At 42.0% G+C, this 60948-nt stretch overlaps 1 protein-coding gene across 1 annotated transcript; it reads right to left on the bottom strand.

Annotated features, from left to right (window-relative positions):
• Positions 1-35347: 35347 nt before the first annotated feature.
• On the bottom strand, positions 35348-60744 carry LOC112265615 (CMP-N-acetylneuraminate-beta-galactosamide-alpha-2,3-sialyltransferase 4). The gene is made up of 11 exons (XM_024443117.2): positions 60457-60744; positions 49689-49757; positions 48527-48599; positions 48081-48170; positions 44420-44517; positions 40730-40793; positions 40171-40266; positions 38882-39071; positions 38393-38530; positions 36061-36213; positions 35348-35896 (listed from the first exon to the last, which is right to left on the bottom strand). Exons 2-11 carry the CDS (start codon positions 49714-49716, stop codon positions 35807-35809), a joined length of 1020 nt encoding a protein of 339 aa, XP_024298885.1. The 5' UTR covers positions 49717-49757; positions 60457-60744; the 3' UTR covers positions 35348-35806.
• Between the last annotated feature and the right edge of the window lie 204 nt (positions 60745-60948).

The raw sequence follows: 60948 nt of genomic DNA on the forward strand, positions 1-60948 counted from the left end.
ATGCAAAAGACACGAGATAGTAGTGTTTTAGATTTGTCACATCTGTGTGTAGTTGCCGTTTGTTTGTGTGTAGAGTTTTGATGTAAAAACACAATTTTGAGAAGAGTTAAAATAGGTTTGAATGAAGTGTTTGGTTTTGCAAGAGATGTGCGACGTTTTGCATGTTGTGTGTGTGTTTTGAGGTTTTGTGTGTAAAGTCTGGAGAAAAGGAGCCATAGTTTCAGAAATCATGTGTAAGCCCCGCCCCAAAAAATAAGAAAATAAATAAAAGTAACCAGAACAGAACATCCTGTTTAAGCAAGATATTTTAACTTAGGGAAAAGCAAGTGGGAGGAATTCACTTGGCATTTGTTCCAAAACAATGGAGTGGGCCCACTCTATCTCTGACCCTACTGAACAACACCCACGCACTACTGAACACACACACACTCCACTTTTAGAGATAGCGTGTACCTGTAAATGTATTCATTTTGAATTAGTAGACATACTGTCTTGTGTTATTTTTTCTCTGAACTATACTGAACAAAAAATATAAACGCGACATGCAACAATTTCAATGATTTTACTGAGTTACAGTTCATATAAAGAAATCTGTCAATTGAAATAATGTCATAAGGGCCTAATCAATGGATTTCACATGACTGGGCAGGTGCACAGCCATGGGTGGGCCTGGCCGGGCATAGGCCCACCCACTGCGGAGCCAGGCCAAGCCAATCAGAATAAGTTTTTCCCCACAAAAGGGCTGTTTTTACAGACAGAAATACTCCTTAGGTTAGTAATTTCTCCGGGTGTGGAGGTCCTAGGCTGGCACAAGTGGTCTGTGGTTGTGAGGCCGGTTGGACGTACTGCCAAATTCTCTAAAACGACATTGGAGGTGGCTTATGGTAGAGAAATTAACATGAAATTCTCTGGAAACAGCTCTGATGAACATTCCTGTAGTCAGCATGCCATTTGCCTCAAAACTTGAGACATCTGTGGCATTGTGTTGTGTGACAAAATTGGGTATTTTAGAGTGGCCTTTTATTGTCCCCAGCACAAGGTGCACTTGTGTAATGATCGTGCTGTTTAATCAGCTACTTGGTATGCCACACCTGTCAGGTGCATTGATTATCTTGGCAAAGGAGAAATGCTTACGAGCAGGTTGTCACGCCCTGGTCTTAGTATTTTGTGTTTTCTTTATTTTTATCTTTATTGCAAAGTCTATGGTTGCCTGAGGCGGTTCTCAATCAGAGGCAGGTGATTCTCGTTGTCTCTGATTGGGAACCATATTTAGGCAGCCATATTCTTTGAGTGTTTCGTGGGTGATTGTTCCTGTCTCAGTGTTTTGTATTCACCAGATAGGCTGTATAGGTTTTCACGCTCCGGTTCTTGTTTTCTTTTTGTATATTATGTATATTATCAACCACGCTGCATTTTGGTCCGACTCTCTTTCACCCGAAGAAAACCGTAACACAGGTATGTAAACAAATTTGTGCAAAAGATTTGGGAGAAATAAAGCCTGTTCGTAGGGAACATTTCTGGAATATTTTATTTCAGCTCATGAAACATGGGACCAACACTTTACATGTTGCGATTATATTGTTGTTCAGTATAAATATCTACAGTCATCCACAACCTCCTACAATGAGGCTTGTTTTATTTAGACCAAAAACAGAAACAAGAGCATCACAAAGCTTGAAGCGCTTTAGGTCACTGCGTCCACCCATAGCAATCAGATCATTCCCTTCCTCCAACTGCCCTCACAGACCTGGCTGTGTAGATGTCACGTGAATGTGTTTGATTTGATGTTTTGAGCCCCTGGTTTCAATGTTTTCCTCCAAGTGTTGAGGTGCATCTGCTGGAGAGATGATCACATACACCGGTGTTATGTGATCATCTCTCCATCAGACAGGCCTTTGACTTCACCTCGGGGCCAGAGAGGTGAGAGATTCTCTTTTATGCGATTTGATGGGATGACATCCCCCCTTCGCCTAGCAGCGGGAACCATCTCCTACAGAGTTTTTGAGAGGGTCACCTGCTGTGCTACATGACTGCACATCCCCAGGAACAAGATTCTATTTGGAACAACAAGCTCTACAGTCAACCCACAGGTAGGGATATCGGCCACTGAGGTCAAAGGCAATGTGAGATGTTTTTCATGCGAGAAGGACTTGTTCTGTTTTGGTGGGAATAGAATCCTAATGACAGGGTTGACATCTTTTTGGGGTGGGTGGTGTTTCATTTTCTGACTCAGACTTGAGAATTAGATACATTTTGGGGCGATGGAGGATATTTATCATAAACAGCAAACTTTTCTTTGGCTCTGGGGCTTTTATAGTGCTTTACTGAGCATGAGCTCAAACTCAAAGACAGATTATGAGTTTATTTAGATGAATCTTGAGTCTGGAACAATATTGATGTGGTTGGGACTTACATTAGCTAGGCATTACTAACTACACTAGAAGATATGTGAGGTGCTTATGGGTAGTGAAATGCGTCCCATTCTGCCTTGAACACAAATAGTTACATTTTGAATCATATTGTATAGTTTGTCTGCAGAGTTTGAGTGAGCCTTTCGCTGACAATTTGTGTTTGTTAGACAGGAAACAATAAAGAGCCGTCTGATGGTACCTTCTGTCTTGGCGCTCTTCAGTCTCATAACATGCAGTTAAGGAAAAGGGCATCCAGATGGTTATGGGAGAAATGATTACATCTCCCTAATGATTTGGACATCTTTAGTGAAGGAACATTCAAATGAGGATAAAACAAAAAAAATGAAAAGTTGACTTTTTAAACATCCTAATGTGCTTGAAGTCAATGGACTAGTTCAGCTACACTATTGAATTGCATTACAACTATGGAAGATAAAACAGGAGCTGCTGCTTTCTTTCCTGTTTTGATTTGTGTATATTTGTAGTTGTGTAGAATTATATTGCATATAATAATAAACTACATTCATCAATCTGACTATATTATTATGTGAATAAATGCAACAGGCCCTGTGCGTCTCTGGAGGATCGAGTCAAGGTAGCGAGCCATACATCACCTCTCAGTATTACTATAATGAACATGTGTCTAACTTGCACCATTATGCAATTATTAAGAGGGTAGATACAAATACTGTACCTAATCCTGATGACCAATGTTCTAGCATTCATTTAGGCCTCTGGTGATTCGAGAGGGTTCTGTTCAAAGAGAACCTACATCAATGGTAAATCAATAGGCCCAAACAATGGCTACAAGTAGAGGCCTCAGTTAGTTGTGTCTTGAAGTTCTATCGTCAAAAGATACTTTGCTGTAACAAAGTTTGGAGCTTCTTCAGGGCTTGATTCTGCGCAGAGACAGTTTTCTATACCAGTATTAAAACTAGGATGCAGCCTCCTTGTTCAGCCGAATCTGATATACAGACTTCAAAAGGCCGACAAATGGTTCTGGGCTATTTAAGATGTGATTCATAAACATCAGAACCCTCCACCTACCGTATACAGTACGACTGAGTCAGTAGAACTACCTGTAGTATGGCCTCTACAGTAGAATAATGTCCACTGTGTCCAAAATTGTTGTGAATAACTATCTGGAAAGAACACTTGAATAACTGGCTGACAAAATACCAACTAGGCACAGATGTTAATTCAACATCTCCCATGTTGGTTCAACGTAATTTCATTGAAAAGACATGGAAACAACATTGATTCAACCAGTGTTTGCCCAGCTGGTATGCCCTGAGGTACCATTTTCTTGGCCAGTTTTAATGATAAAATAATATGGACTGCCTACTTAGCAATTTGCTACTTATTGGTATTGAATAACTGTAGGGACCAAATTACATTTGAGCCACATTTTCTTCCTTCTATTTGTTTACTAGAGTTCTTCACCTTGACTGTGTGTTCCCCACATCCACCTACACACTAAAACACATGCGGTATTCTGTCCTCACTCTCACTACAATCGTGACACATAACTGGATGACTAAACAGTTTTTCCTCCTACTGACTCACACTCCTCACTACTGCAGGAGTTTAACATTACACATTTTTCTGCTCACCTGTACAAAACACCTATCATCCCTCATAAATAGAATATTTAATTTAAACTGCAACATTAAGTTTGATAGATTCCGCGCAAGTCAAAAAACACCCCATTAGTTATTTTATTAAGCGGAATATCTTGTCTACTTACAACGCTGTATTGGGGCACATATCCATACTCCTGCGTTATTTTTCTTAGCATTTAGGCTTACAGATATTCTGAACAAGTTTGCGGACTGACAATTCTAGGACTAAAATTGTCCCTTTATGTTCAATGGAGTTTCATACCATACATACTGTAGTTGCAGGGTATATTGACTTCTGGAACATTTGGTGGGTTAAGTCAGGCCAAGGGGGAAAAACTCTAGTGAACATTCAGTGATTACTCGTGATCCAATTGAAATCCTCGGTGAGTAAACCCTGGCTGACCCCTCTGGCTGTGAACCTTTAGCTGTAAGTTGCATTTGGATTATGAGGGAAGCGCCGGATGACAAGGAACAAATTTATAACAACCAGAACCATCCTTAGCCTCTGCAATTTATAGATTTACTGTACGTATGTACTGTACTGACTGCGTATGTGTACTGCCTTTGCATAAATACTCTTGTATAGAAGCATGCTGCAAGATCCCGCTGGATGAGTCACCCTTCAATCATCAGCAATAGTGTAGTGTTTTGTACTTACACATACAAAGCTAAGATGAAAGACAAATTGCTCACACAATTGTCACTGCTCTATACAACTAAACAAAAGAGTTTGCAAGCCTCAGTCTCAACCACACTTTATTGTTCTATAACGTGAGTTTCTTCTTCATTGCTGTTTCTCTCAAACAGAGAAAGTACATGCTTGTGACCTTTCTGCAGATTCCCCTGACATCCTCCAGCCTGCAGCCATAGTTCTGTCAGCTCTCTCCTCAGCCTCACTGCAGCATACTGAACGCTTCTCACAGAGTCATTATGTTAAGTGACAGAAACGCCTTGGATACCACCCCCCAAAAAAAAATATATATATATAAAAAAAAATGTCGGATTTAATGTCGATAGTTTTAGTGGTAATAACTGCCACGGAGAAGAGGGGCGCTGCATTTTCAGCACTATTGTTTCTTAGTCTCATACTAAGAAACAATAGCAGCTCTTAACAGACCTTTTTTGAAGTTTCAAAATGTTCTACTGAGACGGCTTCTGTTCAAACAACGACGTCAGCAAGCTGGTAAGTCAGCTAGCCATTTTGTAGCCAATTTGAAAGCTCTAGCACAGTCGTAATTTTGGAGCAATACAAGACAACTGATAAGAGATCAGGCAATTTGAAAAACTTCCAACCTCTGGGTACAAGAGACTGTCACTTGAAGATTAATAATTGAACCCTTGCTAATTCACACACTTGCTCTAAAAATAGTAATATTTTGTGGATCTACCCGTCACACTTCAAGGTCTCCAGATTGCCCAGCTACGGGCCAGACATGCAGAGACAGTTTTCTATACCAATATTAAAACTAGGATGCAGCCTCCTTGTTCAGCCGAATCTGATATACAGACTTCAAAAGGCCGACAAATGGTTCTGGGCTATTTAAGATGTGATTCATAAACATCAGAACCCCCCCACCGTATACAGTACGACTGAGTCAGTAGAACTACCTGTAGTATGACCTCTACAGTAGAATAATGTCCACTGTGTCCAAAATGGTTGTGAATAACTATCTGTAAAGAAGACTTGAATAACTGGCTGACAAAATACCAACTAGGCAAAGATGTCAATTCAACTTGTCAGTGGGAGGTGTGAGGTGATGGCGGTTCAGGCTGGTGAACACCTGCCATAGGTGCTCATCATGAGTGGCAATGTGTGACCCATGCACCACAATGTCATCTAGGTAGACCACAACACCAGGGCAGCTGGCGAGGACAGTGGTCATGATTTTCTGAAAGCAACTTGGTGCTGAGCTCAGGCCAAAAGCCATGCGCTTGTAGCGATACAGTCTGGTGTGAGTGATGAAGCCTGTTAAGTTCCTGCTCTCCAGATGAAGAGAAACCTGCATATAGCCCTGTCGATGGTTGAGCTTGGAGGAGACGTGGGAGCCATGGAAGTGTTTTGTGAGCTTCTCCGTTGTGGGTAGTGGATATCTGTCAGGCACTATTGCTTTGTTGGCTGCTCGCATGTCAACACAGGTTCTGATGCCCCCTGTTTTCTTCTGAACAATCACCAGGTTCAAAACCCAGGGAGAGGTGACGATGGGTTCGATTAGATCCTCAGCCATGATTGGCGATCCTCCTTGTTATCTTTGGAGGGCCAGGGGAATCCGACACAGCAGCGGTTGAATTACAGGAGGAACGCTGTGGGCCAAGAGTGGTTTCTGTGTGAATGCAGTCAGACATCCCAAACCACTAAACAGCTCTGGATACCATTGATGCCACGGAGAAGACACATGAAGTATCTTGACCCCACTGTTGTCCTGTAGAGAGAATCCGAGACTGACAAAAAGGTCCAGGCCTATGTTTGCACCCTGGCATGTGATGTGAAACTGGAAGGAGTCTAAGGCCTTGGAACCATAACATACTGGGAGGTGGAGCAGGCCGACGACATCTATCTTGCTCTGACCGTAGCCACAGAGTGTGGTGGACAGAGGCAGCAGCGGTACATGCTGGAAGAACTGGTTGTATGTTGCATTTAGCAAAGACACCTTGGCACCGGAGTCAAGGAGAGTGGGAACACAGCTCTCTTCCAGGGCACATTGTAAAGTTCTCTGAGTGGGGCCCCACTGTATGGATCACTGCCTGTGTGTTGTGGCTGTCGTAGGCACGTTGTTGCGCTGATGCTTTAGCGGGAGTGGAGCAGACAAGGGACCCATGTTCCTGTTGAAACCACTTCACCTCTTACCTAGCAACCAAAGTGTCACACACATCCACACTTCTATCACCCACAGGCAAACGGATTTAATCAGTGCCTAAAAAATGGACTGCACATGGCCAGAGGTTTCTCTCTGGGGACTGCACTCTCCCAGACCCTTCTCCACTACCTTGCAGATTGTCATTCCACTACGGGAGTCTCCCCCGCCTCACTCATGTTGGGGCGTGAGCTTGTGCTACCCCTCACCAGACCTCGCCCACCAGTTGGGTCTTCAGTGCGGAAGGATCAGCATGACATGAAGCACAGGTTCGACAAGAAGCCCAGTGATCAGCCGCCAATCATCGAGGTATCTGAGTCCGAGCATGTCAACCACATCGTGCCAACAAACTGAGCACATTCTGGTCCTCTCCAAGTCAGGTCAGTAGTCAACTGGACCCAGTGACATTTCAACTGGCAGATGGATCTCGTTGGCATGCCAGCTGTCTACTCAGGGTTCCTGCTCCCATGAACACAGTAAACGTGGCCACTGCTCCAGTGGTCAGGTAGGACATTCCCGTTGCCATGCAACCTGCTCAGCCTCCTGAACAGCCAGCTGTCTTCTCCTGAGCCCAGACATGTCAGGATTTATGCACCCCTTGGGCATTTTCAGGATTTTGATACTACAGTTGGAGTCAGAAGTTAACATACACTTAGGTTGGAGTCATTAAAACGTGTTTTTCAACCACTCCACAAATGTCTCGTTAACAAACTATAGATTTGGCAAGTTGGTTAGGACATCTAATTTGTGCATTTTTCTAACAATTGTTTACAGACAGATTATTTCACTTACAATTCACTGTATCACAATTCCAGTGGGTCAGAAGTTTACATAGACTAAGTTTACTGTGCTTTTAAACAACTTGCAAAATACCAGAAAATGATGTCATGGCTTTAGAAGCTTCTGATAGGCTAATTGACATCATTTGAATCAATTGGAGGTGTGGATGTATTTCAAGGCCTACCTTCAAACTCAGTGCATCTTTGCTTGACATCATGGGAAAATCAAAAGAAATCAGCCAAGACCTCAGAAAAAAAAGTAGACCTCCACAAGTCTGGTTCATCCTTGGAGATATTTCCAAATGTTATGTTTGTTATTTAGCTCCTGTGAGTTTGTTGTGTGGGTCTTTGACTCATCATATTGTTATCCTGAAGGGCCACCGTACTTTGGCAAAACGTTGATATGTGAGCTCAGGGAAGTGGGCATGTAAGCGAGATGGCTAATAAACTTTTGTCGTTGTTAAAGTCTTATTCTTCCAACACAACACCCACATAACCTTTAGCTTCCCCTTGTGTCGTGATCCTATTGTTTAGCCTACATGCTCTAGGATCAGACAACACTGGATGCCTGATTAACATGGACTTGGGTTTGAAAGGTAAGCTCTGTTAACACGTAGTGCACACATAGTGCTGTAGCCTCATCTAATTGAAACCCAGGCCTCTCAAGACATATAGCAAGGCACTTGTATAATTGTGCTCCATGAGGAAGACAGAGGCAGACCCTCTTGGGATGTTTTGGTACTGTGCTGTCCTGACCTAACCTAGTATGTATGGAGAGTGTGTATTCAGTTATGCAACCATATGCAGAGGGGCTTAGCATTGTTACGGTCCATTCATGTTTGACAGGATCGTTTTCAATGGCTTTCTTTTAAATCTCCCACATTGACTACAGTACATGCCATAGATAATTGGAACTGTAGCTATTTGGATTATTTTACGCAGATGACTGCTTGAATCTGCTCAACGCAGTATTTTTTTTGCCATTTATATCTGTTAACTGAAATGCAGTATGTGTTTTATAAAATGAATGGTCCCATAGAGCCTTTACTTGAACAAATGTAATTTCAGAAACAATAAGACACCGGGGTAGACATAACATTATGTGTGCATGTTATGCTGTTGTTTTCCTGATATAGTCCAACTTTTGTTGATGACTAATATTAGCTCTCTTTCCCAAGCATGCAGGGCACCTTACCCCAGGCCAAGGCACAGCGAGCCATCTGCAGCATGACAATCCTAATGTCAGGGTATGAGATCATGTGGAAGCCTGGTGACTAGGACACATTTTGCCACATACATCAACTGTCATACATCAACTGTCATACATCAACTGGGTTTGACAGGCACCACCTATGTTTTTGGATGAGTAGTGCTTAAATACACTTATTTACTCTGCAAATTACCAATTGTATTTTTATTTAATTTGGTTTCTTCATAAACTGGTGAAGAAGGAGTGGAGGAGATAACACGCCAATATATGTGTATAAAACCACTGCTGACACAGCCATTGTAGAAGATGTACCCTGGCATCTGGCCAGGAGCCTTGACACCAGCAACTCTCACAGTGGCAAAGCATTTGTCCCATTCCAAGAGCCCTCAATACAGTCCACCTCAGTCTGCTCCCAGACATTCCATTCCCTCTCACATCCTTCACATTATGTGACTGCTGACTTGTTTCACAGACAATTGGTCCCTTGGCTCAGATTCATCGTAGTACCCCCTTGCAAACAGAAGTGCTGTCAACTCATCCCCGATCCCCACTCTGTCCCGTCCGTTCTCATCATGGCCCAGGAGTCAGGACCACTTCAGTGTCCGATCAGATCCACTCCTCCTGACACCTCTCTTCCACAGGCCAATCAAGGGAGCTAAATCCCTATGACAATATCAATAGCTGAGCCTATTGGCTCTCCTTGTTTTACACTTGAAAATGTGGCGATGTCTCAAAACTATAGCTTCAATTTCTCCAACAAAGGGAAGGGAAACCATAAGTGTTTGAACGAACCTACCATCTCTGGACAATAAACAACATATGTGGAATGATAAATAAACTTTATTAGATTGAACTCTTGTGATTGCTTGGCACAACCATCTCATTTGCTCCTGTGGTTGTTATCATTGATTGGGTGTGATCAGGGTCTAATAAACCAACTAATATGTTCCTGTGGTGGAGTTTTGATTGGTTAATGTAATATTCCTTATGTTTAATATGAATAATAAAGCAATGTCCAGACACAGACCCAGTTGGTAATTTATTTAGAAGTGTTGATTGGCTCACACTCACGGGGGGTTGACTGACTACCATAAACTGTAGTACTATGGATCCACCAAGAGGTGTCGTATTAGGTTAGTGTTGTCGGAAACAATTAGCAGTGTTACTGCAATGTTGTACATAAACAATTACAGTTAATGTTCTAATTGAGCCTAATCTTGGGCTATATTCATCCATGCTGCAGCAGCGAGGCTCCTCTGTGGCCTCCTCCCTCCACAGGGAGTCAGTCTAACAGCTCTGTCTCCACTTTCCTTCCATCCCTAATCTTCAATGTTTCATCTTTTAATGGCTGCTCATTTCCTCCTTTCCACCCTTTTCTGCCTCCCTCTCTGCATCACTTTCCCATCATCCCTTATATTGGTGCAGAGCTCCAGAGAACAGCTGTCGGTCACCTGTGGAGACAGTATAATAAGCTCAGACAACAAGACTGGGACTAAAATTGTGCAGCCGTTAAATGTCCCTCCCAGTCGCAGTAAGCCTCCTTTGAAATCTGCATACTAGGAGAAGCTGAAATATTAAAGTGGGGCGTAGGGGCGGGTGAATGAGATGCAACGGGCACAGTTGGAATCAGTGTGGAATGAAAATTAATTCCCAGTTTTTGCTTTACCATCTTTCACTGCCAAGAAGAGCTTGGTCAGGTCCAAGGAGCAGAGAATTGGCTGGCCAATATTCTGCTGATCTATGGCTTCGTACAGCTTTTTTCACAGGACAGAGACTGTTGCATTGCTGCCAGAGATGTAAAATAAACCTGGTAGGACACCACTTGTATACAGATTGTCAGTCTGAGAGGGAAGTGCCAAGTGAAAGTGATGGGGTCATGATAGGGGCTGCCCCAAATGATTGACATATAATAATTGATTATGCTTATGTTGTATTAATAGAAGGGGAAGGGCTATAAGACCCTCCCCCACTACATTTATAGGGTCCTGGACCACATATTAGCAATATATGCATTATAAGGTTTAATATTGTTCCACAGTTCTTTTCTAGTCTCTGCCTCTTATAAGAAATAGTCTGAGATGTGTGAGTTATTGCAGTCAAAACAGGGTGTCTGTGAGAAAGCGCCTCAAGGCGAAAAGAGATACATAGACACAGAACCCTGCAGGGGAGTAAAGAGATCAGACAAGTCAGACATACCACTGTACACCACACAGGAATTGAAAATTACTGCTGAGCCCTTAGAAAACACTGGACTACTATTTTCTCCTGCAAGTTTGCATAACTGTATATGCATGGGCTTGGTCTCATGAGTAGAAGGTGTTGACGTAGGCAGTTAGATCACTAGGGGTTGACTGCAAGCATATTAAAGCAACTTTGACCTTTTTTATTTTGCAGGACTTACTCGGAAACATGGGTGCTATGTTCCCGTTGTCAACTTCTGTCTGCAATTGCATTAAAGATTTGATTGATTGATTTACTTAAAGATATTGTCTGATTGCTGATTTCACCAATAAGCCAATGATTGACAAGGAACAAGGAACCTACCCGGAGCTGAGTCACCACAGAAAAGAGGGTTGTTTGATGGTTCGTGCCAACATGTCCACTACCACAGGGATGTGTCCTGGTCTTAACTCCTGTCCTGATGCCTTGCTATATCATGTAATGGTTTCTAAAGACCAGCATGCTAATGGGGAAGATGATACAGAAATCAAATGTCACTACAGAATATAAATTCATTGGTGGAACATTTTAAAGGCAGAGAAAATAAAAAATGTGTTTGTGAGCTAGATATTTACTAGAGTTGTCTAAATGTCAAACTAGGGTTGCATGCTTTTCTTTCCAGTAACTGGCATTCTGGCCCCACAGGCCTTAATGCGATCCAGAGGCTATTCAATCTTGTGTGTGTGCCCGCACGCATGCTGTGTGAGACCACGCTAACTGGGACAGGAGCCAAGGGAGAATTGCTCTCCAGCTGCTCCTCCCAGCCTGCCTCTGTACCCCAGGGTTATCCCTCTCCTCTGGGACGTCACCCCACAGAACACATCCAGCTCTCTCAGTTTCACAACATGGCTGAAGGGGAGAGTGGTTGGGGTTAGAAGAGGCTAAATGAGCACCTGACAGACCAGCCTGGTGCCTGTCACAGTCTTATTGAGAATCTATCGCTCTGGCTCCTTTTTTTCAGAATACAGTATACAATACTTGAAACACTAGTGTCAATATGCTTAAACCTACAAGTGGCACTTCAGTTAGTTGTTTGTAGACACATGCAACTCTGCAAGTCCAGCTAACCAGATGCTAGAATACAAGGGAATTTCTTTTGTCTGACGCCCATTTGTGTGAGATAACTCTAAAGTGCAATGTTTGCCAGGATTGTCCTAAAATGCTCAGTCAAGCACAACCTTTCAGAAATGATCAGAGTCCAAGGAAAAGCTTTTATTCATGTCATAATTAGATCAAGGAATGGCCCCTGGAGTTCTGGGAACATTGCTTGACAGTTCCTTTGGAACAAACATTCTTAGAACACTGAAAGGAAAATGGACAAGATGAGGTTACTTATACTTACAGCTATTTGCTCCATGTGAAGCATAAGCCTGAAACAAGCTCACATCATGACTGCAAGATGAGGTGAGCTGAGTATTGCCTCTAACCATGTAGTGGGAACCAAAATGGTGTTTACTAGATGACACCAGGAAACAGGATTTATTGTTTGCCGGCCTTTGACACCGGTTTGAACTCTGGTGGCCTGGAGTGTTTATTTTTGTGGCCACTGAGATGTAAAGATATGCTGGCTCAAGGTATTCTTCAATTTGGTGCTCGGAGATAAAGCTCAGATATATAGATCCTGCTTGCCCGACTCTGCAGCACACAGTCCACTATAAAAGCATCAAGCAGACAGTCTGCACTGGGAGCCCTTTGCAGCTACAGAGCAGCTTTGTCATGAGGCCAGATAATCATGGCCCACCTCGTTTGCTGATTGAAGCACTTTTTCCCCATTGAACATAGAGAAATCTATTTTGGTCTATTTTTTTTAAATCTATTTTTTCTGTCAGATATGGTCCAATTTTGAAAGAATAAGCCACACAGAAGAAAATGTATTACTTTTTCAAGCCCAGAGTGCATTTAGGCTGACCACTGTTCCTCAATCATGCTTGGTGAAATGTTTTTCTCAAAGCCTCTTATTGTAATCATATTTACTGCCAAGCGCCTCATTAGGGAGGAGTTAAGTGGGAGGGAGAGAGCCAGTCAGTGGGGCCATACATAGTTGAACTCCACTGATTCAAATGACATCATATATCACTTAAGGGCTCATTGAAAAGAAGGCTTGGATCACATACAATTCAGTTCCACACTGCAGAGTTGAAGGCATTCTGTACATGTTTTCAATCAGCTCCCTGTTTTCAGTGGCATCGATAGACATACATAAATTTTAATGTTGTAAAATAAATCTCAAACATGAAATTAAGTACATGAAGTGCATGCAACAGTTGTGACAAATAATCATAGTACTATTTGGAGCAATACAGTAAACAAGTACTGACAAACCTACAGTAGAAGTCCTCAACATTATTTCAGAATGCCATGGGATCTATTTTACTCTCCAAGAGCTGGAATGAATATTCTCAGGGCAGGGAAAACACTGCTTTGATGGTTATGAAACAGTCCATTTATTTTTACATTGTTTTCTAGGATTCTTATTCAACTCTTTCTGTATCGGGTAGACGGAGAGACACGAAGTTGACCTCTTCATAGCGTGGGTGGGTGTTACCACATCAAGAGCTGGTCGACAAGAGCATGGAGTTTTACTTTGCTCAAATCATCTGAATTGTATTATGATTTGGTGGGGATTTTGGAAAAAAAAGTGACATTGCAATATTATGCAAGCATATTCCTAACCCCGTATTTTCATTGGTAGCCAAATTATTTTAAACAAATAGATGTTTGAGAGCAACTAGCTTTGCAATGCAACATTTTCATTGTGGTTCTGTTCTTGTCTTTAAGCAAATGTCAAAGGCTGTATCAAGAGATTCCCTCCTGGGTCTGGAACTGTTCATGTTCTCTGACGTGCTCGGAGTTCACAGCTAACACAGCGTATTGAGTTAAATGCTACCATTTAACACGCTTATTTCCAGGAATATTTTTACACTCCATGCGATGCCATAAATGGACAGCATACATAAGGGAGTGTGTGTGTTTTCTGCTGGTCTCACCAGCTGATATTTTCATTGATAAGGTGCACGTTTCATGATGCTGCACAAAATGTCATTTGGAGATCAGAATTGACAGATCTTTCAATGCTAACAAATGAAATGTAGGTTATTTCACATTACACAAAAGCCTATGCTAAATCTAAACAGTGATGCAAAAGATATTCACCTGACCTGAATAAGTCAATAAATAAAAAGTAAAGGGTGTACACAGAAAATGTGTCTGGGATGTTGTGGGTCAGGCAAGGTGTGCAGAGCAGGCCTGCAGGTAGCCAGAGGGAGGGGGCTTGGTGAGGCCCCATGGGACACGTCACTTAACCCATTTGTTTCCCAGACATGCCACTATGCAAATATTATACCATTAGTAACCCAAACATGTAATCCATATTGCTTAATATACATGTTAATGTTCTGACGTCTGCTCTGGGTATATAGATATTTGGGCTGGGGTGTGTGGGTAATTGGGTTTAGGTGTGTGCTGGGGTATAATATAATAAAATGAACAAACAAGTACACCTACTCCCCAGCCCCAATATTTTATTTTACCTTAATTTAAAGTCAGTTAAGAACAAATTCTTATTTTCAATGACGACCTAGGAACAGTGTGTTAACTGCCTTGTTCAGGGGCGTAACGACAGATTTTTACCTTGTCGGCTCGGGGATTCGATCTTGCAACCTTTCCATTACTAGTCCAACGCGCTAACCACCTGCCGCCCCACTAGGCTATTTATATACCTCAGCCCACTTACCCACACACCCCAGCCCAAATATCTATACACACACACACACACACACACCTCAGCCCACACCTAAAAACTCAATTACCCACACGGCCCAGCTCTGTTAACCCCATGCCAACACCCCCTAATATTGGTACAATCAAGTACCGATACACCCATATCCTAGATCTATATCACCTATTTGTTACTTATAGGACCCCAGTTCCTTTGCCAATACACCTCATCCCTGTACTTGCATATCTCAACCCACATACACTTTCCTTAGCCCTGTATTCCAAGTCACCAACAGTAACCTATATTTAGCTATTCGCTGCAAATTCCAACACTGTTATTTGCATATCTTAGTCATGTGACCTCTAACCTGTTTACACCAATAATTTCATAAGTAAATCTGTAGTACAGTGGTATAACAAATGTGCCCAGGAGCGATGAACTTTTTTCATACCACAAACTTTGAATGGGCAATAGACGTCCATCCAGACCTATTACCTGTACTAACCTTGTGTATCCCTACACCACATTACTAATGTAAACCAGGCAAATCCATGAGTATACTCATATAACTGCAGGTCTACCCCAGTGCCCAAGCCTCAACATTCATACAAACCAGGTCTATACTTGTACTTCAGTCCCAATTGTCATAGAAACCAGGTCTACACCTGTAATTCACATCCAATGTACATACCTACAAAGTCTGCACCTGTGCTTGAACCCAATTAGTCAACTAAGCAATGTCTAAATGTTGCCTAAGCCTGAAACCTCAAACTAATACCCCAGCACCTCAGCCCAAATACCCATACAAACCATGGTTACACCTGTGGCTATAGTATGTCCCAATACCCTGATAAACCAGGTCTACCCTTGTGACTATCCAGCAAAACACCACATAAACCAGGTCTAGCATTGTGCAAGAGACACTAAACAAACCTATTAAAGTTGTATATTTGTTAAGTTATTACACTAATTCAGATTATGGGTTCATACATGAACAACTCTACCTGAAATAACAAGATCGGATGTTTTAAAAAGTCAGTCACTTATTTAAACATAGGAAAAGGCTAATTCTAATGGTAGATTAATCTGTAAGATCATCTTGATCAACTACAGTGCATTCGGGAAGTATTCAGACCCCTTGACTTTTTCCCACTTTGTTAGGTTACAGCCTTATTCTAAAATTGATTAAATATATATTTTCCCCCTGTATCTACACACAATACCTCATAATGACAAAGCAATAAGAGGTTGACATTTTTGAAAATGTATTAATTTAAAACTGAAATATCACATTATATAAGTATTCAGACCCTTTACTCAGTACTTTGTTAAAGCACCTTTGGCAGCAATTACAGCCTCGAGTCTTCTTGGGTATGATGCTACAAGCTTGGCACACCTGTATTTGGAGAGTTTCTTCCATTCTTCTCTGCAGATCCTGTCAAGCTCTGTCAGGTTGGATGGGAAGCGTTGCTGCACAGCTATTTCCAGGTCTCTCCAGAGATGTTCAATCGGGTCCAAGTCTGGGCTCTGGCTGGGCCACTAAAGGACAGTCAGAAACTTGTCCCGAATCCACTCCTGCATTGACTTGGCTGTGTGCTTAGGGTCGCTATCCTGTTGGAAGGTGAACCTTCACTCCAGTCTGAGGTCCTGAGCACTCTGGAGCAGGTTTTCATCAAGGATCTCTATATGCTCCGTTCATCTTTCCCTCGATCCTGACTAGTCTCCCAGCCCCTGCCACTGAAAAACATCCCCACAGCTTGATGCTGCCACCATGATTCATGGCCTGATGCCAGGTTTTCTCCTGACGTGGTGCTTGGCATTCAGGCCAAAGAGTTCAGTCTTGGTTTCATCAGACCAAAGAATCTTGTTTCTCTTGGTCGGAGTCCTTTAGGTGCCCTTTGGTAAACTCCAAGCGGGCTGTCATGTGCCTTTTACTGAGGATTGGCTTCCATCTGGTCTGGAGGTCGACCGGTTATGATTTTAATGCCAATACCGATTATTGGAGGACCAAAAAAAAGCTGATATTGATTAAAATCGGACGATTTTTATATATATTTGTAATAGTGACAATTACAACAATACTGAATGAACAATGAACACGTATTTTAACTTAATACATACAGTGGGGAGAACAAGTATTTGATAACCTTAAAAAACGGCAGTGTTTCCTACTTACAAAGCATGTAGAGGTCTGTAATTTTTATCATAGGTACACTTCAACTGTGAGAGACGGAATCTAAAACAATCCTGAAAATCACATTGTATGATTTTTAAGTAACTAATTTGCATTTTATTGCATGACGTAAGTATTTGATCACCTACCAACCAGTAAGAATTCCAGCTCTCACAGACCTGTTAGTTTTTCTTTAAGAAGCCCTCCTCTTCTCCTCTCATTACCTGTATTAACTGCACCTGTTTGAACTCATTAACTGTATAAAAGACCTGTCCACACACTCAGACTCCAACCTCTCCACAATGGCCAATACCAGAGAGCTGTGTAAGGACATCAGGGATAAAATTGTAGCCCATCCCAGCCTTGTGCAGGTCTACAGGACAATAGGCAAGCAGCTTGGTGAGAAGGCAACAACTGTTGGCGCAATTATTAGAAAATTTAAGAAGTTCAAGATGACGGTCAATCACCTTTGGTCTGGGGCTCCATGCGAGATCTCACCTCGTGGGGCATCAACGATCATTAGGAAGGTAAGGAATCAGCCCAGAACTACACGGCAGGACCTGGTCAATGACCTGAAGAGAGCTGGGACCACAGTCTCAAAGAAAACCATTAGTAACACACTGCACCATCATGGATTAAAATCCTGCAGCGCACGCAAGGTCCCCCTGCTCAAGCCAGCGCATGTCCAGGCCCGTCTGAAGTTTGCCAATGACCATCTGGATGATCCAGAGGAAGAATGGGAGAAGTTCATGTGGTCTGATGAGACAAAAATAGAGCTTTTTGGTCTAAACTCCACTCGCTGTGTTTGGAGGAAGAAGGATGAGTACAACCCCAAGAACACCATCCCAACCGTGAAGCATGGAAACATCATTCTTTGGGGATGCTTTTCTGCAAAGGGGACAGGACGACTGCACCGTATTGAGGGGAGGATGGATGGGGCCATGTATCACGAGATCTTGGCCAACAACCTCCTTCCCTCAGTAAGAGCATTGAAGATGGGTCGTGGCTGGGTCTTCCAGCATGACAACGACCCGAAACACACAGCCAGGGCAACTAAGGAGTGGCTCCGTAAGGAGCATCTCAAGGTCCTGGAGTGGCCTAAGCCAGTCTCCAGACCTGAACCCAATAGAAAATCTTGAGGGAGCTGAATGTCCGTATTGCCCAGCGACAGCCCCAAAACCTGAAGGATCTGGAGAAGGTCTGTATGGAGGAGTGGGCCAAAATCCCTGCTGCAGTGCGTGCAAACCTGGTCAAGAACTACAGGAAACGTATGATCTCTGTAATTGCAAACAAAGGTTCCTGTACCAAATATTAAGTTCTGCTTTTCTGATGTATCAAATACTTATTCATTTGCATTTTATTGCATGACATGACTTAAATCATACAATGTGATTTTCTGGATTTTTCACAGTTGAAGTGTACCTATGATAAAAATGACAGACCTCTACATGCTTTGTAAGTAGGAAAACCTGCAAAATCGGCAGTGTATCAAATACTTGTTCTCCCCACTGTATATAAAATCTATTTAGTCTCAAAAAAATTTAAAACATGATAAATTGTTTAAATAGTGCAAAAACAGTGCTGGAGAAGAAAGTAATAGTGCAATATGTGCCTTGTAAAAAAAGCTAACGTTTAAGTTCCTTGCTCAGAACATATGAAAGCTGGTGGTTCAATATTCCCAGTTAAGGTTGTAGTTATAGGAATTATGACAGACCATTTCTCTCTATACCATTTGTATTTCATATACACCTTTGACTATTGGATGTTCGAATAGGCACTTTAGTATTGCCAGCCAGTATTGCCAGTTCCTCGGCATACACATCACAGACAAACTGAATTGGTCCACTCACACAGACAGCATCGTGAGGAAGGCGCAGCAGCGCCTCTTCAACCTCAGGAGGCTGAAGAAATTCGGCTTGTCACCAAAAGCACTCACAAACTTCTACAGATGCACAATCGAGAGCATCCTGGCGGGCTGTATCACCGCCTGGTATGGCAACTGCACCGCCCTCAACCGTAAGGCTCTCCAGAGGGTAGTGAGGTCTGCACAACGCATCACCGGGGGCAAACTACCTGCCCTCCAGGACACCTACACCACCCGATGCTACAGGAAGGCCATAAAGATCATCAAGGACATCAACCACCCGAGCCACTGCCTGTTCACCCCGCTGTCATCCAGAAGGCGAGGTCAGTACAGGTGCATCAAAGCTGGGACCGAGAGACTGAAAAACAGCTTCTATCTCAAGGCCATCAGACTGTTAAACAGCCACCACTAACATTGAGTGGCTACTGCCAACACACTGTCAATGACACTGACTCTACTCCAGCCACTTTAATCATGGGAATTGATGGGAAATTATGTAAATATATCACTAGCCACTTTAAACAATGCTACCTTATATAATGTTACTTACCCTACATTGTTCATCTCATATGCATACGTTGATACTGTACTCTATATCATCGACTGCATCCTTATGTAATACATGTATCACTAGCCACTTTAACTATGCCACTTGGTTTACATACTTATCTCATATGTATATACTGTACTCGATATCATCTACTGTATCTTGCCTATGCTGCTCTGTACCATCACTCATTCATATATCCTTATGTACATATTCTTTATCCCCTTACACTGTGTATAAGACAGTAGTTTTTTTTTTTTGGAATTGTTAGTTAGATTACTTGCTCGTTATTACTGCATTGTCGGAACTAGAAGCACAAGCATTTCGCTACACTCGCATTAACATCTGCTAACCATGTGTATGTGACAAATAAAATTTGATTTGATTTGATTTGATTTGAGCCTAATCTCAGGAGTTGATAGGCTTGAAGTCATAAACAGCGCTGTGTTTCAAGCATTGCTAAGAGCTGCTAACAAACACAGTAAAGTTTGAATGAATGCTTACGAGTCTGCTGTTGCCGCCCACTGCTCAGTCAGACTGCTCTATCAAATAGACTTAATTATATTACACAGAAATATGAGCCTTTGGTCTTTAATATAGTCAAATCTGGAAACTATAATTTCGAAAACAAAATGTTTATTCTTTCAGGGAAATACAGACCCGTTCTGTATTTTATCGAACAGGTGGCAACCTTAAGTCTAAATATTGCTGTTACATTGCACAACCTTCAATATTATGTCATAATTATGAAAAATTCTGGCAAATCAGTTTGCAACGAGCCAGGTGGCCCAAACTGTTGCATATACCCTGACTCTGCGCGCAATGAACACAAGAGAAGTGACACAATTTCCCTAGTTAATATTTCCTGCTAACATGAACTTATTTTAACTAAATATGCAGGTTTAAAAATATACACTTGTGTATTGATTTTAAGAAAGGCATTAATGTTTATGGTTAGGTACATTGGTGCAACGATTGTGCTTTTTTCGCAAATGTGCTTTTGTTCAATCATCCCGTTTGGCAAAGTTGGCTGTGATTCGATTTATTAACAGGCACTGCATTGATTATATGCAACGCAGGACACGCTAGTTAACTAGTGATTATGTGTAGATTGTTTTTTTATAGGATAAGTTTAATGCTAGCTAGCAACTTACCTTGGCTCCTTGCTGCACTCGTGGAATGCAATGTAAATCGGCCATAATCCGCATCCAAAAATGCCGATTACCAATTGTTATGAAAACTTGAAAATCGGACCTAATTAAATCGGTCATGCCTAAACGTGTTAACGGTACAGGTTCCCCAAGGGGTACCACCCCCCCGCTCAACTGAAACAGTGGCGCACAGAATGCAAAAATATTCTTAGAAATATTTAACCTCCACACATTAACAAGTCCAATAGCTCAAATGAAAGATAAACACCTTGTTCATCTACCCAGCGTGTCAGATTTCTAAAATGTTTTACGGCGAAAACATGGCACATATTTATATCAAACCACCAAAAGACACAGACGATATGTAGCCATTTTGTCGAACAAAAGATGCAATCACAAACGCAGGATTAAAAGAAAAATAATTCACTAACCTTTTGAAAATCTTCATCAGATGACAGTAATAGGACATGTTACAGTACATTTGTTTTTTTCAATAATGTGCAATTTATATCCATAAATCTCTGTTTACATTGACGCCATGTTCAGAAAATGCTAAAAAATGTCCGGAGAAATTATAGATAGCTCCGCCAGATAATGCCAGATAACAGCAATACACATCATAAACTTTGACTAAATATACATGTTCTACATATAGTTAGAAAGATACACTGCTTCTTAATGCAATCGCATTGTCACATTTCTTTTTAACGTTACAGAAATCGTTCACTATTCAATAATCTGAGACGGCGCTCAGACATAAGCAATATTTCTCCGCTATGTTGGAGTCAACAGAAACAAAATTACAACATAAATATTCCCTTACCTTTGATGGTCTTCGATCAGAATGTAGTGGAAGGAGTCATACTTACCCAAAACATAGTTTGGTTTCAAGTCGTGTCTCTTTGTATTAGCATATGCTTCAAGTTCCAGCTGAAATGCATCCAAAATTACTTCTGGTCCCGAACAGTTGCGCATCAAAACTTCAAAACTACATATTATATGTCGACTAAACTGGTCAAACTAAGTGCAGAATCAAGCTTTAGGATGTTCTAAACGTACAAAACCATTCTCAAATCTATCGGACAAACGTGCTTCTTCTGAGGCATTCTGGAACAAAGGAAGGTCTGTCCTAAATGCGTGCTCTAGTCTCCAGGTATTTTCTTGCGACATCCACTCTTTCGCCTCCCAAAGGGTCAAAACTCGCAGGATTTGCACAATTAAATGCTGTACTGAATAAGGACATCTAGTGGAAGACATAGAAAGTGTCTCGAGATCCATAGCTGGTTGGGAAGGGTGGGGGCGATGACGTCAAAGTTGCCCCAAATTTCAGGCTCCCAAAAATAGTTTGGGAGGTTGCCTGCCCTGTGAGTTCTGCTATACTTACAGACATAATTCAAACGGTTTTAGAAGCTTTAGAGTGTTTTCTATTCAATAATAATTATATGCATATATTAGCAATTGGACAGATTTGTTTTCAGTTTACTATGGGCACGCAATTTATCCAGAGGGGGCAGTATTTTCCCGAGCCTTAACTGGTTCAGTCGAGCTCTAGTCTGGTCACCATAAAGGTCTGATTGGTGGAGTGCTGCAGAGAAGTTTGTCCTTCTGGAAGTTAATCCAATCTCCACCACAGAGGAACTCTAGAGCTCTGTCAGAGTGACCGTTGGGTTCTTGGTCACCTCCCTTACCAAGGCCTTTCTCCCCGGATTGCTCAGTTTTGCCGGGCGGACAGCTCTAGGAAGAGTCTTGGTGGTTCCAAACGTCTTCCATTTAAGAATGACGGATGCCACTATGTTCTTGGGGACCTTCAATGCTGCAGACATTTTTTGGTACCCTTCCCCAGATCTGTGCCTCGACACAATCCTGTCTGAGTTAAACGGACAATTTCTTTGACCTCACGGCTTGGTTTTTCCACTGACATGCAGTCAACTGTGGGACCTTATATTAGACAAGTGTGTGCCTTTCCAAGTCAAGTCCAATCAATTGAATTTACAACAGGTGTACTCCAATCAAGTTGTAGTAACATCTCAAGGATAAATCAATGGAAACAGAATGCACCTAAGCTCAATTTTGAGTCTCAGAGCAAAGGGTCTAAATACTTACAGTACCAGTCAAAAGTTGACACACCTACTCATTCAAGGGGTTTATTATTTTTACTATTTTCTACATTGTAGTATAATAGTAAAGACATCAAAACTATGAAAGAACACATGGAATCATGTAGTAACCAAAAATGTGTTAAACAAATCAAAATGTTATATTTTACATTCTTCAATGTAAATTTTGATACACAAGACTACATATTTACAAATAAAATATTTTTAAAAAAACAACAATGTATTTGTTCTTTAAGTGTCGAAAACAGACTTCTGGTGGCAAATTTGAACTATACCTTTGAATTGTATGATTGTGACCATTGAGAAATCATGACACTTCTCAGAAAAATACTAGACACCTTAATGACTTATTTGTTGATAAGTACAACTTTAAATGCTCTAGAGCCTTTAAAAGTACAATTAATAATTTTTTACTACTGTGATTGATGGGATTAAGTGAGTTTAGCCTTGTTCACACTGGCTGTTTGAAGTGACTAAAATAAAATACATTTTTAAAAATAAGTTATTTTTCCTGCAGTCTGAACAGCCAAAAAGCACATCAAAGTGGATATTTCATGGTTTGAAATACTTTACAGATCTGATTCCTGGAAATGTGACTTGTCTGAAAAGTCATATCTGATTTATTTTCCCTCTAGTGGGTTTGAGACTCATTTGTCAGATTGTGTTGCTTGCTAGCTACTCTGTTGACAGTTTGTAAACGCTTAACAAGCTACCACGTTTTTGTCAAACAGATTAGTGAACATGCTAGAAAGCGAAACAGCTACCTAGCTAGCTAGTTGACTGCTGTGGCTAGCCAAAAATGACTTGTTTTGAAAGTTGGATCATCTTATCCTGAGGCTTTAAGTGTTCTTAAACTGATTTTGAACACTCAAAGCTACTGGGAAACTTCCATGGCAAGCACTGTTGTCACCTTAGAAAGCAAGAACACCACCACCACTACACACACCCGTCATTACAACTAGCGTAGCCATGTCAGCAAATGACTAGTTTGCACACACACAAATCTGGTCACTTGTAACTTGCTGTTTGGACAGTCAGTATTCCAATACGGATTTGAAAAACAAAACTAATTTGATCATTAAGGCCTCCTGTGTGAACAAAGCTTGAATGTCACTCTTGTTTACCTGTCCCTAGTCAGTCAGATGGAACATAAATTGGCGTTATTTATAGAAGCATGGTGACACAGACAGTCTTGTGACACTCTCTTCTAGCTTTAGATGCTGGAGGACAGGAGGAGATGACGACAGATAAGACTGACAGTAACACTGACAGCAGGCATGCTGCCAGACAGACAGTGGTGCCTGGCAGAAATCCCACCCACATGCCACGCAAAATGGCCAGAGAGTCTCAGTGAATGATTCGAGACAAGCGTCCCTGAGAGTACTGCAGGGATAAACAACCCTGAGATCTGCAATCAGACCATGGATAAAACCACACACACACACACACACACACACACACACACACACACACACACACACCCTTCGCAGTCATGGTTTATTATGCACACAGCATACCAATTCCCCCCTGACCCTGTCCACCTATAGCAGCCAGCAACTGTAGAGCTGCTCAATAACACAAACAATGTTTGGCCACAACACCTTCAACCACAGTTTAGGAGAAAATGGCAGTCTACCAGACTTTAAATCATCCAGGACAACTGATCTTTGTTGGTTGTCAGGGAGATGAATTACTCCTCTTGCCATAAAACCATAACTTAGGTTAGGGGGTTCTTAAACTTTTCCAGCCTGGGACCCAAATAAGAAATCCTGTGTTTTCTTCACACCAAAGCTTATAAAAACATGCAATTATATGTACATATCAGTACATTTGATTGCCCTTATGCCTAAAACAAATGAATTATTAGACAAATGACATAATACCCAGATAATTACCTATTCATGTTTATTTTTCCCCATTACAAACACTCTTACATATCTGTCTAGGTTGGAACTGTTGCTGTTAAAATACATGAAATCATTTTTCTGAAATGGAATAAACGAATTGATTACAACACGCAGATGTATAACAGAACACACACAGGCTCAGTTTGATAGTAAAACCATAAGTAACTGCAGATGAAAACTTGATCAGGCCTACTGTACACATTACTGTACAAAGTATTGTTGAAAAAAAAGGTCTAGGCTGAAACTGTTGCTGTTAAAATACAATAATAATTCTGAACTGGAAAAAAAAAAAAAAAAAACTTGACTGATCACATCACACAGATGTAGACCAGAATATATACATACACACCTAGCGTGTAGCTGGTTGAAGTTTAACAAGCATGTCTGTTCTGGGCTTAGTTTTTGACAGTGCAACCCTGAGGTTGCTTAGCATTGAGTCTGTTACTGTACTTTAAATTGTTTTATTTTTTAAAAGTATGCCATTGTTGAGAACCCTGACTCATATAGGTACAGGTATGTGGTGCCAAACTGGATAAGATCATCTACTGCATTCGCAGTCAGACAGGAGACCGCAACCAAGAACTGTTAACTGCATCTTGCATCAATCGGTTTATTCCAGAATAAAAATGATTACTTGTGTTTAAAAAGTAACAGTTCCAATCTAGACTGTTTAACAATAATTTCTACAGTAAAATGTACAGACGGCCTGAAATGTTCTATGTAGCTAGCTAGCTATTCGTTGTGTGCAACGGGATTTTTTGAAAAATAAACCTCGCACCTGAGACCTAGTACTGTACTCCCTTATTTCTGCTTATCACCACCTGTTATAAAATGACAACAATGCCTTGCTAGCTGACTTACTTTTCCACTGTCGAAACATTGCTTCCAGGAAGCATTCTGCCCTGTTCTGAAATAACTCCATGGGTTTACCGTCATGCTGTGGATGTTTGGTCAGGACGTGTCGTTTTAATTTGTTCGTTTTGTGAGACTCATTACTAAGCACTTCCCTGCACAAAACATTGTGGGCGCTCCTCGTGTTAAACCAAGATAGAGAAACTAATCGCTGTATTTGCATTTCATGACAATTGAGCTGTCAGAACTTGTGGCTACCTTGAGTCCATTTGGTGATGGCGAGTGGGAACGATCAAAGTGGCTGACAGCGCATCATCTACTTCTGAACGACAGCAATGCAGCGTGTGGGTCGTGGAGTGATCCTCAATAAAACTGCAGGAAAAATATCTGGTAAAGCACCCGGGCATCTCCTCCCACTCGCGCAGCTGCCAAACTGAGCAGAGGCACCGCTGCTAAGCAGAGTGCGCACTGCACAGAGAGCGCAGTTGCTCTTGGCCAAATCAATTCCAGTAATTAAACACTTAGTCCGACACGTCGCGACCCATACTTGATGGGCGAATTCGTTTAACATCTCTTGAAGCAATGGTCTTAAAACGTTGGACTATAAACTTTGAATAGGATTTGCGAATGTAGTTTAAGGCTGTATCACAGCCGGCCGTGATTGGGAGTCCCATAGGAACTGTCCCCAGTTCCCTGCGTCGTCCGGGTTAGCCTGGAGTAGGCCGCGATTGTAAATAAGAATTTGTTATTAACAGACTTGCCCATCTAAATAAAACAAATAATTAGGTATGCCAGGTTTTCCTTGAATCAGTGAAAATAACCAGTCCACTTGTCCCTCACAGCTTCCCTTTTTATCCATACTGAAATTGTTAATTACAACTCTGAGCAGGCATCCTTACTGCAGAACTTCGGGTAGAAAGAGAGGAAATCAAACTTGGACACCCATCTCTAAAAAGAGTGCCCACGCACACGAAAAATAAGCTTATTCTTTTCATTATTCTCCCCCATGTACCCAGTTCCCTACTTCATTTAGCTTTGGTGTTTATGGGAGAAGCACCTGAATCACTGCAGTGCCCCTCACTGTGGGCGAGTGAGTGGTGTGTATGTAAAGCTAGATCCTTCTCCAGGTAGAATACATCCCTTCTTCCTTGCATCCCACACAATCCAGAGAGAAACCTTCCTCTGGGCTCCAACACTTCAGCATTGAGTCTCAATCTCTCACCCGCGTCGGGAGGAGTGAGGTATACAAAACAAAATACCCAAATTGGCCACAGGGGGCGACTTGTGGAGTGGCAAGTAGACGATCATAATGGGTGGACTGCATGTATGTACCATATGGTGAAATTAGATATGAGGTAAGTCTCTGGCTGAACTGGCTCTTATTATTGTTAAGGAAAACTTTTTAAAAAAAGGTCCAATGCAGCCGTTATCTCAATATCAAATTATTTCTGGTTAACAATTTAGTACCTTATTGTGTTTGTTTTCAATTAAAATACAAACAAAAAAAGCTTTTTGGGAAAAAGAGCCATTTCTAAAGCAATAATTATGTTAGGACCATCTGGGAGTGGTCTGAGTGGGGAGGGGAAAACTGAATATAAGCTGTTATTGGCAGAAAGGTTTGGAACCCTTCCTTATTGGTCTATTAACTCATTTACCACCTGGTGATGTAACCAGGCAGGCATTTCTCCATCCCACCAAAACAGTCAGATGTCGAATTTTTTCAAACAGCTCTTACACTAAAATGGCATTATAATTATTTTTACAGTATTATTCCAACCTCAGTGTGTAAATATATATAAATAAAACAAGAAAATCACATTAATTGCCCCGTGCAGACAGTCACAGTTGAATCAAATTCAGAATGATAGGGACTTAAATGAGTGTTGCTGTGTAAATATCTGAGAAGGCAAGAGAATATCTCAATTGGATCTATTTGTTTGCACCCATAAATCAGTTGGCCAGAGATAAACAGTGTACTGCTCAAAACAATAATGTCTAGAGCCAGCCAGGTTGAACTGCGTGCACGCATCCTCCTCCAACAGACTGACCTGGTTTCCAGCTCTCTTGTAAACAGCCCACTGTTCTCTTATGCAACTGACTGTGAGAAACTGAGTGTGAGAGAGCAGCCCATTAAGCATGACACAGTGAGCTCCTCTCATCAACACCATGGCAGTTACGTGTATCAACAATCATCGGAGTTCTTCAGGACGTGGCCAGTTGTGTCTCGGACAGAATACAGAGAGAACGGAGATAACTACACTATAAGCTTTTAAATCAGTCAATCCCCTCAACATATAATGGTAGTGCTCTGGGCCTAGTTTTTCCAAAGTTATCAGATAGGACTAAATGCAAATAAATAGAACAGACAAATCATTGAGTTGAATATAAATGCAACATGTAAAGTGCTAGTCCCATGTTTCATGAACTGAAATAAAAGATCCCAGAAATGTTCCATATGCACAAAAAACATCTCAAATGTTGTGCACAAATTTGTTTATATCCCTGTTAGTGAGCATTTTATCCGTTGTCAAGATAATCCAGCCACCTGACAGGTGTGGCATATCAAGAAGCTGATTAAACAGCATGAACATTACACAGGTGCACTTTGTCCCTGGGACAAGGCCACTTTAAAATGTGCAGTTTTGACACAACACTATGCCACAGATGTCTCAAGTTGAGGGAGCATGCAATTGGCATGCTGACTGCAGGAATGTCCACCAGAGCTTTTGCCAGATCATTTAATATTAATTTCTCTACCATAAGCCACCAACATTGTTTTAGAAAATTTGGTAGCATGTCCAACCTGGCCTCACAACCGCAGACTGTGTGTAACCACGCCAGCCCAGGACCTCCACATCCGGATCGTCAGAAGGGGGAGGTGGGGAGGCGTATTTCTGTCTGTAATAAAACCCTTTTGTGGGGAAAAAAACTAATTCTGATTGGCTGGGCCTGGATCCCCAGAGGGTCAGCCTGGCCCCCAAATGGACAGGCCTATGCCCTCCTAGGCCCACCCATGGCTGCACCCCTGCCCAGTCATGTGAAATCCATAGATTAGGGACTAATTAATGCATTTCAATTGACTGATTTCCTTGTAAGAACTGTAACTCAGCAAAATCTTTGAAATTGGTGCATGCTGCGTTTATATTTTTGTTCAGTAGATTTCTTTGCATTTAGTCCTATAGCTGAAATCCAGATAACTTGGAAAAATTGGGCCCTGGAGACTGAAACTGAAAGGTTAAATGAATAAAGTAAATTATTTGTTTCAACACGCAGTATCAAATTGGTTCGAAGTTGCATGAAATGGCCATGCTACATTATCAAACTTACAGTTGTTTTGGTGAGATTAGACTGGTCTCCTCAGTGAATAGGAGGTCTCTTCCCTGGATGCACCGTACCATAATACACAGTGTAAACAGATCGGCCAAGGCACAGATACGCAGAGGACATGCCTTAATCGAGAGGCAATGCATTTCAGGCGCCATTTCAACAGAAATAAAACAAGTCTTTTTTAATTTAATTTAGCAGTTCGTTCAATTATGACATACCAGATATGAGCCACAGGAAAACCTTGAAAAGTCTTGACCTTGTGGTAATTGAGAGCTGAGCTGAACCTCCCTATGAGCACAAGGTATCAGAAAGACATTTTTAGTTGAAAAAAATCTTTCAACCAATTTTGCTCACTGGGCTTGTCTAATGTACAGTACTGCACAGTAAATCATTTTACCCTTCTAATCAACAATAACCCATAACATTAAATTGTGTAGCACAGAGAGAGATTTAATTGTATCGAGTGGAAAGCTGATATTGTATACAGACGAGAGAAGGAATATACAGTTAAAGTCAACATACACCTTAGCAAATACATTTAAACTCAGTTTCTCACAATTCCTGAAATTTAATTTTCCTGAGTACAAATTCCCTGTCTTAGGTCAGTTAGGGTCACCACTTTATTTTAAGAATGTGAAATGTCAGAATAATAGTAGAGAGTGATTTATTTCAGCTTTTCTTTCATCACATTCCCAGTGGGTCAGAAGTTTACATGCTACCAAATACAAATTGAGTGTATTGCCTTTAAAATTGTTTAACTTGGGTCAAACATTTCAGGTAGACTTCCACAAGCTTCCCACAAAAATTTGGGTGAATTGTGGCCCATTCCTCCTGACAGAGCTGGAGTAACTGAGTCAGGTCTGTAGGCCTCCTTGCTCGCACACACTTTTTCAGTTCTGCCCACAAATGCTCTATAGGATTGAGGTCAGGGCTTTGTGATGGTCATTCCAATAGCTTGTCTTTGTTGTCCTTAAGCCATTTTGCCACAACTTTGGAAGTATGCTTGGGGTCATTGTCCATTTGGAAGACCCATTTGCGACCAAGCTTTAAACTTCCTGACTGAGGTCTTGAGATGTTGCTTCAATATATCCACATTATTTCCCTACCTCATGATGCCATCTATTTTGTGAAGTGCACCAGCCCCTCCTGCAGCAAAGCACCCCTACAACATGATGCTGCCACCCCCATGCTTCACGGTTGGGATGGTGTTCTTCGGCTTGCAAGCCTCCCCCTTTTTCCTGCAAACATAATGGTCGTTATGGCCAAACGGTTCTATTTTTGTTTCATTAGACCAGAGGACATTTCTCCAAAAAGAAAGATATTTGTCCCCATGTGCACTTGCAAACCGTAGTCTGGCTTTCTATGGCGGTTTTGGAGCAGTGGCTTCTTCCTTGCTGAGCGGCCTTTAAGGTTATGTTGATATAGGACTCGTTCTACTGTGGATATAGATACTTTTGTACCCGTTTCCTCCAGCATCTTCACAAGGTGCTTTTCTGTTGTTTTGGGATGGATTTGCACTTTTCGCACCAAAGTACGTTAATCTCTAGGAGACCAAACGAGTCTCCTCCCTGAGCGGTATGATGGCTGCATGGTCCTATGGTGTGTATACTTGTGTACTATTCTTTGTACAGATGAACGTGGTACCTTCAGGCATTTGGTAATTTCTCCCAAGGATGAACCAGACTTGTGGAGGTCTACAATTTCTTTTCTGAGGTCTTGGCTGATTTATTTTGATTTTCCCATGATGTCAAGCAAAGAGGCACTGGGTTTGAAGATAGGCTAATTGACATAATTTGAGTCAATTGGAGGTGTACCTGTGGATGTATTTCAAGGCCTATCAGAAGCTTCTTAAGCCACGACATAATTTTCTGGAATCTTCCAAGCCGTTTAAAAGGCACAGTCAACTCTGTATATGTAAACTTCTGACCAACTGGAATTGTGATACAGTGATTTGTAAGTGAAATAATCTGTCTAAAAAAATAAAATAAAAAAATTGTTGGAAAAATGACTTGTGTCATGTACAAAAGTAGAGGTAGAGTAGAGGTCCTAACCGCAAAAACTAGTTTAAGAAATTTGTGGAGTGGGACCAAACGACCACCCCTTATCACTGTCAAACGCTCCCTGAAACACTTCTGCGAGCAGGCCTTTCTAATCGACCTGGCCGGGGTATCCTGGAATGACATTGACCTCATCCCATCAGTAGATGATGCCTGGCTATTCTTTAAAAAGTGCCTTCCTCACCATCTTAAATAAGCATGCCCCTCTCAAAAAATGTAGAACTAGGAATAGATAAAGTCCTTAGTTCACTTCAGACCTGTCTGCCCTTGACCAGCACAAAAACATCCTGTGGCGTTCTGCATTAGCATCGAATAGCCCCTGTGATATGCAACTTTTCAGGGAAGTTAGGAACAAATATACGCAGTTTGAAAAAGCTTGCCTTAGCTTTTCTAACAGAAATTTGCATCCTGTAGTACTAACTCAAAAAAGTTCTGGGACACTGTATAGTCCATGGAGAATAAGAGCACCTCCTCCCAGCTGCCCACTGCTCTGAGGCTAGGAAACACTCACCACCGATAAATCCACTATAATTGAGAATTTCAATAAGCATTTCTCTATGACTGGCCATGCTTTCCATATGGCTACCCCTACCCCGGTCAACTGCCCGGCATCCTCCACAGCAACCCGCCAAAGCCCCCACCATTTTTCCTTCACCCAAATCCAGATAGCTGATGTTCTAAAAGAGCTGCAAAATCTGGACACCTACAAATCAGGCGGACTAGACAATCTGGAACCTCTTTCTAAAATTATCTGCCAAAATTGTTGCAACCCCTATTACTAGCCTGTTCAACCTCTTTCGTATCGTCTGAGATTCCCAAAGATTGGAAAGCTGCCGCGGTCATCCCCCTCTTCAAAGGGGGTGACACTAGATTACTGACCATTTCGAATCCCACCATACCTTCTCCGCTATGCAATCTGGTTTCAGAGCTTGTCATGGGTGCACCTCAGCCACGCTCAAGGTTCTAAACGACGTCATAACCGCCATCGATAAGAGACATTACTGTGCCGTATTCATCGACCTGGCCAAGGCTTTCGACTCTGTCAATCACAACATTCTTATTGGCAGACTCGACAGCCTTGGTTTCTTAAATGATTGCCTCGCCTGGTTTACCAACTACTTCTCTGATAGAGTTCAGTGTGTCAAATCGGAGGGCCTTGTTGTCCGGACCTCTGACAGGCTCTATGGGTGTGCCACAGGGTTCAATTCTCGGGCAGACTCTCTTTTCTGTATACATCAATGATGTTGCTCTTGCTGCTGGTGATTCTCTGATCTACCTCTACGCAGACGACACCATTCTGTATACTTCTGGCCACTCCTTGGACACTGTGTTAACTAACCTCTTTCCGTGGCCTCCAACTGCTCTTAAACACAAGTAAAACTAAATGCATGCTATTCAATCGATCACTAGCCACACCTGCTCGCCTGTCCAGCATCACTACTCTGGACGGCTCGGACTTAGAATACGTGGACAACTACAAATACCTGGGTGTCTGGTTAAACTGTAAACTCTCCTTCCAGACTCACATTAAGCCTCTCCAATCCAAAATTAAATCTAGAATCGGCTTCTTATATCGCAACAAAGCATCCTTCACTCATGCTGCCAAACATACCCTCGTAAAACTGACCATCCTACCGATCCTCGACTTCAGTGATGTCATCTATAAAATAGTCTCCAACACTCTACTCAACAAACTGGATGCAGTCTATCACAGTGCCATCTGTTTTGTCACCAAAGCCCCATACACTACCCACCATTGCGACCTGTACACTCTTGTTGGTTGGCCCTCGCTTCATACTCGTTGCCAAACCCACTGGCTACAGGTTATCTACAAGTCTCTGCTAGGTAAAGCCCCGCCTTATCTCAGCTCAATGGTCACCATAGCAGCACCCACTCGTAGCACGCGCTCCAGCAGGTATATCTCACTGGTCACCCAAAAGCCAATTCCTCTTTTGGTCGTCTTTCCTTCCAGTTCTCTGCTGCCCATGACTGGAAGGAATTGCAAAAAAATCTCTGAAGCTGGAGACTCACATCTCCCTCACTAGCTTTAAGCACCAGCTGTCAGAGCAGCTTACAGATCACTGCACCTGTACATAGCCCATCTGTAAACAGCCCATGTATTTACCTACCTCATCCCCATACTGGTATTTATTTAGCTCCTTTGCACCCCAGTAGCTCTACCTGCACATTCATCTTCTGCCGATCTACCATTCCAGTGTTTAATTGCTATATTGTAATTACTTCGCCACCATGGCCTATTTATTTCCTTAACTTACCTCATTTGCACTCACTGTATATAGACTTTTTGTTTTCTTTAGTTCTATTGTATTATTGACTGTATGTTTTGTTTATTCCATGTGTAACTCTGTTGTTGTATGGTGTCGAATTGATACGCTTTCATCTTGGCCAGATCACAGTTGCAAATGAGAACCTGTTCTCAACTAGCCTAACCTAGTTAAATAAAGGTGAATTTTTTAAAAATCTACTTTGGCATGTGTAAGCACCGACAGACTTACCATTAGGCAGAACTGGAAATTCTCAGGCCTTCCATCATCAAGGGACTTCATGAGCTGGGCTCTATCTGCCACTATCGGCCTTCTGCACCTGCAGTGGAAGATGTCTGAGCTACAGCGGTTTTTGTCAGAACAGGAAGCATCCCGGAAATCGTTATTCTCACGAAAATGTTTGTAGCGTCAGAGTACACTAATATGACCCCTCTATGGAAATGAGACTCACGAACACAATGTTCTCAGTTTTGCTCCTTCCCGACAAGCGTCACAATAATTCTGAAGGTTGCCCGGTACCGGCTGAATAGGGCATGTCCATGTAAAAGATATACGGGGAATTCCACGCAATAAAAAAAAATAAAAACAGCCACGCTAAAAAGACACTTCAAAACGTACTTCATTTTGATTACATTTTTTACTATCCGTTTTTCCATGTATGAATGGCATCAGCTACATATAGTAAGACAGAGGGGCGTTTCACTCGTTCCGGCTGCTTTCCCAGGTGAGATAGTTTAAGGCACTTGTGAATTGAAGGAAAATTAGCGGGTACACTGTTCCGATGCTGGAATTATTTTTGGGATGAATGTGCGAAGGTACTCCGACATTGCTCATCCAAACATATTTCTATACTTCTTAATTCCATTTTTAGATTTGTGCATCTTTAGATATTACTGCAGTGTTGGAGCTAGGAACACAAGCATTTAGCTACGCCCGCAATAACGTCTGCTAAACATGTGTATGCTACTAATAACATTTGATTTGAGGTAAGCTACTTCTTGAAGTGATTTGTTTGACAATCAGATGAAGACCATGAACCAGTCATGAGGTTATGTTCATGGCACATTAAAAGAAAATGTTTAGTGAAATTACATATTTACTAGAAATCCCATTTACTTCTTAGCAGGGGGTGGTGGGGGGGCTCAAACTGGCCTCCAAATCACTATGTCCGCTCCTGTGTAGAAGACTTACTGATTTGGGTTAGACTATGAGTGAGGCTGTGCTTGGCCACTCGCTGGCAATGAGGATGTAGTGACAGACAGAACTTAATGTCAGCTCTAATAAGGATGGCACTGCATTTAGAGTGGTTAAAGAACATTAGCATCTGTCAATAGTAGCATTATTTAGTCACTGAATAAAGAGTCTTGCACGGTCTCCTGGTGCTCCAGATGTTCAGGATTGGCTTTAGCACAAGTACTGCATGGTACGGCTGGCTGCTGTTGTAACTGCACCAAACTAAAAATCTCTGAAGTGTCTGTTTTCTGGGGACTGTGAAAGGAGAGGCTACCTACTGTATCCATCGCCAACTTCATGGAGTGCCTTTTCGCCATCTAGTGGCCAAAAGCTGACAGAACTTCCACTGTAAATACACTTCCATGTAGCTAACAAAGGTCAGCTATCGCTTTTCCCATAAACCAAATTACAATGAACTCCACTACATACACTGAGTGTACAAAACAACGCCTTCCTAATAGTGAGTTGCACCCCCTTTTGCCCTCAGAACAGCATCAATTCATTGGGGCATGGACTCCACAAGGTGTCAAAAGTGTTGCACAGGAATGCTGGCCCATGTTGACTCCAATGCTTCCCACAGTTGTCTGGATGTCCTTTGAGTGGTGGACCATTCTTGAAACACACGGGAAACTGAAAAACCAAGCAGCGTTGCACAAACCGGTGTGCCTGGTATCTACTACCATACACCGTTTAAAGGCACTTCAAATCTTTGTCTTGCCAATTCACCCTCAATGGCACACATACACAATCAATGTCTCAATTGTCTCAAGGGTTAAAAATCCTTCTTTAACCCGTCTCCTCCCCTTCATCTACATTGAAGTGGATTTAACAAGTGACACCAATAAGGGATCATAGTTTTCACATGGTCAGTCTGAGTCATGGAAAGAGCAGGTGTTCATAATGTACATCTCATAAGACAAAAATATTCACAACTAAAAAAAGCATCAATAAATGAAAAAATGTCTGACCATGGCACAAAAGAAATCAGTCTTTGCTAAGAAATTTTAAACTGAACAGTGATATTTCCATTTAGATTTCATTTTAATAAAAATGAATTACATACAATAAAATATCCAGTGGTAACATTTGAGACAATTTTTTAAAAGTTAATTAAAATAAAAAAAATAAAAATCAGAACTCAGAAGAATTATTATTAAATATATATATTTTTCTGAAAATATGTATTTATTTTCAATAAGAGTGAGGTGAATTAAGACTGGCACAATGTGTGATTATGATGTTTGGACTGTATGGACCGTATTGCCAGCAGAGAGGATTCAAGTTCACAACTGGCATCTGCGTGTAACCCAGTCCAAAAACACCCGCTAGCCTCTACCACCTAGGCTTGTGTGTAGATCTAAAGGAAAATGTATAGGTATTAGCAGTGCAGTGAAAATTCCTTTCAGATTTTGATTAAGTTCCTAGGAGGTAAGGGATAGGGGCTGTTTCTGGACCGTGCCCATGTGTGTACAGTATGTGTGTCAGGAGTGAGGGTGTAAGTACATGATAGCCCCCGAATCCTCTAGTTTTTTTAAGGCTTCTGCTTCATGGGTAAGGTCGTGGTAGGAATCCTGAAACAGAACGAAAGGAAAGCCTAAACATATCACTTATTTTGGCAGATTTTTTTTTTTAAAACATACACACAAGTGCACTAAAAAAAATATACTACCATGGCGTAGAACACTTAGAGTTCATCCCTGACATGGGAGTTGAGTAAAATCCCATGTACACTCACCTTCATGGATTTCATAGTGTCATATCCATAGTAGTGTATAGGATACTTCTGGTTTTTGGATGCTGGATATCCAAACCCAGCTATGTGCACCACGTCACAGTAGTTGAGTGCCACAAACACGGCTAGGATCCCTGTGGTGGGGTGTACTGGTTTCTGTAGGAGTGAGAACCAAAACCAATGACAACTATGGTATGGTAACAGACATGTAGTATCGTGTTTGACACTAGGGGGTAGCAGGGACCTGTAAAAACTCATGAGTCCTCTAGTTCTGCACTTCTAGTACATTAGTTGGCATCACTGGTATATTACAGAGCAGTGTGCCCTTTCCTTAATGTGTACTGGGACAAAGGGAGATGGTATTATTACTTTTGTCTCCAGAACAATGTGAGGGGTGTCCCTGGTTTGATTCAGCTCTTGCTGACTTAAATGATGTATGTAATCATTACCCTTTGTTTACTCAACTACCCACCATTTCCAAGAAAGCTTCTTGTTCAGGTACATTAATCCACCCTACTGCTTTCCCAATAGACCCCTACTGAGGGTCTGCAGTATAAATCAGCCAAATAAAATGAAAATAAAACAAGACACAAAACCTTCAAAATGGCAGACCGAGCCAATACTGGGTGCAGGACCCTTTCTAAAGTAGATGTCTGTGTAAGAGGCACTTTTTAAACATCAATATTGTGACACAGGAATAAAACTTCCATTCTGCTCCTCCTATCAGTAACATGCATTCGATCTCTTTCCCCTGTTCGAGGCGAGACGCATCCTTTTTCCCCACGCAGGAAACTGACGTATCTGTCAGAGCGTGGCCCGCAAGGCTTTACGAGCATGCGGTCTGGGGTGGACATCCAACCCCAAGCCCTAAGGAGAGAGAAATTGGAAAGGACCAGTCAAGTTCTCAAACCCCTACTTCTCTTCATCACACCGTTGGGGACATTCCTCCAAACCAGGTTCCCAATGAGCCTGGCTGGGCTGGGTGCATTAGCCTAATGTGGTCGGTCAACGAGCACTCCAACTTCTGTAGTGCGTCGCATAGTTTGGACGTGGGCCCATGGAGCCTTGGTGAGAGGGGGTGAATATTGTCACTGCTGTTCCCCAGCCAGACCAGAGTGGTAGGAGTGGGATCTTTGTTTTAGAAAGGGGTGGGAGAGGCATTGGGGACTGACTGGCAGGGGCATTAGTTAGCCCTCTAGCCCTCAGCTCAGTCAGCCTCTATTGTAACCAGGGTGACTGCCTTCTGCTGCCTTCTCACAGGGCATGTGGATGACTGCCAACATGGCACCCACGGGGCGGGGTGAGAGAGGCAGGGGGGTTGTGGGTCTGCAGTCAGGTCCTCTTAGCCTCCTGCTGGCTGACGGGGCACACACAGGCTCCTCTGACCCAGGAAAGAGACAAGGCAGAGGAGAGAGTGGGGAAAGGGGTCAGGGCCGAGTGCTCGGAGTGGCCAATAGGGCCACGCAGATGGAGGGCTACTGTCGGACTGATCGCCTGCAGTACCCCTTCTTTACCACTGTTACCTTGGCTCAATGTTGTTTCAGCAGTCAAGGGTGCACAGCTTAGGGGCTCGCTGGGAGAACTAAACCTGGCTTTGTTCCATCTCAAAGACATCTCCACCATGCACTGAACAGGCTCTCTTGGCATATGGACCTCTTGGCCAATGAAAACATAATTCCACATTAGTTATAGTTCAAATCAATGTATCATGTATTTCAAAACCCAGAATTCCTCAGCCAAGCGGAGAATTGTGGTCCAAATTGTGAACAGAAAACAGCTCAATGGCTTACTATTAAAATGTAATCTGTCAAAATATTCTATTTCGCAATCATTTTTCTTGATTCCATTAGTTCTGTTGTTCCATTCTGCATATGTTCCACTGATATTTTCTGTTTTTCTTGCTCTTCCATTTCTGGGTAATCAGTAGAGCATTTGAAACTGACCTTCTCCTTTCCAAACTGTAGCTGGTAGAAATGCTTAGACAGCACAGAACACTGGCCCCTGTTCAACAACCAATTATTTTTAAGGATGTACTGAGAGGCCTAAAAAAAATCATCAAGGCCTTATCATTTAATGACGTTGATGATATGTCAAGAGGAGCAAAATGTTCATTTTTGCACTTATGTGGTACAAACACCATTCTTGACCTCAAGTCAAAAAGCCTGTTAGCTAAATAATATTCCATTTTAAGTGCTGTAGCTAATCAAATATTTCACCTTTGAGTACTGCAGTCTTTCAAGATTTTTGATAGAGCTTAAGTCCACTTCACAGATTTATTTTCTGCCCATATCCTGGTTCCCAAAGTAGATAGGAATAGACGGAGCTGGTCCCTTACCTGTTTTCTCTTTGGGTGAAGGGGGATTTGTAGCAGACTGCTGGCCGTCCCATGCAGGAAGTGAGGGTCCAGCACCCGGATGCGACTGGTACTGCCTAGCCAGATCTGTGGAGGGGGCTTCCAGAAACCCTTCCTCACCTGGCACACACACACACACACACACACACACGTTGATTAGCGAGTGCACACACACAGAGCCTATGTCTACACAATTGAGGCCCTGTTTTAGTCTCATTCTACTCAGTTTCTCAGGGCAACCTAGTCGATGTGTAAATGAGGGGATAATGACCCTATTCCTAATCATGCTAAGAGCGACCATAGCAGCCTGAGCTAAACCAGAGAGTGGGGGTGTTGGGGCTGCTGAGACCACAGTTTAAATTTTCAAGTAGGTTTGGCAAGGCTGCCATCGATTCTGCATATTTTGTCACTGCATGGCAAGTACCAGGGAAGCAGATAAAACGGAGGTGTGTGCACGCACACATCCAGTACCCTCTTCTCGTCGTACAGGATCTCCTTGAGCCAGCGGAGGTCCTGCTGTTTGAAAGGCACTAGGACCATGAGGGTGTCGGGGTCATTGTGCATGCTGGGGTTGTAGGAGGCCGACTCAGGGTAGAAGAGACGCATAGTGGTCTTGTTCCCCACGTCGTCCTCATAACCTCTGACGGGGGCGTCATTTAACCTGCACAGGAATACAGAAAGAGAAACCTTAGCCATTCCCTTCTATAAAAATAGTCATTAAACAGAGTAGTAGTTTAAATAGCATTGCGTGTACTACATTTGAATAAAAAAAGCAATACAAAAAACACAAGATTGCCATGTAACAGTGCAACTCTGGACAAAAATAAATTAACTTAAAGTTATTAAGTTTAGAGCTGTTCTACCCTCCCTCTAATGTAACAGAATTAACTCCACATTTCACCACCATGTATCAAAACAAGAATGGAGGTAGGAGAACGCTTTGTAGGAGAGCAGAACAACAAATGTCAATGAACTCGATTTCCTCGGCCTGTGAGATTAGCGTCTGAGAATGGGAGATGTGAGAACTGAGCTGAACAGAACAGAGCAGAGTGCATTGTGCCTGGATATGACCTAACGCTGGATATGACTTAACCCTAACCCTCAATATGACTCGGCAAAATTGTCTGGGCTGTTGGCAAGAGGCTTATACAAAACTCAAAATGCCTGTATTCAGTCAAAGGCTATAAATTAGATTTGGAGAGGGCACTGGGGTATTTTTCTGACGTGTAGACCAAATCCCCCTTTTAAAGAGACAGAGTTAACCCAACAGTATAGTGGTTACACAGAGAAAGGCATTAAAGCAAGGTCACCAGTCTGAGCTGGCCATTATGGTACAGCCACATTGACTGCATTACGCTTTCGCGGGAAATACGAATTAGATTATCCCTTGAGGACTACGCACCATAGAAAATCTGTTTGTTTTTTACTGGAATTGCTGGAAAAGGCCATTGGGGAAATGGCTAAACACTATTGCAGCTACAGACTGTACTCAGCCATATTACAATATCAAATTATATGGCTCGACTGTACGGCATTATATTGCACTCTATATAATGATATTGATTAGGAATAACACTATAGGGCAGGAACATCATTGGATCAATAAGGAAATAGTCCAAACGTAGTGCATCAGATAGATCTGATAAATTAAACAGAAGTGGTGAGTTATAGCAACAGTTCAATAGAAGAGAGAGGGAGGATGGACTTAATGACAATCGTGTGGTAGAAAAAAGGATGGAACCATTAGGCTTTATACTTACCGGATCACCACGTCATACTCGTTGATGATGCCGCCCAAGGAGCTGTTTTTAATGGCAAACCCATTTCCTATGACTGCACACGTTCTGCAGTCTAGACTGCGGACATAAAACAAAATTATTACAATCCATTTACTTTAGTGTTGCCTTTTCCATCATTTTAAAGTTCAAGGACACTGAGGGGTGACTAACTGCACATTACAGTAGAACTACTGGACAATTTCCAGAACTGCCATTGTAATAGTGACTGGTCACTGCTTGGGTTGACATTTGGCATTCTTGCTTGACATGAAGTCAATGAACTAAGGCAGCTTCCCTGTGGTACATTTGTCCACCCATTATAAACAAACACACACACAGGGATGATTTGAGTCATTATGTTAGCACAACATTTACACTACATTTAGGAGACACACACCAACATATATGGCTCTCAGACACATATCAGCTATCGGTGGTTCTTTGTGACCGTAACAATTATTGTAAGAAATAAAGTGGTTGATACGGCACACCAGAGGTTAACAACCTTGCTAATATGGCTAAGAATCACTCATCACATTACCTATCAATGCTGGCCGGCATTTTGTAATTGGCAATAATGGCTAAAACCTTCAGCAGCAGCAACTCTGGAAAAGAGAGAGGGATTAAACAAGGTGTGATCACATGGACTGACTGTAGATGCTGATAAATGTGTCGTAAACTCAACGCATGTCACACACACGTTATCTGGAAAGGGAGCATAAACCTAGTGGACATTGACTCCATAATGCTTCTCACAATCAAATTACTCTTAGTAAGCTAATAGTGTGTAGAGCATTAATATTTTTTGCTTTTTATTTAGTTTTGCCATTTTCTTTTTACATGTAGAAAACAATAAAAATAAATGCATACAAAGAGGACCCCCCTAGTCCCCATCCAACCTCCCGCATCCCTCCCACCCAGCAACTGAGGTTGCTTATAAGTCCCCCTCCCTCCTATCCATCCTCTGATTCCCCCTGTACCAACCCTTCCCCATGGGCCTGAAAGCATAGAAAGTAACAAAAGTCTAAATAAATACAGTATATAAATTGGTTTGAATGTGTGGGGATTTAGCAGAGCTTGTTCTTTACAGAGTCAAAGACTCAATTGTTCCTTGACTAGCACCATTCAGCCTATCTGTCAATAATTCTAAAAGTAATAACTTCTAATAGTATAGAGAGTGAGGTGGTTGCCATCTTAGAGCCAACATTTTTTTTTCTCACAGCAGTGCTGCCTGCCAGCAGTCATCTTCTCTGACTGATCGAGAGATTCATGGAGCTATCACCATCACGTAACATAGATGCAAAGCATTGAATATTTAAATTCATGCACTTCGAAATAAATTGTGTAACTTCATCATAGAAGCATTTAACTGCAGGGCACTCCCACATCATATGAAGGAATGGTTGTAGTTGGGAGTTGGGGGCAATTTCATCATAAAACATTTCCTTGGTGTTAAATACATTCTGTGAACAAACTTAAAAATGTATAAATTGATAGATTTGATTACGGGATGCCAAAGTCATATTTTTCTATATTTGGTTCCAGTGGTTCAAATTCAATTAGATCTGTGGACCATAGTTTAATGGCTAGCTCAGAATTTGTTTTTCGAAAGATGTTTATATATTATACTGATCTGGGCTTCTGAAAGAACTGATAATGTATTTATAAATCCCATCATTGGATGTTTCGGTAGTTGGGTTTCCCAAGGGACTACATTGAGCAGCTATAATGGCCTAAATTGTAAATTTAGAAAAAAGGAGTTACCTGGTAAAGTGATCTTTCAAATCTTGGAATGTTCTCAAATCATTAGTGTCCATGATAACAGCAAGGGTAAGGATTCCACATGTGGCTCCTTTATTTTCAGTGCAGCAAACTCTCTCCAGAAGTTCAGTGAGGATCTCTGAATGATCCAATGTTGACCTAAATGACTAATGATGATAAATACAATCCACCTGTGTGTAGTCAAGGCTCCGTATAAATGCACCTGCACTGTGATAGTCTTAGAGGTCCGTTAAAAGCGCAGAGAGCATCATGAAGAACAAGGAACACACCAGGCAGGTCCGAGATACTGTTGTGAAGAAGTTTAAAGCTGGATTTGGATACAAAAAGATTTCCCAGGCTTTAAACATCCCAAGGAGCACTGTGCAAGCGATAATATTGAAATGGAAGGAGTATCAGACCATTGCAAATCTACCAAGACCTGGCCGTCCCTCTAAACTTTCAGCTCATACAAGGAGAAGACTGATCAGAGATGCAGCCAAGAGGCCCATGATCACTCTGGATGAACTGCAGAGATCTACAGCTGAGGTGGGAGACTCTGTCCATAGGACAACAATTAGTCGTATATTGCACAAATCTGGCCTTTATGGAAGAGTGGCAAGAAGAAAGCCATTTCTTAAAGATATCCATAAAAAGTGTTGTTTAAAGTTTGCCACAAGCCACTTGGGAGACACACCAAACATGTGGAAGAAGGTGCTCTGGTCAGATGAAACCAAAATGGCACTTTTTGGCAACAATGCAAAACGTTATGTTTGGCGTAAAAGCAACACAGCTCATCACCCTGAACACACCATCCCCACTGTCAAACATGGTGGTGGCAGCATCATGGTTTGGGCCTGCTTTTCTTCAGCAGGGACAGGGAAGATGGTTAAAATTGATGGGAAGATGGATGGAGCCAAATACAGGACCATTCTGGAAGACAACCTGATGGAGTCTGCAAAAGACCTGAGACTGGGACGGAGATTTGTCTTCCAACAAGACAATGATCCAAAACATAAAGCAAAATCTACAATGGAATGGTTCAAAAATAAACATATCCAGGTGTTAGAATGGCCAAGTCAAAGTCCAGACCTGAATCCAATCGAGAATCTGTGGAAAGAACTGAAAACTGCTGTTCACAAATGCTCTCCATCCAACCTCACTGGGCTCGAGCTGTTTTGCAAGGAGGAATGGGAACAAAATTCAGTCTCTCGATGTGCAAAACTGATAGAGACATACCCCAAGCGACTTACAGTTGTAATCGCAGCAAAAGGTGGCGCTACAAAGTATTAACTTAAGGGGGCTGAATAATTTTGCACGCCCAATTTTTCAGTTTTTGATTTGTTAAAAAAGTTTGAAATATCCAATAAATGTCATTCCACTTCATGATTGTGTCCCACTTGTTGATTCTTCACAAAAAAATACAGTTTTATATCTTTATGTTTGAAGCCTGAAATGTGGCAAAAGGTCGCAAAGTTCAAGGGGGCCGAATACTTTCGCAAGGCACTGTATGAGCAATAATATGACCAAAGCGTAGTTTACATTGTTTAAGTGATATAAATCGGTGAAGATTTATCAGGGCCATAGGAGACAACATATTTTTCTCTACTCAGCCAGTAAAATAATAATGTCTAAACAAATTCAAGGTGGAGCAAAATGCTAGAGCTTGGAAATACAATTTAAAGTTTGGTACAAATAGTCCTCCTACCTCTTTGTAAATGTATTCATTTATCTGGGATTGTTTACATTTTGAAACAGGACTATGGATTTTTATCTAAATAGCTAAAAAGGTGGAGCCACGGGAAGCATTGAACTACAGAAATTCAGCCTTGGCAATAGTCATTTTGACAATAGATATGCTGCTGGTTAAAGCAACTGGGATATAATTCCACCTACTGAGGTCAGATTGAATACGTTAGTAGATTTGACAGAAATGTGTTATTTCCTTTGATTGACAAATTGCCTGGGAAAGAGGTTCAATGTATAATAAGAATAGCAGAGGTGAAATTGGATCACCTTGTCTGCTACTTCTAGTGATTCTGAACAGAACAGATAGTCTGTTATAACTATGGCTGAGGGATTGGCATATAGTATTTCAATAATATGAATGAAAATGGAGCCAATTCCTATATGTTCCAAAACAGACCAGAGATATGACCATTTTGGTCAATCAAAAGCTTTTTCTGCATCAAGAGATAATACAGCCCATAGTCGGAGGCTATCCGAGGATAAACGCTTTGGTCTGTGTGGCTCAATTTGGGCAAGTCATGAGATGACAACATTGTTGGAAAAAAGTTTATATCTGTGTTTATCAAAGATTGGGGGCGATAGAGAATACGATGGCATCCTTATTTTTACTTTTTGAAATAAAAGCAAATTTAGAATGAAATGTAATTTCCTAAACATGTTCCATTAAAGGCTTTGTGGGAAAAATGAAAACAAAGCAATTACACAATGAAATGAGAGCACATACCACTGCCTTTAATACCGTAGGGTAATGCAAGAGTGGACTGATTATGTCGCCAGAAGAAATCATCCAGTTTGAAGAAGAGCTGTGTTTGTCTGCTAATGCTGTATTAGAAACAAGGGAGAATAGATTTCACATTAAACACAGAAATACTGTACAATTCCTACTAAATATTCCACACTGCCAATGGCATGGAGATATACACCGTTGACCTGGCAGTTTTGTTTGTCATTAAACTGAAATGACCTTAATGGCCGTAATTCCTTCTCATTGTTCAATGTAATCAATCCGCATGTCTATTACATGCTGACCACACCGCTTGCATCACATGCAATGCAAAAAAAAAAAAAAGGTACACATACAGTTGATGTCGGGAGATGACATCCACCTTAGCCAAATACATTTAACTCAGTTTCACAATTTCTGACAGTTGATCCTAGTAAAAAAGTCCCTGTCTTAGGTCAGTTAGGATCACCACTTTATTTAAGAATGTGAAATTTCAGAATAATAGAGAGAATGATTCATTTAATATTTTATTTTTCATCACATTCCCAGTGGGTCAGAAGTTTACATACACTCAATTAGTATTTGGTAGCAATGCCTTTAAATTTGGTCAAACATTTCAGGTAGTCTTCCACAAGCCTCCCACAATAATTCGGGTGAATTTTGGCCCATTCCTCCTGACAGAGCTGGAGTAACTGAGTCAGGTCTGTAGGCCTCCTTGCTCGCACACGCTGTTTCAGTTCTGCACACAAATATTCTATGGGATTGAGGTCAGGGCTTGAATTTGTTGTCCTTAAGCCATTTTGCAACAACTTTGAGTCATTGTCCATTTGGAAGAAACATGTGACCAAGCTTTGCCTTCCTGACTGATGTCTGGAGATGTTGCTTCAATATATCCACAATTTTTCTTCCCTCCTGCAGCAAAGCACCGACATGATGCTGCCACCCCCATGCTTCACAGTTGGGACGGTGTTCTTCGGCTTGTAAGCCTCCGGCTTTTTCCTCCAAACACAACAATTATGGTCAAACAGTTCTATTTTTGTTTCGTCAGACCAGAGGATATTTCTCCAAAAAGTTATGGCGGTTTTGGAGCAGTGGCTTCTTCCTTGCTGAGCAGCCATTCAGGTTGTGTCAATATAAGACTCGTTGTACTGTGGATATAGATACTTTTGTATCCGTTTCCTCCAGCATCTTCACAAGGTGCATTTATGTTGTTCTGTGCTTGCACCAAAGTACGCTCATCTCTAGGAGACAGAATGAGTCTCCTTCCTGAGCGGTATGACGGCTGCGTGGTCCCATGGTGTTTATACTTGAGTACTATTGTTTGTACAGATGAACGTACGATCTTCAGGCGTTTGGAAATTTCTCCCAAAGATGAACCAGACTTGTGGAGGTCTACAATTTCCTTTCTGAGGTCTTGGCTGATTTCTTTTGATTTCCCATGATGTCAAGCAAAGAGGCACTGAGTTTGAAGGTAGGCCTTGAAATACACACAGGTACACCTCCAATTGACTCAAATAATGTCAATTAGCCTATCAGAAGCTTCCTAAGCCATGACATTACCTCTGGAATTTTGCAAGCTGTATAAAGGCAGTCAACTTAGTGTATGTAAACATCTGACCCACTGGAATTGTGATACAGTGAATTATATGTGAAATAATCTGTCTGTAAACAATTGTTGGAAAAATTACTTGTATCATGCACAAAGTAGATGTCCTAACCAACTTGCCAAAACTATAGTTTGTTAACTGGTTGAAAAACAAGCTTTAATGACTCCAACCTATGTGTATGTAAACTTCTGACTTCAACTGTACATGTTACTCAAACATTGCACCAACACTGCACGTACGCCTCAACGAGCATCTGCGTGGCCATGCGCTAAAATAGAACCCATTTCTATTTGTGACGCTCAACACAATGCAAGTCCGGCCTCTCCCATCTCCTCATTGGTTTTAGGAGCATAAACCCATGTGGGTGATTGAAAGATGAACTGATGTCCACACTCCAGTTGGTTGTAGTAATGTACCTTAAAGTTGGTTGCCAACCTCCATATAAAGTCCAAAGTAGTAAAGAAGTAGCCTGAAGGAGGAGAGATGACGAGAAAGGAATTTGGTTTACCGTTTTATCTGTGGATTAATTGTCTGAGTAGAGGAACTTGTGCATTTCAGGTAAAATAACAACCCTATGTTTATATCCTATGACAAATTAGCTAGCAACAGCAAGCTATCTAGCTAAATTGACAAATGTTTAATGCTTTTCGACCTATCCCCAAATGAATATAATTGGTTCAGAGTTTGTTTAGATATTTCAACCTGCGTGTCCTGATTGTGTCTTGTGTGGGGCTACAAAATCATGCGCACGATGGCGCCCGCATGCGTCTGGTTTGGTCAGCATGTTAGGCAGACAAAATGGTACTCATTATAAGCAAAGCTGATTTCAATAAATTTTTTCCCCTCAACACGTAACGTCTACATGATGTCATTCAGCAAGCATGACCCTCCTACTTTTGGGCTCCCGATTGGCGCAGCGGTATAAGGCACTACGGCTCAGTGCTAGAGGCTTTACTAAAGACACCCTAGTTCGAATCCAGGCTATATCACAACCGGCCTTGATTGGGAGTCCCGTAGAGCGGCGCACAATTGCCCCAGCATCGTCCGGGTTTGGCAGTCATTGTAAATAAGACATTTGTCCTGAACTGACTTGCCTAGTTAAATAAAGGTTCAAAATAAACTTATTTTTACTGCCAAGAAGAACAAAACAATGATATACAGTACTGAAACTCCAAGGAATGGGGTGAGACGAACATCATGCCCACACTAGTAATTAAATGTATGTGAAAACAGTCATGTCTGGCTTAGTCTCCTCATGTTAATTCTCTGGTTGGAATTTAACATGGAGGATTATGTTTTAGACACTAGCTGTTTACGAGTAAGTAACAGTCTTTCACTGTTCGTTGTGGAGACATTTATTACCATGCTGTGCCAGTTGTAGTTGTCAGTGAAAGACTAGGGGACATCTTGGGGGCTTCTAATCAGGAGTGACCTCGTTATTGCCTGATTTGCATGTGTAAAATGACCTGACCATCACTGCCACGCACATGAATCACAATCATTGGCAAACAGTATTGACCATGAGAAAATGGGGGGTTGCTGGCACAGTAGGACACAGATGGGCCATATCACTGTTGTACCCTTGAGCAGGGCACACAAACAGAACAGCTCCAGTACATACCCAATTGAATAAACTGATAATAGCAGAGTAAAAAAGAAAAAAAAAGAAAGGGGGACCAGTCAAGTATCCTTGACAAAAGGTACTCAGCAAGCCAGAGGAATATATTTGTCCATTGTCCTCCTGAAAAACATAATTGTGTGAATCGAAAGCTCCTTTAAAAATAGACTTGTCCTTAGAGGTCTGTTTTCAATGATGAGCCATCAGTTTCAACTTAAACGATTGTTACAGAAAATGTATTTTAATCTTTGGGCTGAAAATGATTTCCTTTCATAATAAAATTGTTCCTACTTGCAAAAAAATAATCTGATTTTTACTGGTGACTGGGTGAAAACAGCCCCCAAATGGACAGAGAAGCTGGCACCTGGCATTCCAGTAAAAGCATTGGCATCATCCCCACCCTCCTTGTTTTAAAGATAGACACTCCATTACTCACTTAAAATTGAGGCTCTCCCACTTCTGCTTTAGCCAGCCACCACACAGTGACTTGCTCGGAGTTGGAGGAGACTTGCTGGTGCCTCCATAGCTGAAACACAAGCACATGAATCACCACATTTGGAACAGAAACATATTACTTTAAAAAAAAATTTTTACTCAGCATGTCCAGTGACACTAGTTTAACAAAGAAAAAAAATGGCAAGTCTGGGTATCTATTGAAGGCCTAAATTGACCGCCATTTACCCACTTAAAGCTGTGGGTAGATTAGATGCTAGGCGAATGGAATGGTTGTCAACGTGATGTGACTCAGCAGTGGCCTTATTTCAAGGTTTCTCTTTCCTTCAGTAAAGCATAAATGAGTATCTGTGTGATTGGTCTATCTGCCACTCCACAGAGAGGGAGCTTCTAGGCGGTAGACCAGGGCTGAGGGCCGAGCAGCCTTACCTCTGGAGGAAGACATGGGAGCAGTAGTAGGAGACGAAGAACAGAACAATAGCGATCAGTCTAAAGCACCATGCTGGAGAGAGAACCACATGAATAGATTAGAAACCAACATCATGCTTTTCTTGTATAGCATGTGGTCAAATCCTAGTTTATGACATTGCAAATTGCTGCTAATTATGGCATGAGATCCAATCTGCAGGCAGGCAGGACTGCAAGCAGATTCTAACTTCCTACAGTACAGTATTACTAACTTAACTGGAGTGGAACGGAGGAGTGCTATTAATTGAGCCTTAAAGAAAAAAAAAAACAGCAGACCCAAGAACTTAGTTCCCATATCAAACAACTCTGCCAAACAAAAGTCCCCTCTACCTCCACATGAGAAACATCTCAGACCACAACCATTCTCTCATCTGATAGGGCACTATCTGGGCTGGGGAGTGTATCTACATGTATAGGGGATTGGGAGGGAGGGTAGTCCTCCAACTCAAAGACATACTTCCCACACGTTTCTTACAGAAATACAAATGGCTGCTTACTTGAAGGCAAACACGTAGTGCCAAACTAAACACGGTCTCCATCGAGCTGAATCTGCTTTCTGGGACTCCCATTAACTGAGCCAGAGAAACCTTGAAATGGCTTTTCATTTTCAGCACAGCAGCTATAGTCAAACCAAAATGAGCTGGTGTAAATTGCAAAAGCAAGTATCCGGCTCGGAGGGCAAGGCGAATGTGTTTTCTGTCAAAGGAGACAATATGAGAAGCCCAGATCAAGGCAGCGCCAAACTGTGTGTTTCTGTATGATGATCATAACACATCCAGGAACATCGGGATTATACATGACAGGCTTGGAATGTGTCTTATAGTATATACACAATGGCTGAATTAATGTGTAAGACAAAGTATGTGAGAGCTATAACACAAGGATGTTATTGTGCAACACTACATCCACCAAAATCTTGAGCGAATTGAAATGAAACTGTACTGGGCTAGAGTTGTACAAATACTGTAATCCTTTGATAAAAAGAAAAGTAAAGAAAATCCAAGAAGACAAATGTAATGTACAACTGCCACAAATGAAGAGACAGGGGTTCAATGTGTGATAAAAGTATTTTATGTACAGTGCTATTAACCACCCACTGTAAGGAAGCAGCGGGGGAGCTTACGTTTAGCAGTCTTTAGGGACATCTTCATATGCTCCGTCGCTCTCTCATCTCAGTCCTGCGCATGTTACCCTGAGGGAGGAGGAACAACATATTAGCACCAAAAACATCTGGCTCAATCGGACAGCAGTGGCACGAGCCAATTAAAATTAACCAAGCGCCTTAAACGGCACCATAAATGACATCTTTCTCCTTCCGGATGATAAATGAGCAGCTGGAAGTGAGCTGAAACACCAAGGCAATACGTAGACTGTGCTCATTGTGAAAAAAGTGGAATTGTCTGCAACCAGTGTCCATCCACCAGAAAGCAGTAACCAGTCCAGTAACCAGACAGCGTGGCAGATCGATGTATAGAGAGACACACACACACGAGCGAGCGAACGCACCAGACACACACAGCGAGACAGAGCGAGAGAGAGTCATGCTCAACATGAGTTCCTGATATATTTAATATTTTTTGTTTTTAGAATGAGATAAACACTAATCAAAAAACAATTCCAGACAAGTGATGAACTCTATTCATTCAGAATAGAAAAAAGTAACTTTGCACCTCAAGTTTAGAAGTTGACTCTAGCTAGCTAGCTACACAACAAAGACCTAGCCAGCAGACTAACAAGCTAGCCAGAAGAAATGAGCTAGAACAAACGTAGCAAGGGGAGTTAATAAAACTACATCAAAACGACCAAACTGAGTGAGTAAACCAAAAAGGAGCACGGACTAACTTTAAACATATCTTGTTTTTGTGTGTAAAGATTTGTCACTTTTTTCTGGTTTTTGAACTAAATTAGAGCTAGCTAGCAACAGCAGCAGACAAACAAATCGGTTGCTATGGCAACAGTGCAGCAGGACAAAGCAGTAGCAGAGGCCACAGGCACCATGTCCCCACTCACCCTCAGCGCTGAATCCATTCTCTATCCTCCAGAGGCCAAAAATTACAATAGCTTTTAAACAGAAACTTCTAAATGGGAGGCCAGAAACCATTTTTCGCAGATCTCTACAAAAACGGTGATGTGAGTAATCTCATCTTCCTCACTGACCGGGCAAATGCATGGTGCTCAGCAGTGTGCTCTCACTACCCATCCATAAAGAAAGAGGGAATCTAATGGGTGGAAGCTGAAAATCAAAGAGACAGACAACCCTGACAGCACCATGATAACAATCAACCTCTACAAGACTGGGACTGTCATGGTGCAAGGTAATCTTAGGCTGTTTGAAACAGACTTTCAGACAATTAAGGAGAGAGCAGGATACCACCAGTGACATGCCCTCCCACAAGACAGAATCCACCAGCACCACCCTCACCCCTATTAAAAAGGCATATCCAGCACCTCTTCCCACCATAGTGGAGGACACGCCCCAGGAGGAGAGCAACCCCCTCAGTGCAGAGCAGGCTCAGGCCCTCACCACCATGGCTGCCATGAGGTCACCAAACTGGAGGGGGAGGTGGTCCTGCTGAGGGAGAGCATGAGAAACCAGCAACCAGACAACCACACCTTAGAGGAGCTACTAACCAAGGTGCGGACAGAGCAGGACAGCAGCCTTGCAACACAGCTGAACGAGGTTCAGCAAGAGAGAGCTCTGATCTCAAGAGAGCTGGCTGATCTAACAAAAGAGGTGAGAGAGCTCCAAAAAGACAGGCAGAACAGTAATAACGATCTGACCACACTAAGAGAGGAGCTGCAGGAGAGAAAGAGAACACAGGACAGACTGCAGAAGCAGCTAGATCACCATTATGACTTGCCCTCACACAGCAGAGAAGCCTAGCTCAACCAGCCAGGCCTCCCCAGCCCTGCCTGCTGCACCCCTCCTCCCCAGCCAACAGAACAGCCTCCCACTGACAGCGGCACAGGCCAGCCACACCCCAGCTCCAACACCCACCAGCCCCCCCTCTTCCCCCTCCAGTCCAGAAGAAACACTGGCTGACATCGTCCTATTGAGGGACTCAAATACTCATATCAAACATCTCCAATCTAAAATCAAATCTAGAGTCGGCTTTCTATTCCGCAACAAAGCCTCCTTCACTCACGCCGCCAAACTTACCCTAGTAAAACTGACTATCCTACCGATCCTCAACTTCGGCAATGTCATCTACAAAATAGCTTCCAACACTCTACTCAGCAAACTGGATGCAGTTTATCACAGTGCCATCCGTTTTGTTACTAAAGCACCTTATACCACCCGCCACTGCGACCTGTATGCGGTAGTTGGCTGGCCCTCGCTACATATTCGTCGCCAGACCCACTGGCTCCAGGTCATCTACAAGTCCATGCTAGGTAAAGCTCCGCCTTTTCTCAGTTCACTGGTCACGATGGCAACACCCATCCGTAGCACGCGCTCCAGCAGGTGTATCTCACTGATCATCCCTACAGCCAACACCTCATTTGGCCGCCTTTCGTTCCAGTTCTCTGCTGCCTGTGACTGGAATGAATTGCAAATTATTTTTTTATTTTTTTTAAATCGCTGAAGGTGGAGACTTTTATCTCCCTCACCAACGTCAAACATCTGCTATCTGAGCAGCTAACCGATCGCTGCAGCTGTACATAGTCTATCGGTAAATAGCCCACCCAATTTTACCTACCTCTTCCCCATACTGTTTATATCGATTTACTTTTCTGCTCTTTTACACACCAATATCTCTACCTGTACATGACCATCTGATCATTTATCACTCCAGTGTTAATCTGCAAAATTGTAATTATTCTCCTACCTCCTCATGCCTTTTGCACACAATGTATATAGACTTTTTTTCTCTACTGTGTTATTGACTTGTTAATTGTTTACTCCATGTGTAACTCTGTTGTCTGTTCACACTGCTATGCTTTATCTTGGCCAGGACAGTTGCAAATGAGAACTTGTTCTCAACTAACCTACCTGGTTAAATAAAAAAATACAAGTTTGTTCAGGAGAAGAAACATTTCCCTAGACACAATGACAAAGTTGTGGTGCCCAACAATGCAGAGTGCCATGGAGCTGCTCGATAAGGGCCATCTTGGGTCGCCAAGCCACAATCATACACACCGGAAGCAACGACCTGCGTGCTCAGCAGGAGAGGGTGGCGACTTCACTACGGGGTGTGATTGAGAAGGCCTCGGCAATCTTCCCCAACTCAAGAATTGTGGTGTCAACCCTTCTACAGAGGAAGGACTTCCACCCTGCCACAATCCAAAGAATAAATGCCAGCCTCTCCCGGGACTGTGGCCTGCGACCCAATGCACACCTGGCCCACCATCCCACCCTCAATCTGGACTGTCTCTATGACTATGTTCACCTGTACAGGGAGACAGTCCCCATCCTTGCCAAGACTCAAGGACGTTGCTTTAAACCGCAGCCCGACCTCTCCACCCAGGAACAGCGGAGTAATCTCCACCCCTCCGAGATCACTGAGACAACACCCCAGACCAGCACCCTGGACCCCCCCAGCCACGGTCACAGCACCAATCTCAATGCCCACCCCAGCTTCAGAGCCACCCAGATGAGGCTTCCCTCCCCCCAGCCCCCCACCACAGACCCACACTTGGAGGAGCCACAGCCCAGCAGGCAGAGCTACGCACAGGCTGTGAGGAGCAACTGGTCCAGCCCCCACCAGCGAAATGAGTGACATTAAACAAATGCTGAGTCTACTATGCTCACATGTGATAGGCCGAGGGTCATGGTGAGCACAAGAACTCCACCATCCTCACACTACATCCACCCAAGTGGCATGACACAAATGCTATCTTAAATGATAAATCACATTTGAATAATAAGAGTTTACGTTAATTTAAAAATCGTAATTTAATAGTCCTTGTTGGATTGAGAGTGTCATTTTGAAGAAAATTAGTCACTTTCAGGCCCAAGGCAACATGCTGGTCTGTGGAGACCTGAATGCTAGAACAGCAGAAGAACAAGACACTATAAACAGTCATGGGGATAAACACCTACCAGGAAGCAACAAGCTTTCCCTCCCCACATACCCCCACAGAAACATCTATGACAAAGGGAAAAACAAAAATGGAGCACAGCTTGTGAAGCTCTGGGTCTGTACATAGTCAATGGTAGGCTGAGGGGGGACTCTTTTGGTAGGTACACCTACAGCTCATCCCTTGGCAGCAGCACTGTAGACTACTTCCTCACTGACCTAAACCCAGAGTCTTTCAGAGCCGTCGGTCAGCCCAGTAACACCTCTCTCAAACCACAGTAAAATCAGTGTATCTGAGAAGAGCGGAACCCAACCATGAAGCATCACGGACCAATAAATGACAGGGTACTAAACAGGCCTATAGATGGAAGGCAAACAATCTACCAAAAAGCAATTAGCCAAAAAAATACAATCTCTCCTGGACAACTTTTTAGCCTGAACATTCTCCTTCAGCAATGAAGGTGTAAATTTGGCTGTTTGGAACAAACTATATATTTGACAAATTAGCCTCCTTGGCTAATCTAAAGAAGCATGAGAGCAAACCAGAAATAAGACAATGACAAATGGTTTAATAGCAAAAATCAAAGAAAGTCATTGAGAAGTATATCTAATCAAAAACACAGAACCAGACAACAAAAATATACACCTTCAATACGGGGAAACACTGAAGCAATACAAAACACACCCGAACAACAAAAAAAGAACAGCACATTAGAAATCAACTGGATGGAATTGAGGAATCAAACCACTTCTGGGAGAATTGGAATAAAATTAAACATCTCATCAGGAGGAATTGGCTATCCAAAAAAGTAATATGTGGAGAAATCACTTTGCAAACCTCTACAGCAATATAACAAAGAGCCCAGAACAAAAATATATACAATAAAAATGACAAATCCTTGAATCAGTAGTCAAAGACTGTGGATACCCCAATTAAAGAAGAATTATTGGAAAAACTATGCACTGGTATCACCCTACACAACACTGAAATCAAATGTCTGCTCTTCGCAGATGACCTGGTGCTGCTGTCTCCCACTAAAGGAGGGTTACAGCAGCACCTAGATCATCTTCACAGGTTCTGTCAGACCTGGGCTCTGACTGTTAAGCTAAAAAAATATATATGTAATGATATTCCAAAAAAAGGTCCAGAAATCAGGATGACAAATATAAATCTACTTGGACACAGTTCTATTAGAACACACATCTAGGACTAAATATCAGCAACACAGGTAGCTTTCACATGGCTGTGAATGAGCTGAGAGAAAGCAAGAAGAGCATTCTATGCCATTAAAAGGAACATCAAAATCTAAATTCCAATTAGAATCTGGCTCAATTTTCAAATCAGTTATAGAACCAATTGCTCTATATGGCAGAGAAGTATGGGGTACAATCTCTAAAAATAAATTTACCAAAAGGGACAAACATCCAATCAAGACTGTATTGCAAGTCCAAATAACGCATGTAGAGCAGAATTGGGCCAATAACCCCTCATTCGAATAGAAAAAAAGGAGGCATCAAATTTTACAACCATCTAAAAAAAAGTGACCCCAAAACATTCCATCACACAGCTCTACAATGTCAAGAGATGAAACAAGAGAAAAGTCCCCTCAGCCAACTGGTTCTGAGGCTCAGTTCACTAACCCAAACCAACCCCATAGAGCCTCAGGACAACACTCAGAAAATCTGGCCCAACCAAATCATCACAAAACAAAAATATATCACCTATTGGAAAGACAAAAAAATATAAGTAAACATCAATGCTATTTGGCTCTAAACAGACAGTACATGGTGGCAGACTGACAGAAAAGTGAGGAAAACACTGACTAGGTACAGACTCAGTGAGCACAGTCTGGCTATAGAGACCGGTCGTCACAGACAAACCTGGTTGCCCAGAGAGGACAGGCTGTGCTCACTCTGCTCCAGGGGAGAGGTAGAGACAGAGCTGCATTCTATGCCATCAAAAGGAACATAAAATTCAACATACCAATTAGGATCTGACAAAAAAAACACTTGAATCAGTTAGAACCCATTGCCCTTTATGGGTGTGAGGTCTGGGACAAACACCAATTTGAGACTCTGCATGCAGAATTCTGCAAGAATAACCTCAGTGTACAACGTAGAACACCAAATAATGAATACAGAGCAGAATTAGGCCGATACCCGCTACAACCACCTAAAAGGAAGCGATCCCAAACCTTCCATAACAAAGCAGTCACCTACAGAGAAATTAACCTGGAGAAGAATCCCCTAAGCAAGCTGGTCCTGGGGCGCTGTTCACAAACACACCCCACAGAGACCCAGGACATCAACACAATTAGACTCAACCAAAATCACGAGAAAACAAAAAGCTAATTACTTAACACATTGGAAAGAATAATAATAAAAAATAATAAAAAGCAAACTAGAATGCTATTTGGCCCTAAACAGAGCGTACACAGTGGCAGAATACCTGACCACTGTGTCATGACGTTGCCCTCTTTGGGTACAGCGAGCACCATCACCCTCTCTCTGCTCCTACAACCAGGCTGCTGTGGTCAGAGAGGTCGTAAATTCCTAGGGAAGACCCTGCCTCATGGCCACACAGTATAGAGACAGAGTGACGTTTCATAGAGAACAAAGGCATTTCTTCCACCTCACAGAACTTGAGGTCCGAACAACATTTATGTTCTGGAGAAGGTATAGAAGATCGGTGAAGAAACCAGCTACGAACTGGTCCATTTGTTACATTTTGGTGAAGCTCATGGGAGACGGTGCGGCCACATTACCATAACGCTGTTTATATATTAGCCTCAGATATGAGGTTGACATCTAATTGTTGTATAAGATGAAAGAGTGAGGATGATACTGTTTGTAAAATTGTGTAATGTGATTTGACTGTTTAACTTTTTTGGGATAGGGGGCAGAATTTTCACTTTTGGATGAATAACGTGCCCAGAGTGAACTGCCTCCTACTCTGTCCCAGATCATAATATATGCTTATTATTATTGGATAGAATACACTCGAGGTTCTAAAACAGTTTGAATGATGTCTGAGTATAACAGAACTCATATGGTAGGCAAAAACCTGAGAAAAATCCAACCAGGAAGTGGGATATCTGAAGTTGGTCGATTTTCAACTCATCACCTATTGTAATCCCAGTGGGATATGGATCCGTTTGCACTTCCTACAGCTTCCACTAGATGTCAACAGCCTGTAGAACCTTGAATGAAGCTTCTACTCTGATGTGGGGACGGATGAGAGGGGACTGAGTCAGTGGTCTGGCAGAGAACCAGGTCCTGGTCATGCGCATTCCACATGATATCGACTTGCATTCCATTACTTCTATAGACACAAAGGAATTCTCCGGTTGGAACGTTATTGAATATTTATGAAAAAAACATCCTAATGATTGATTCTAAAAACTTAGTTTGACAAGTTTATTCGACCTGTAATATAACTTTGAAGTTTTCGTCTGACTGGACCTACACGAGCGTTTGGATATGTGTACTAAACGTACTAACAAAAGTAGCTACTTGGACATAATCGAACAAAACAACAATTTATTGTGGAACTAGGATTCCTGGGAGTGCATTCTGATGAAGATCAAAGGTAAGAGAATATTTATAATGTAATTTCGTATTTCTGTTGACTCCAACATGGCGAAGAAATGTTGTTTCTATCTGAGCACCATTTCAGATTATTGCATGGTTTGCTTTTTCCGTAAAGTTTGTTTGAAACTGACACAGCGGTTGCATTTAGAACAAGTGTATCTTTAATACTATGTAAAACATGCATCTTTCATCAATGTTTATGAGTATTTCTGTTATTTGATGTGGCTCTCTGCAATTTCTCTGGATATTTTGGAGGCATTTCTGAACATGGCGCCAATGTAAAACAGATGTTTGGATATAAATATGCACATTATCAAACAAAACACATACACTGCTCAAAAAAATAAAGGGAACACTAAAATAACACATCCTAGATCTGAATGAAATATTCTTATTAAATAGTTTTTACTTTACATAGTTGAATGTGCTGACAACAAATCACGCTAAAATAATCAATGGAAATCAAATTTATCAACCCATGGAGGGTCTGGATTTGGAGTCACACTCAAAATTAAAGTGGAAAACTACACTACAGGCTGATCAAACTTTGATGTAATGTCCTTAAAACGAGTCAAAATGAGGCTCAGTAGTGTGTGTGGCCTCCACGTGCCTGTATGACCTCCCTACAACGCCTGGGCATGCTCCTGATGAGGTGGCGGATGGTCTCCTGAGGGATCTCCTCCCAGACCTGGACTAAAGCATCCGCCAACTCCTGGACAGTCTGTGGTGTAACGTTGCGTTGGTGGATGGAGCGAGACATGATGTCCCAGATGTGCTCAATTGGATTCAGGTCTGGGGAACGGGCGGGCCAGTCCATAGCATCAATGCCTTCCTCTTGCAGGATCTGCTGGCACACTCCAGCCACATGAGGTCTAGCATTGTCTTGCTTTAGGAGGAACCCAGGGCCAACCGCACCAGCATATGGTCTCACAAGGGGTCTGAGGATCTCATCTCGGTACCTAATGGCAGTCAGGCTACCTCTGGCGAGCACTTGAAGGGCTGTGCAGCCCCCAAAAGAAATGCCACCCCACACCATGACTGACCCACCGCCAAACCGGTCATGTTGGAGGATGTTGCAGGCAGCAGAATGTTCTCCACCGCGTCTCCAGACTGTCACATGTGCTCAGTGTGAACCTGCTTTCATCTGTGAAGAGCACAGGGCGCCAGTGGCAAATTAGCCAATCTTGGTGTTCTCTGGCAAATAAAAAACATCCTGCACGGTGTTGAGCTGTAAGCACAACCCCTTCCTGTGGACGTCGGGCCCTCATACCACCCTCATGGAGTCTGTTTCTTATCGTTTGAGCAGACACATGCACATTTGTGGCCTGCTGGAGGTCATTTTGCAGGGCTCTGGCAGTGCTCCTCCTTGCACAAAGGCGGAGGTAGCGGTCCTGCTGCTGGGTTGTTGCCCTTCTACGGCCTCCTCCACGTCTCCTGATGTACTGGCCTGTCTCCTGGTAGCGCCTCCATGCTCTGGACACGTCGCTGACAGACACAGCAAACCTTCTTGCCACAGCTCGCATTGATGTGGCTAGTGGCTCAGCTCGCACTGAGCCACTTGTGTGGGTTGTAGACTCCGTCTCATGCTACCACTAGAGTGAAAGCACCGCCAGCATTTAAAAGTGACCAAAACATCAGCCAGGAAGCATAGGAACTGAGAAGTGGTCTGTGGTCCCCACCTGCAGAACCACTCCTTTATTGGGGCTGTCTTGCTAATTGCCTATAATTTCCACCTGTTGTCTATTCCATTTGCACAACAGCATGTGAAATGTATTGTCAATCAGTGTTGCTTCCTAAGTGGACAGTTTGATTTCACAGAAGTGCGATTGACTTAGAGTTATATTGTGTTGTTTAAGTGTTCCCTTTATTTTTTTGAGCAGGGTATATTGTGTAACATGATGTCCTATGAGTGTCATCTGATGAAGATCAAAGGTTAGTGAATAATTCTCTCCATTTCTGTTTTTTGTGACTCCTATCTTTGGCTGGGAAAATGGCTGTGTGTTTTTTGGATTTGGTGTGATCTAACAATCATATGTTGTGATTTCACTGTAAAGCATTTTTTTAAATTATTATTATTTATTTTTTAAACAGACACCATGGGTAGATTAACAAGAAGTGTTTCATTTGCTGTATTGGACTTGTTAAGGAAACACCACAATGCTCTCGGGTTGCTGGATCTCTCAATGTTAATCTGAGAAAACAAAATCTATTGAAGTGAACATTAGTAATCTCATTATGCACTAACTATGCTACTCTTTATAACCAGTCATACCTTTCAATACTAGGACCAGTGGGCTGACCTACAAGAAACTGAACACGCACTGTGTGTTGCTGTATAAGACTATAGGCATATACATTTCAGTTTTTTATATATGTTATATCATGCTTAGGCCTAATCCAATAATGCTGAGGACACTAAAGTCATTAATAGAAAACAAGACTATCAGCACTCTTACATACAATCAAAGAAAGAAAAAAATATACAGCCTAACAGTTTTACATTTTCACTGTTGTGTAGAGCTTCACTAGTTTGTTATCTTTCAGAAAAAACAATGATTTAGCTGAATATAACACAATGGACATTGCATGTTGCTCAACATGCATGTCAGTTTGCGGACAGTCATAACTGCCAAGGCCAACCTCATTGCACTTAATTTCATGGGCCAGATTTCATTTCAGGGGGCAACTCACGACATGTCCCTGCTGACAGGGAGACAGCATGTGGGGAATCAAACTAAATAGACGCTCTCGTGATTCTGTTAACAGACTGCTTAGGGAGACTATAGGGAAGTGAAAATGAAAGGATAACATCTTCCACCATCCCGGACCCAATGTTACAACTTCCACAACCATTTTTCAAACTTTCATAAAACAATTGTGAAGCCATCCAACTGCCATGTTGCACTTGTTTTTAGTTTTTCACTAAGTTTTTCCAACAAAATACGGTTTTGTTGAGTGTGCCCTGTTTCTGTCTCAATTAATGTGCTGTAACTTGGCAACAAAACAGCATAACATTTACAAATTGGTTATTAGCTAAAGTATTAATCCTATGCTAAACAAATCGATTCGCAAACGGATGTCAAAGTAAGTTCAGAAAAGTATACATTAAGCATTTTGATTTAAGAACTTTTAAATTAAAATAGGTTTTAGTTGCCTCTATGCGATTGCATGGCATGCAACCGCTATTTCCTGAATTATTAAAATTAGCCAGCTAAATCACAGTATTTGGCAGCTGTGGTTGATAGAAGAAAAACTTTAAAAAGCAAATGGGAATTCACTTACCAGCAATGTAGTTAACAAATGTGGCAATCCGAAGCAGAATAGCATAGGCATGTAAGCGAACGTTAGTAACGTTAAACTCTATCTCTGAGATGCAAGAAATAGGCGTTTTTATGCGCCAAGTGGGAGGCGCCGTGGTTTCCGTTTCAATGATTATGGCTACACGACTTGAAAACATGGACACATACCACATTTAAGAAGCAAATACTTTTTCATATCAAATTCATAATATGTTGGCTGTAATCTAACGGGCTGCTAACTCCGCAGGCAGAGTGAACGATCCATTGGAATGTAGTCAGCACAACGCCTACCCTTTTTCAAAATGTTTATTTTTGGCACATGCGCAGCGCATGCAGTTCTTGAGCCACTTACAGAAAATGATTCATCAATTTATTGATTGAATGCTGTCTGTATTTAAAGTAGTTCTGAAGTAAGTACAATTAAATGTGCTTTTTTTCCTGTGAACTACAAACACACGTTTCACACATTCTCAAG

This window comes from Oncorhynchus tshawytscha, linkage group LG13 (assembly GCF_018296145.1).
Source record: "Oncorhynchus tshawytscha isolate Ot180627B linkage group LG13, Otsh_v2.0, whole genome shotgun sequence".
Taxonomy (NCBI): Eukaryota; Metazoa; Chordata; class Actinopteri; order Salmoniformes; family Salmonidae; genus Oncorhynchus; species Oncorhynchus tshawytscha.

Excerpts from the sequence above, each read along its gene's own strand:
- LOC112265615 (XM_024443117.2), bottom strand. The coding sequence starts at position 49,716 with ATGAAGATGTCCCTAAAGACTGCTAAAC. Across the intron at positions 48,600-49,688 it reads GTCCCTAAAGACTGCTAAAC|CATGGTGCTTTAGACTGATC; the intron begins GTAAGCTCCCCC and ends TTCTCTCTCCAG. Across the intron at positions 36,214-38,392 it reads TTCACCCAAAGAGAAAACAG|AAACCAGTACACCCCACCAC; the intron begins GTAAGGGACCAG and ends TCACTCCTACAG.